The sequence below is a fragment of the Entelurus aequoreus genome, linkage group LG10 (assembly GCF_033978785.1).
Source record: "Entelurus aequoreus isolate RoL-2023_Sb linkage group LG10, RoL_Eaeq_v1.1, whole genome shotgun sequence".
Taxonomy (NCBI): Eukaryota; Metazoa; Chordata; class Actinopteri; order Syngnathiformes; family Syngnathidae; genus Entelurus; species Entelurus aequoreus.
Window position 1 is genome coordinate 34,888,643 of NC_084740.1, and position 66,424 is coordinate 34,955,066.

Consider the following 66,424-nt stretch of genomic DNA (forward strand, 5'->3'; position numbering starts at 1 on the left):
GCTGCAGCCATCATGCAGCGACCTCCTGGTGAGGACACCGAGCAAACAAAGACATGACGTCAGCAAGTTTTTACTTTTTCAATAATCACGAATGACGTCGTCGTCTCGGCTTCTTTTCTTTCAGTCTCCACATTCCTAACACTTTCTTTAGAATCAGTGTCGCAATGCTTACCTTTAATCACACAAAATGCGTGAAAACACCCAAACTTGTTTTTATGTAACACTTTTATTATTAAATGTAAAAAAACAAAAAACAAAAGCAGAAGAGTATTGTCGGTGATGGACGCCATAAATAAACAATCGGATGAAGATGATGATGATGAGGTTGATGGAGCGAGCCTCCTCAGTTGGGTCCAAAGTAGTCCACCATGCCGTTTCCTTTGCGGCCGTCGAAGAAGAAGAAGTTCCGATGCGGAGCGTCTCTTTGGGACAGAGCCTGGAGAACAACAAGCGTGAAACATTCAAGCACTACTGTCAGGTCAAACCAGCGTCCTCTGCAGTGGACGTTTGTTTTGGGTCTACTTCTGTCCCTCTTATGCAAAACACAAATGTCCACTGCAGAGGACGCCGGCTCAAAACATCTCATCTTCACGTTATGGGTGACAAAGCTTATTGATAGGGATGTCCGATAATGGCTTTTTGCCGATATCCGGATATTGTCCAAATCTTAATTACCGATACCGATATCAACCGATATATACAGTCGGGGAATTAACACATTATTATGCCTAATTTGGACAACCAGGTATGGTGAAGGTGAAGTGAATTATATTTATATAGCGCTTTTCTCTAGTGACTCAAAGCGCTTTACATAGTGAAACCCAATATCTAAGTTACATTTAAACCAGAGTGGGTGGCACTGGGAGCAGGTGGGTAAAGTGTCTTGCCCAAGGACACAACAGCAGTGACTAGGATGGCGTAAGCGGGGATCGAACCTGCAACCCTCAAGTTGCTGGCACGGCCACTCTACCAACCGAGCTATACTCCCCCAGGTAAGGTAAGGTCCTTTTTAAAAAAAATTATAAAATAAGATAAATACATTAAAAACATTTTCTTGAATAAAAAAGAAAGTAAAACAATATAAAAACCGTTACATAGAAACTAGTAATTAATGAAAATGAGTAAAATTAACTGTTAAAGGTTAGTACTATTAGTGGAGCAGCAGCACGGACAATCATGTGTGCTTACGGACTGTATCCCTTGCAGACTGTATTGATATATAATGTAGGAACCAGAATATTAATAACAGAAAGAAACAACCCTTTTGTGTGAATGAGTGTGAATGAGTGTAAATGGGGGAGGGAGGTTTTTTGGGCTGGTGTACTAATTGTAAGTGTATCTTGTGTTTTTTATGTTGATTTAATTAAAAAAATTAAATTAAATAAAAATTTTAAAAAACGATACCGATAATAAAAAAAACGATATCGATAATTTTCGATATTACATTTTAAAGCATTTATCGGCCGATATTATCGGACATCTCTACTTATTGATGTTATCTAATAACGAGGGATGATCCGTGAGCAGTGTTCGGAAAATTATTTTTAAAAGAGTAATCAAAGTTACTCATGACTTTGCCAAAAAAAGTCATTTATTTATAAACAGAATTATTCTTTAATACATGTCATTAATTACTAGGGAAAGTGATTATAGCATTACGAAAACAACAAGTTAAATATCCGGCAGTGCAAAGACGTTTCATGAAAGCAGAGTGTGTGCCTTTAAAGAGTGGTGCCTTTTTGCTAAGTTCAGTTCAGTTTCAGTTTATTTTGAACATGCATACGATACAATGTAATGCATCACATATTTCCAGTTGTTTCATTACAGCACGTCCGAAAAGGTTTACGTAGAAGCAGAGCTTATTTAATCCTACTCCTTTTCATTCCATAGCAATTTTATCCCATTTCCTTGTTCTCTGTAACATAACAGTGAATTAATAAATAAATACATAAATAATTTTTTTCAAAATAAAGAAAAAAAAGAGCAAAATGGTTCTAGGTGTTCATCATAATTATTGTTCTGTGTACTTTGTGAACACTTGTAGTTTGAACAGTCTCTTAAACTGAATTATATTGGTGCTTTGTTTGATTTCTTTGGTTACTCTGTTAAGTAACGTATGATGCTCAGGCCCGGCTGCACCAAATAATAATATAAATCCATTTAATAAAGTCAAATACAAATAAGGCAACAAGAGAAGTATCCCACACTTCTCTTTTGTAAAGTAAATTTCCTGTGTCCAGGAAACTCAAAATGTTTAAGTATTGACAAAAAACAACAAAAAAAGACTTTCAAAAAAATACAAATGTCGACCTAATCACTCTTGCATCAGATCATATACTGATGTAACCCATGGTATCAACACCACCAATTCATAGATGGATCCACCCTCTTCTTACACATAGTGTACGGACGGTGACATTACTGACGCACCAACAGTTGTCATATTGTCTTTTCTCTAGACCATGGGTGTCAAACTCTGGCCCGCGGGCCAAATTTGGCCCGCCGTGTAATTTCATTTGGCCCTTGAGGCAATATCAAATTAACATTAGAGCTGGCCCGTCGGTACTATACAGCGGCAGTGCCACTGTAACACCGCATTCACCGCTAATAATCATACTTGCCAACCCTCCCGATATTCCCGGGACACTCCCGAATTTCAGTGCCCCTCCCGAAAATCTCCCGGGGCAACCATTCTCCCGAATTTCTCCCGATTTCCACCTGGCCAACATTATTGGGGGCGTGCCTTAAAGGCGCTGCCTTCAACGTCCTCTACAACCTGTCGTCACGTCCGCTTTACCTCCATACAAACAGCGTGCCGGCCCAGTCACATACTATATGCGGCTTTTAAACACACACAAGTGAATGCCACGCATACTTGGTCAACAGCCGTACAGGTCACACTGAGGGTGTCCGTATAAACAACTTTAACACTGTTACAAATATGCGCCACACTGTGAACCCACACCAAACAAGAATGAAAAACACATTTCCATCCGCACCGTAACACAACATAAACACAACAGAACAAATACCCAGAACCCCTTGCAGCACTAACTCTTCCGGGACGCTACAATATACACCCCCCGCTACCACAAAACCCCGCCCCGCCCACCAAGTTAATGTTGATATTTACCTCAGAAGGCTGCAAATAGAAAAGAGGCATTCAATTTTTTATTTAAATTTTATTTAATATACCATTGATGTTTTTTCGTTTGTTTTTTGAAAGTTGATTTTGCATTATTAAGTTATATAAGCGTTGCTTGTTCCATATTCAGTGTTAAAGCAAATCAGTGTAGCAAACTGAGCAATAATTAACGTTTTATTCATGCACTTTCTCTTGCTACTTCAAGGCTTGAATGTTTGATTCATTCATTATTGTTATTTTATTTTCAAATGTATTATTAGCCTGTGGAAAAAGTTTTTTTTTGATATTTACCTCAGAAGGCTGCAAATAGAAAAGAGGCATTCAATTTTTTATTTACATTTTATTTGATATGCCATTGATATTTTTTAATTATTATTGTTATTATTTGAAACTCGATTTTGTTATATAAGTTATATAAGCCTTGCTTGTTCAATATTCAATGCAAAACTTGGCTTTGTTCAGTTTTACATTTTGGCCCACTCTGTATTTGAGTTTGACACCCCTGCTCTAGACTCTTATTTATTTTCTTGTTAATTTCCTGTTAATAACTTCTTACTTTCTGCTGTAATGTGTTTCCATCTCAACTTATTAAACTTTACAAAGCACATAATTCCTTGTGTTGTTTAGAACAAGTGTTAGAATAATTGTATCTAAGTTATCACAAAACTTTGTGTTACATTGAGTTCAGCTCGCCCGGCGAGCAGACAAAAGCTGTCTTTGAACCCACCGAGAAGAAGGCTTGTAAAACTCCACTGTGTAGGATGGGAAGCAACATGAAGGTGTTCTGTTTCTTTCATGTATTGTAATCAACAGAACATTTTTGTCTTGACCCAAGAACTACAAAGCGTAGAGGAAGCAGGACCTGACTCCCCTACAGGGACCTCTTCTTTGAACTGTTTTACGACCTTTCCTTTGAACTGTTCTGTAACCAATGGTGATGGCTGTTTACGACCCCCCTCCCTTAGAAACAGCTGTTGCCATGTAATCAGGGAAAGTCCAAATGAATGAGGAGGCGTACAATCTTTCGTCAGGGGCGTGGGACGACACTGTACATGGGGTACAGTGTCTACGCGTCTCTCTTCAATTGAGCCAAATTTAATTCGGTCTCTGTTTAATTCCTTGCTTCTTGTCTTGTTTAATAGATGCCATTAGTGTTTGAACCTGACAACAAGCTTAGCTATTAGCATGTCTGCTCCGAGCTTGCCGTTTGGTCTGTAACATGTTTAATCTCGTCCTCCAGTGATAATGTTACTTGATATTGATACTTTAAATACGAAGAAATTTAGTTTATTTGCCGCAATGGAGGTTACTATTATTAGATCAGAGGTATGGTTCCACACTGTGTATGGAGACACATAATTAGATGCTAGCTGCTTGTCAGCTGGGGGACTAAAAATACAGTGACAGCTTTTTTTGATCGACTTTAAAAATCATTAATCGGCAATGGCAATCACATACTTTTTCACGAAAATCATCCGATGCTGATAGGTTAAGTTAAAGTTAAAGTACCAATGATTGTCACACACACACTAGGTGTGGCGAAATTATTCTCTGCATTTGACCCATCACCCTTGATCACCCCCTGGGAGGTGAGTGGAGCAGTGAGCAGCAGCGGTGGCCGTGCCCGGGAATCATTTTTGGTGATTTAACCCCCAATTCCAACAAATTTAATTCTGTCTCTGTTTAATTCTTTGCTTCTTGTCTTGTTTAATAGATGTCATCCGTGTTTGAAAGTCGAAGATGTATGTCACACAATTTCCAAAAAATAAAAAGGCATTGTTGTTTGTATTTTTTGTACAAAATGTATTATAATTCAATTTTTTTCAAATAGCATCTCAGGCTAGCTTTTAAAAGTAGCGATGTGTCACCGGTATGGGTTCAAATGTAAACGCTACCTATCCCTAGTCTTCGAGAAGCTTCCGGAAGGTGTGGGTGTGCTTACCTTGACAATTTCCTGGCCCAGGACTCCTCCCACCACGGCACACACAGGAGGCATCACGGAGAAACAGTAGCTGTGGACGCATGTCAACGTCAGCAAACAGGAAGTGACTCATTTGACTTCCTCTATGATTCCTGGCAGGAGCAAACTGGACCCGCTTTGGACAAAGTGGACATGTAGAGCGCGGGGGCCACAGCAAGTACCTGATGAAGTCGTCGCTAAGGATGTTGGCGCCCACGCCCATGGCCTCCAGTAGGTCGTCACGGATCTGTCTCAGGAGCTGACTGTCCTCCGCAAAGGACTTTGGCTCTGGGGCACGATGTTTTTCCGCACGGAACTTCAGCAGGACTGCGGAGGACAAACACGCTGTTTCCTTTCTCTTTAACTCCACACACCATTCATATGCACTACACTACCCACAATGCCATGCAATACATCACACAATGGATGACGGATTGGAGCGTCTGGGGTAAGGATGCAGCTATAAATTATTTTAGTAATCGAGTAATCTATCAATGAGTTTGTTCCATTAGTCGTGCAATTGGATAAAACACACTTTATTATCTCAATGCGTATTTTAGGGAAAACTGTCAAAATAAACAAATATTTTTGTGCTTTTATTACCTTCTTTTACCTTGTCTATTCCCTTAATTACCTATTATTTACCCTCGATTTAACTCCTTTTACATTTTATTTACCTTCGATTACCTTCTATTTAACTTATTTTACCTTTTATTTACCTTCTATTGAACTCTTTTTACCTATAATTTACTTTCTATTGAACTCATTTTACCTTTTATTTACCTTCGATTGAACTTCTTATACCTTCTATTTACTTTTTTTTAACATTCTTTGACCGTATTTTACCTCAGATATTCCATATTTACCTTTTATTTAACTTATTTTACCTTTTATTTACCTTCTATTTAACTTATTCTACATTTTATTTACCTACCATTTACTTTCAATTGACCTTTGACCACATTTTACCTTGTAGTTTCTATATTCCATGTTTTATCTTTTATTTACCTTCTTCTACCTTCTATTTGACTTATTTTAGCTTTTATTTAATAATGTATTTGCCTTTTATTCAGCTTTTAACTTGTTTTATCTTCTTTTACTTTCTACATTCATTCCGTTGACCTTTTTTTTACCTGCTATATTTCTTTTATTTATGTTATTTTAACTTCTATATTCCTTCGTTTACCTTTTATTTATCTTCGATCAGAATCAGTACCTTCATTTACATTATTTTGCATTGACTTTATTACCTTGACCATTTGTTTACTTTTTTTTACCTTCTATTTATTTTTTACCCTTATTTCACCTTTTATTTACCGTATTTGAACTTTTATTTACTTATTTTACCTTCCATTTACTTGATTTTACTTTACATTTACCGTATTTTTCGGAGTATAAGTCGCTCCGGAGTATAAGTCGCACCGGCCGAAAATGCATAATAAAGAAGGGAAAAAACATATATAAGTCGCACTGGAGTATAAGTCACATTTTTGGAGGAAATGTATTTGATAAAACCCAACACCAAGAATAGACATTTGAAAGGCAATTTAAAATAAATAAAGAATAGTGAACAACAGGCTGAATAAGTGTACGTTATATGAGGCATAAATAACCAACTGAGAACGTGCCTGGTATGTTAACGTAACATATTATGGTAAGAGTCATTCAAATAACTATAACATATAGAACATGCTATACGTTTACCAAACAATCTGTCACTCCTAATCGCTAAATCCCATGAAATCTTAAACGTCTAGTCTCTTACGTGAATGAGCTAAATAATATTATTTGATATTTTACGGTAATGTGTTAATAATTTCACACATAAGTCGCTCCTGAGTATAAGTCGCACCCTCGGCCAAACTATGAAAAAAACTGCGACTTATAGTCCGAAAAATACGGTACCTTTTTTCACCTTATTTTATCTTTAATTCACTTCTATTACCTCCTATTTACCATCTTTTACCTTCTATTCAACTTTTTTTTACCTTCTTTTATGTGGTCCGGATTTTAGAAATGTTAATTATTATTCATCAAACGACTAATCGAAGCAACAGAATATCAGCCCTAGTCCAGTGACTTGGAGACGAACATGGACAGGTTGGGGGTCACACTTGACTGCTCTTCCGTGTGGGACAGGAAGCAGTCGTCACGGAGAAAAGTGACTTCCTCATCCGTCGCCCACGACAAGCTCTCGGCTAACACCACTTCCTGTGGCACTTCCATATTTACCAAGATGCATGCTGAACAATATGCGGTAATAATAGCATGAACTGATTTAAAACTATAAATAAAATGTGCCTCCATTATTGTGCAAGACACAGTGATGTTGTACTCGTAGCAGATTGCCTCTCGGTCAAGAGTGTCCAACTCGTTTTCATTGAGGGTCACATCGCAGTTAAGGATCCCCTCAAAGGGCCGTTTGGAGCGGTGAATAAAATATGAATAAATGCATCTGGATTTTTTTCTTCTTGGCCTGATGTGGGATCTGAGCCGAGGATGTCAGTGTGGCTTGTGCAGCCCTTTGAGACATTAGTGATTAAGGGCTATATAAGTAAACTTTGATTAATTGATGGTTGATTCGCCTCTTGACATAATTGCACAATTGCCAACACATTCTATCTTTTTAAAAAAAAAAACAATCAGTAAATGTTACTGTAAAAAAACTGAGTTCAGTTACCTGAATTTTATCGTGAAATGTACGATGTTTTAAACAAGATATTACTGTAAATGAAAAAAAGGCGCCACTGTTTTTAACGGTAATATGTACAGTTGTCGTTTTTACGGTGTATTACTGTGACTGGATACCACAATATTTTTTGACGCTTACAATTCTGGGTAATGAGCTACGGGGGTTTTTCACCGTAAAATCTATTTGAATTTTTAGAGTGTACAATTTGATGGATAACTTGCTTTAAAATCATGAGTCAAGCAGATATTCAAATGTTTATTTTTATTTTAACAAAAAAATATGATAATATAATATTTCTTGCATTATTACATAATAATACAATTTCAAAGATATGCAATTGCACGCAGTATTTTATTTTTTTGCTGCTGTCAAATAACTCGATTTTATAATCAGATTAATCATGATTAACTACAGGTTGATACTCGCTGAAATCAACTTAAGAAAAGACCCCAATATTGACACAAAAACAATTACAGCGTAATAAGTCTGCGTATAAACATGATAAATGCGGTATTTTTTTGGATGAGGTAACTTGTTAATTTTGACAGCCTTCAGTTTTTTCTGTCAAAATGGAAAGAACTAATATATTTAGTGAAAAAAAAAAAAAAGTACTGTATTGACTATTATTTCCAGGCTTTCACTGGCCTTATAAATTGATGTGGCCCTCCGGCCTTGAGTTTGACACCTGTGCTCTAGGTAATGTTGCATTTTCCCATGCCAACAAAGCAAGTATGTCTTATAGAAGGTGTTCAAAAGTAAGGCAATGCTTTTTAAAATGTGTTAGCTCAATGCTAATTTACATTGGATATGCCATAGACATGCTACATATTAGCATTAGCGATTTTACATGGCAATTTAAACGCAAATTAGATCATGAAAACTACAACTAAGATGCTTGTTACAATCAAATATTTGGTGTAATAAGTACAATACCGTGTTTTCCGGAGTGGAACAACAAGTCGCTACTTTTCTCCTATGCTTTGAACCCTGCGGCTTATAAAACAGCGCGGCTAATTTATAGATTTGTCTTCGCTAAAGGCCATAATGTTTAGTATTCAACAAATAGTTTTAATACAAACATCGATTGAGACACTTTAAAGGTGTGTTATTGTTTGTGCTATGGCGCCATCTTTTGGACAAGATTGCTCACTGCAGATGATGCAGGTTAAAAATGTACTTCCTGTTTCGTTCCTTGAACCGTAAGTATTTGTCCATAGCGTTTCTGCTCGAAAGGATTCTTCATTCATCACTCCAAGCAACGTTTGTAGGTTCGACAATGTAACCAAAAACATGTACGTACTATTGTGATGTAATCAAGCTAGCTTTGTTAGCATTAGCAAATATGCTATCACGTTTACGAGTGTCTGTGTTAGTATTATTAACTTAGAATGGCATTCTTTTTGTATTGTTTCAGGCTCACAAATTCCTCAGTAAATTCACCAATTCACCGTGGAGTTATTGAGTCTGTTTAGCTGATTGTAGAACTTGCTTCCGCAGCTAGTGGGTCCATGACGAAGACTTCTGTTTTGTTTAAACAGCCGCTTTACTGCCGTGTTACAGGCAGTGTTTAGAAACAATTATGGTACGTAAAAAAGCATTTACGAAATCTTTTGTACCGCAAATTTTATTTACCTTCTTCGATCGTCTTTTACCTTGTTTTATGTTCTTGTACTTTCTATATTTTCGCTATTTACCTTTTATTTATCTTTTTTTCCCTTCCATATTTCCACCAATTAACTTATTCTACCCTTTATTTACCTTCTATTTAACTAATTTTACCTTTTAACTAACTATTTTAACTACATTTATTTATCTTCTATGTACATTCAGTTACCTTATTTTACTACCTTTACCATCTATTCCAGGGGTGGGCAATTAATTTTTACCGGGGGCCGCATGAGCAACCCGAGCACTGCTGGAGGGCCACACCGACAATATTTCAATTAAATTTTGCTCAAATTAATTTTGATATACCGTAAGATAGATAATAATAATAATAATATTTTCATTTAACCTAACTTATCTTTATTCAAAAGCAGATGGCTTTTGATGGTTTTATTTTTAACACTTTCTTACACAACACTTCCTGATGTATATTACAATACAAAAATTTCAATTTCTGTCACTTTATCCTGCATCCTCTTTGTTGTGAACGTAGCACACCTGTAAGGTGATTGGCGAAGAAGGAGGAAGCGTTGCTGTTGCGGAAATGAGGAGTGAGGATTGGTTTTCCTTTTGGAAAGAACGAGATAAGTTGAGCTGTGTTAGTATAGCATGCTCAATAAAAGTTTAAAAAGTGCATCAGACTTGGTGTGCACTTCTTCTGGACGCTACAATTGATGTCAGAAGTGGGATGAAATACCTCCCAGTTCGCCTTGCCATCAAACCTGGGAGTCTTCATTGAGGGCGGAATTCCCCCCGTGGCAAGCAGAGTGGCTGCACCTGTAAACGCTCTCTCTCTCTCTCTCTCTCTTTGCGGCGAGCTCCTCACGTGGCACGTACCTCCCGATGACGTAGCACACAAACAGTGCAGTATGCGCAAAGTTTTACTTCTGACACCAATTGTAGCGTCCAGAAGAAGTGCACATCAAGTCTGACGCTCTTTTTAAACTTTTATTGAGCAAGCTATACTAACACAGCTCAACATATCTCGTTCCTTCCACACGCACGTCTCCTCACTCCTCATTTACGCAACTCAAGAAGACAACATCTACTTCAGCAGGTCGTTACACTATATTCTTTAAACACAGCAACGTGTGTACCACAAATAAGCACACAGCTTTACCTTTACTTGTCTTGTTGAAAACACGCCATTCGTCATCAACTTTTCTCTTTTTAGCGTCTCTGGGATAACCGGGCATCACTTGTCGCTGTGCGCCTTCCCTCACAGGACATACGCACATATAACACTTTTCAAAATAAAAGCAGCACAGTTGTATTGCACGCACGACAAAGATGTTTTTTATTTTTTATTTTGTAATTTGAGATTGCCGCTGCGCGCACGAGCATACGTCCACACGGAAGTAATACAAATAACGCTTTTCAAAACAAAAGCAGCACCGTTGTATTGCACACTCGAAATAGATGCTTTTTTAAATTTATTTTGTAATTTATAATTGGCCTCACGCGGGCCGGACAGGGACGTACAAAGGGCATTGTGCGGCCCGCGGGCCGCACAATGCCCAGGTCTGATCTATTCCCTTTTTTTTAAAACCCTATTTCACCTTTTATTTACCATATTTTAAAAAAAAACTTATTTCACCTTCTATTTAGCTTATTTTATCTTCCATTTACCTTTTTTCCACCTTCTTTAACCTTAAATTCACTTCTATTACCTCCTATTTGCCATCGTTTACCTATCCTGATTTCATAGATTTTTATTAGTTACACCTAGGGCTGCAACAACTAATTGATTAAATCGATTAAAATCGATTATAAAAATAGTTGGCGATTAATTTAGTCATCGATTCGTTGGATCTGTGCTATGCGCATGCGCAGAGGCTATTTATTTATTTATTTTTAGTTTATTTTTATAAACCTTTATTTATAAACTGCAACATTTACAAACAGCTGAGAAACAATAATGAAAATAAATATGGTGCCAGTATGCTGTTTTATTTTCAATAAAATACTGGAAAGGATAGAAATGTAGTTTGTCTCTTTTATCCGATTATTAATCGATTAATCGAAGTAATAATCGACACATTAATCGATTATCAAACTAGTTGTTAGTTGCAGCCCTAGTTACACCCAGGTTTAATATAAACAAAAAAATATAAATCCAAGGTTAATTCTAACCAAATTAATGGATTTAATCAATTAATCGTTGCTGGAGACAAACACGGTCAGGTTGGGGGTCACACTTGACTGCTCCTCCGTGTGGGACAGGAAGCAGTCGTTGCGGAGAAGAGTGACTTCCTCATCGGTCGCCCACGACAAGCTTTCGGCTAACACCACTTCCTGTGGCACTTCCATATTTACCAAGATGCATGCTGAATAATATGCAGTATTAATAGCATGAACTGATTTGAAACTATAAATAGAATGTGCCTCCATTATTGTGCAAGACAGAATGGTTGCCAACTGTCACACACAACAGGCTTTTTTCCCCACAACTCCATCTGCTGGATGCAGTGAGTCACTACCACCCTTGACCCCGGTGCAAGCGGACCGTAACCGTCAATCAGCACCGTTACCTGGATCTGCTAATCTAGTCAATGGCTTCATCCTTGGCCCACTCCTGTATTTACTAACATTTTGGTTACACAGTAGGAGAGTGTACATAGTAGTTTGCATGTATTTGTCTGTGCATTTATTCTTGACGTGTTGTACGCTCAGTATATGCTTAAGTTTGAAGAAAACAAATGATTATCATTATTAGTTGGCTACTCACTTGCTTGTTTTCATTCAAGCACACTTCCATTGGTCTTGCTGTTGTTTTTCATGAAAGGTCCCGGAAGGACAATGAATGTGCGACTTTTTAAATGTATTAAATTAGAGATGTCCGATAAATGCTTTAAAATGTAATATCGGAAATTATCAGTATCATTTTTTTTTGTTTTTTTTAATTAAATCAACATAAAAAACACAAGATACACTTACAATTAGTGCACCAACCCAAAAAACCTCCCTCCCCCATTTACACTCATTCACACAAAAGGGTTGTTTCTTTCTGTTATTAATATTCTGGTTCCTACATTATATATCAATATATATCAATACAGTCTGCAAGGGATACAGTCCGTAAGCACACATGATTGTGCGTGCTGCTGCTCCACTAATAGTACTAACCTTTAACAGTTAATTTTGCTCATTTTCATTAATTACTAGTTTCTATGTAACTGTTTTTATATTGTTTTACTTTCTTTTTTATTCAAGAAAATGTTTTTAATTTATTTATCTTATCTTATTTTATTAATTTTTTTAAAAAGGACCTTATCTTCACCATACCTGGTTGTCCAAATTAGGCATAATAATGTGTTAATTCCACGACTGTAAATATCGGTATCGGTTGATATCGGTATCTGTAATTAAGAGTTGGACAATATCGGAATATTGGATATCGGCAAAAAGCCATTATCGGACATCCCTATATTAAATAAACTAAACAAACGTCATTAACTACCGTGTAGCAGAAAGTAGTCCACAGGCCTTTTCTTCAGACCGGCTTTGGCCTTCTCTGTGGTCCAGTCCACCTGCAGAGCCTCCTTCAGCATGCAGAACTTGGTCGTCTGTTTGGGTCCACACCAGAAACAACACATCGTAAATGGACTTTTTACTCAATGAAAAATATTGTTTTCTTGCAGGGTTCACACATTTTGCATGTTAAAATTACACATACATTTATTTGTGTTCTAAATTAAAGCATTTAATTGAAAACACATGCTGCTATATTTTAAACTAGAATTGCTCCAGTCTTTCATTCATACATTAATGGTCAGCCACAAGTAAATGGAAGTTAAAAATCAAGATGAATAACATTTTTTTAAATATTTTGCAGTAGAGGAATGGCGTACTTCACCTTCCAGGTGATTTATGTACCACAAAACTATGTTATGTGTTATAAAATTTGAGTTTGAGATAGTAGAGAGCAGCAGACACGCCTAGTATTACAAAATGAGCGGTTAAAATGTGTTTTCCACACAGATTGGTGACTACATGCCGGGGACAGAGCCTTCTCTGTGGCGGCTCCCAAACTCTGGAATGATCTCCCTCTCCATGTGAGACAGGCCCCTTCTTTGGCTATTTTTAAGACCCTTCTTAAAACCCATTTTTATTCACTGGCTTTTAACCCAGCATGAGACTTTAAACTGTTTTTAACTTTTTTAACTGTTTTTAACTACTTTTTATCTAAGAAATTGTTTTTAGGGTAATTTGTATTTGTTTTTTCAATGTGTATTTTACTTCTGTTTTAAATGTTATTTTTTTAGTCTGTCCTTTGCCTGTATTTCTTTGTGGTGTACAGCCCTTTGTTCTTCAACTGTGGTTGTTTTTAAAGGGCTTTATAAATAAAGTTGGTATGGAATGGTATGGAATGATATGGTAATTATAAATGCATTTGCAGTATTATGTCAATTTTGTAACGTTACATTTTCATTTGTTAAACGTTTGTACAAGTTTAAAACGATCACAATGCTATTTTTTGTTAGCCTGACAATGGGCTTTTCCATTGTATGTTAGCATTAAGGTAGCGGCATAAGAGCCAACCTATACCCCGTATGGTTCTATTGCTTTTCCCCCCAGTTTATACCAAACTGTATTGTCGCTTTGCCATGATTCCTACATGTATGTGCACTTCATTTGTATATGAATGCACTTTCCTTTGTTTCAAAGTAACTGCATTGTGGAGACTACCAACAGGCAATCTCAAGTTGGAAGTTTTTCATGTCTAACTTAATGGACTGTTTACCTATCTGCCAGACAAAAATTCCAACATTCAGTAAGGACAGAATAATATGTAAATAAACCAGGGGTGTAAAAAGTGCAGACTGTGGTAATAAAAATAAGCAGCAGCAATTAAAATATATAGCAAAACAATATATAGTAACAAGTAAAAGGTATGTTGATGTAGACAACTAAAAAGACAGATTTGTCTTTAAATGTATGTGTAAGATTTGTTTTTAAACTAAATGTGTCATAGCCAATGGTGCAAATTATACATTGACGTCATATTGACACGCCACCGCCTACACAAACAAATTGCCAATCTCTGGTAAACACCGAGCGCCGTACAAAATCTAACCTTTTTCACCATGGTGGTCTCGTTGGGATCCACTTTGACCCTCTTGGCCTCCGGCCCATCGTTGGAGTCTCCAGAGGGCTTCACTACTTTGGGTTTCTCCCTGAGGACCAAAGCAACGTCCAGTAAAGTGACACCGTCTAGCGTGTAAAAGGTCATGTGACCACTCACTCCACGTAGCTGTGCTCCGGCCCCAGGTTGCAGAACATGTAACCATAGTAACCGTGGATGTCCCCGGAGAAAAGCATGATGTTGTGCTCCATGCAGATACGGTCCACGCGCACCATCACGTCTCTGGAGCAGCCGGTTAGACACACCTGAGGGCGGCACGCAGGAAATTCTCAAAGTCCGTTCTCTACATTTGTCCTTCCATGATGCTTGTTAACACATAATTAATTATATTAATTAATATGTCATACATCTCCTTTACTTCCTGTTCACTCACCGCGCTGAACGGCAGAAAGAAACTTTTAGGCATCTCCTCAATTAACCCGATTTGGGCCTGCACCTCCACCATGGGGTTGAGGGTCTGAGCGCGCTCCACTGAGGCCTGGGCGCGACTCTGGCCGTACTTGCTTACCGGCACCAGGAACTGAGCACGGCACAACTCCTCGCTTGCCTGGTGAACGCAGAAACAACAGCAATGAAAAGCTACGTCCTCAAACCGAGCTGCAGGTGTTTTCATTCTGGCAAAACTTGCGCAACATGCTGCAAAAATGACATTTATTATTTAAATGATTGAATGGCACTGGGAAAAAAAACATGTACACAAGTACCAACAATTCCTTTTGTTATATAATTACTGTAGTTATTGGACTAAACTGTGAACACAAGCACTTGACGAGTAGTACTGTACATAACTTTGCCACTGTCCCCATCTAGTGGACAAAATTAGACATCGCACACTTGTGCCAAGCCCTACAGTAGTCAGATGAATCGTGAAAAGGTGAATAACGGAAACTCCTATAAAAAAAAACACACGCCTTTTTTTGGCACAAATAAAGCCTCGATGATATTCCATGGGTCAGCACACAATGGCCAATGTATTTTTTTTTTTTTAACAATGGTATTTACTTTGAAAAGTTTTATAATCTCCGATTTTCTTCAGGGTCATGAATGCTTCCATGCCGGTGTCGTGCGAAATACTGTATCCCTGAAATATTAGGTGTCCCCTACCGCGGGAGCTGGCATGGGGGCGGAGCTCTGTTCCTTGTTCAGACAGCGGCAGCATATCCGGGTTATTAGCGATGTCAATGATACAAAATGTGGATTATTACGATCATGCTTTGATTGTCAAAAATGTTGTTGGTGTAACATGCGACATTCCTACCCGAATAAATGCTTTTGATCATCCGTACATGACGTGTTGCACTTGTATTTACATCGCTGTACGCGTGTCATGCTGCAGAGCTGTCGATCAGCCTACCGATTTTATGGAAATTACATTAATAACATGCTGTAATTTAGTTTATTATTTATTTCATCTTCTGATGGATTGAAAAATAACACCAATATAATGGGAACAAACACTACAGGGTAGACTCAAATCAATGTTAAAAAAAAAACAAACAAAAAAAAAACACGTATTTTATGCCAGAAAATGTGTCCCACTCACGTTTATTTAAAATGTTTTTTTATAAAAAAGAAAAAAAAAGAAATCATAATAGTAATAATTATTTCCTCAAGCTATGTACTAACATCATGTATTGACTTGGCATTAGAGATGCCGATAAATTCTTTAAAATGTAATATCGGAAATGATCGGTATCGGTTTCAAAAAGTAAAATGTATGACTTTTTAAAACGCCGCTGTACGGAGTGGTACACGGATGTAGGGAGAAGTACAGAGCAGTTGCGTCTCCCAGTCATACTTGCCAACACTCCCGATTTTCCCGGGAGACTCACGAATTTCAGTGCCCCTCCCAAAAATCTCCCGGGGCAACCATTCTCCCGATTTCCACCTAGACAACAATATTGGGAGCGTGCCTTAAAGGCACTGCAATTGCGTGCCGGCCCAATCACATAATATCTACGGCAGTGGTGTCAAACATACGGCCCGGGGGCCGGATCAGGCCCGCGAACAGGTTTTATCCGGCCCGCGGGGTGAGTTTGCTAAGTATAAAAATGAGCCGGAATTTTTAAATGAAAGAAACTGTTGTTCTAAATGTGTCCACTAGATGTCGCAATAGCAATTATTTGTATCTTTGTAGATGATGCTACATATGTTCAAAATAAACCACATGATGTTAGTGCATCAGTCGAGGAATATGAGCAAACTACATAAATAACATCCTGTAATTTGATTTTGATATTATTTTTTATCTTGATAGATTGAAAATTAACACCAATGAGTTGACAGAAAATATAAATAACGACAAATAAAGATAGAATACTACTAACCGCAACATGTAAGTGTAAAAAAAAACAACAACCCAACAACATTATGATTTGTACAATTTCAGAATGTGCTTGTTTTTTTTTTTAAACAAAGAAAACAATCTGAAGTTGTCTTTATTTTTAAGTTATCGTGCCGTGATTTCACCAGTCCGGCCCACATGGGAGTAGATTTTTCTCCAGGTGGCCCCTGATCTAAAATGAGTTTGACACCCCTGATCTACGGCTTTTCACACACACAAGTGAATTATATTAAATGATAGGCAAAATAAAAATAAAAAAGGCAAATATTGGCAATATTTGGATCCAACCCTAGTCCCCACTGCCAATGGAGCTGCGTTATTACCTACAAAAAGTGTCATGCTTCGGGTTGAAGGTGATGCTTAGCATGCTAAAGTGCAACACACACATCCTACAGACGAGCTGGAACTGTAACGAGTGGCTAACTTAACTTGATGTGAGCGCTTCATAAAGCTGTTATGATGGCCACAGTTTGAACCTGGAACAGACCATTTCTACTCACATTAGGGTGTCCCAGACTGGATTATATTCCTTATGAACTCCGGTTCGGTGTTGTATTGATTTTGTCGTTGCTAAAAATAACTGATAGGCACCACTTTCTGGCAGCCTGTTGTTTGGCTAGCAAAGCACAGTGGCAGGGTTCCATGATATCGACGATATCAATTTGGACGGCGATAGAGCTTTTAATACTATCGTCATGTAACGATAATGCATGTTGATGACACAGCTGTGTCCCGAAAATCTGACAAGACACAAGCGAATGACCGCCTCTTCGACACGGTGTAGCATCCTTGCTACAAATACCGGAACTAATTAACGAATCCTCGCCTCCATTATTCAAATCAATACCGGTATATTGTTAATCATGACTGATTTAATGATCCATTACAAGAACTGCTGTACTAATAATTCACGGATGTAAATTGTGTTACACAAAGAAGACAGTAAGTGAACATATGTATTGGTAAGTGCTCTGAAGTGGGAAAGGAGTAGGACTAAATAAACGTTGCTTCTTCCTACTCCTTTTCGTACACTTGTAAAGAAAAATTATATGAAATGATGTGACGTATCATATTGTAAGTGTATTCATGTTCAAAATAAATTAAACTCAGAAATATGGTAAAAACACAAAATGCACAATGTCCCCTCCCAATTTATTTTTAAGTGGAATATTTGTTGTGAAGTAATTGGAGTAATAAGTAGGTAAATAATTACTATTTTTTGAGCAATGATAGTTTAAAAATATCCCACTGAAATTATTGGGGATCCAAAAGGGCCCCACTCATAAAAGTTATTTTTTGTATTACTTTCAAAGCTTAGTTTCTGGATCAACTTTCTATCTTTTCCTCAAATTTTAGTTTTAATAATTTTTTATGTCCTTTTTGTCAAAGAAAACATTGTTGTTTATATGGCAAACACACACACATGTTCGATGTGAAATAATTTGAGCCTTGAATGAGTCATTAAAGGCCTACTGAAATGAATTTTTTTTATTTAAACGGGGATAGCAGATCTATTCTATGTGTCATACTTGATCATTTCGCGATATTGCCATATTTTTGCTGAAAGGATTTAGTATAGAACAACGACGATAAAGATTGCAACTTTTGGTATCTGATAAAAAAAAGGCTTGCACCTACCGGAAGTAGCGTGACGTAGTCAGTTGAACATATACGCAAAGTTCCCTATTGTTTACAATGATGGCCGCATGAAGTGAGAGAGATTCGGACCGAGAAAGCGACAATTTCCCCATTAATTTGAGCGAGGATGAAAGATTTGTGGATGAGTAAAGTGCAAGTGAAGGACTAGTGGGGAGTTGAAGCTATTCAGATAGGGAAGATGCTGTGAGAGCCGGGGGTGACCTGATATTCAGCTGGGAATGACTACAACAGTAAATAAACACAAGACATATATATACTCTATTAGCCACAACACAACCAGGCTTATATTTAATATGCCACAAATTAATCCTGCATAAAAACACCTGCGTGTTTGTTATGCTAGCTCCTAGCTCCTCTGCTAGCTCCTAGCTCCATAGAACACGCCAATACAATTCAAACACCTGATCAACACACACAATCACTCAGCCCAAAAGACCGTTTACCTAACCCAAGGTTCATAAAGCTTATATATTTTTAAAAAGTTACGTACGTGACGCGCACATACGGTCAAGTTATCGAATGTTTAGCAGCCAAGGCTGCATACTCACGGTACCTGATATTCAGCTGGGAATGACTACAACAGTAAATAAACACAAGACATATATATACTCTATTAGCCACAACACAACCAGGCTTATATTTAATATGCCACAAATTAATCCTGCATAATAACACCTGCGTGTTTGTTATGCTAGCTCCTAGCTCCTCTGCTAGCTCCTAGCTCCATAGAACACGCCAATACAATTCAAACACCCGATCAACACACACAATCACTCAGCCCAAAAGACCGTTCACCTAACCCAAGGTTCATAAAGCTTATATATTTTTAAAAAGTTACGTACGTGACGCGCACTTACGGTACGGTACGTGTTATGCTAGCTCCTAGCTCCTCTGCTAGCTCCTAGCTCCATAGAACACGCCAATACAATTCAAACACATGATCAACACACACAATCACTCAGCCCAAAAGACCGTTCACCTAACCCAAGGTTCATAAAGCTTATATATTTTAAAAAAGTTACGTACATACGCAAAAAAAAGCCAAAGCTGCATACTCACAGTAGCACGTCTGCGTCTTTGTCATCCAAATCAAAGTAATCCTGGTAAGAGTCTGTGTTGTCCCAGTTCTCTACAGGCGTCTGTGTATCCAAATCAAAAGTCCTCCTGGTTAGAGTCTCTGTTATCCGAGTTCTTCCATCTTGACTGCATCTTTCGGGAATGTAAACAAAGAAGCGCCGGCTGTGTACTGTTGTGGCTGACTACGTTCGAAAAATACGTCCATTTCGCACCGACAACTTTCTTCTTTGCTTGCTTGGCTTCCTTCTCCATAATGCAATGAACATGATTGAAACAGATTCACGAACACAGATGTCCAGAATACTGTGGAATTATGAAATGAAAACAGAGCGTTTTCGTATCGGCTTCAATGTGGAAGGCATACCCGTGTTCGTCGGGCTACGTCACGCGCATACGTCATCCTCAGAGGCGTTTCGAACCGGAAGTTTAGCGGCAAATTTAAAATGTCACTTTATAAGTTAACCCGGCCGTATTGGCATGTGTTATAATGTTAAGATTTCATCATTGATATATAAACTATCAGACTGCGTGGTCGGTAGTAGTGGGTTTCAGTAGGCCTTTAATTCATAACAACATTGATTTTGATTCATTACTATTTTTTGAACAATGATAGTTTAAAAATATCCCACGGAAATTCTTGGGGATCCAAAAGGGCCCCACTCATAAAAGTGATTTTTTTGTTTTACTTTCAAAGCTTAGTTTCTAGATCAACTTTCGATCTTTTCCTCAATTTTAAGTTTTTATAATTTTTTATGTCCTTTTTGTCACAGAAAACATTGTTGTATGTATGGCAAACAAACACACATGTTCGATGTGAAATAATTTGAGCCTTGAATAAGTCAAGGGGGGCAGGGTTTGGTGGTAGCGGGGATGGGGGGGTGTATTTTGTGGCGTCCTGGAAGAGTTAGTGCTGCAAGGGGTTGTGGGTATTTGTTCTGTTGTGTTTATGTTGTGTTACGGTGCGAAAGTTCTCCCGCAATGTGTTTGTCATTCTTGTTTGGTGTGGGTTCACAGTGTGGCGCATATTTGTAACAGTGTTAAAGTTGTTTATACGGCCACCCTCAGTGTGACCTGTATGGCTGTTGATCAAGTATGCCTTGCATTCACCTATGTGTGCGTAAAAGCCGCATATATTATGTGACTGTGCCGGCACGCTGTTTGTATGGAGGAAAAGCGGACATGACGACAGGTTGTAGAGGACGCTAAAGGCAGTTCCTTTAAGGTACGCCCCCAATACTGTTGTCCGGGTGGAAATGGTTGCCCCGGGAAATTTTCGGGAGGGGCACTGAAATTCGGGAGTCTCTCGAAAAAATCGGGAAATTGAAACAGATACCGATAATTTCCGATATTACATTTTTATCGGACATCTTTAATTTTGATTCATTATTTTTGTGCAATGACAGCTTAAAACAACAGTCTGCATGGCAGCTTTGTGTTATTAAAGTAAACTAGGGCTGCAACTAACAACTAATTTGATAATAGATTAATCTGTCGATTATTACTTTGATTAATCGATTAATAATCGGACAAAAGAGACAAACTACATTTTTATCCTTTCCAGTATTTTATTGGAAAAAAAACAGCATACTGGCATGGCACCATACTTATTTTGATTATTGTTTCTCAGCTGTTTGTAAATGTTGCAGTTTATAAATAAAGGTTTATAAAAAAAATTAAAATAAAAAATAAATTAAAAAAATGCCTCTGCGCATGCACATAGCATAGATCCAACGAATCGATGACTAAATTAATCGGCAACTATTTTTATAATCAATTTAAATGATTAGTTGTTGCAGCCCTAAAGTAAACATTGCAACTTTTTCTAGTTACTTTTCACCTGTATGCTCTTTTATTCAATTTTTTTTTTAAATGTTTTTTTCAAAACTATTTTTATAATGTGCCGTTAAAAAAGGCCTGCGGCCTTTGGGCCTCTGGGCAGCAAATGGCCCACGGGCCACACTTTGGACACCACTGCATTAAAATACATTTGTACGTTACTTTACACACAAACAGTAACACAAATGTAGTGCCATTCCAAAGACATGTTGGTTATTGTGAATGTGCGTACCTTTTCGTGATCCAACATAGTGAGTCCTTTTACCCCAGCCAGGATTAGGTTTTTGGCCACTTCAGCACCCAGACCTCCTAAACCAACCAAGAGAACCCGAGATCCTCGCAGTCTGCAGGCGAAATACAAACCATAGATTGATTGATTGAAACTTTTATTAGTAGATTGCACAGTTCAGAACACATTCCGTACAATTGACCACTAAATGGCAACACCTGAATAAGTTTTTCAACTTGTTTAAGTCTGGGTCCACGTAAATCAATTCATTTTACCCGTCAATACGTTTGTTTTCGCACAGGTTTTCAAAATAAAAGCCACATTGCTATAATAAAACACCCTTTGCCAGAACATATGCAGTCTATCCACGTTTGCTTACTTGGAATGTTACGATCAAAAAACAAACGTTGCTCAAAAGCCCATCCATCATCAAGAAAGATAAGAGTGGATGTGTGCCGCTTAGCATTAGCATGCCAAGCTAACGTGTTACCTCTTCTGGGCATCCAAGCCCCACAGACGGATTTGACGATCATACTGAGCAGCCTCTTCCTCTGTAATGACCGGATCCTCCTTCTCGATCATGTCGATCATTTCACTTCCCGTCAATGAAATAAAGAGTTACGATAAACGTGAAAGTTTGGCGAAGCGACACTGGCAATTGTTTCAAAAGCCGCGAATCGGCGCAGAGTGATGACGTCAGAGGGAGGTACTGTTTTTTTATTTTAAATACTATGGTTTTTGTTTTTCTACATTACACTTGATTGATTGATTGAAACTTTTATTAGTAGATTGCACAGTTCGGTACATATTCCGTACAATTGATCACTAAATGGTAACACCCGAATAAGTTGTTCAACTTGTTTAAGTCGGGGTCCACGTAAATCAATTCATGGTAACCGTAAAGCCATTTTAGCCAGATCCATTTGTATTTGTGATGTATTTGCTTTCATCTTAAAAAAGCTATAATTATAGGTCTTACAGAAGCAAAAAAATGTTGACGTGCATGAAAATTACGAATACTTTTAACAAATGAATTACTAAAATCTATGAACCGGCCATTTCTAAATGTGTTATTATTTTACTTTTTACAAAACATTACAACCGTTGATTTACTAAGCGGGCGCTTTCTATATTAACGTGACCAAGTGTATTTATCCCTGAGCATAGACTTACGAACAATTTCAGGATTTTAGTCCACACAAAACAATCACACAAAATTATTATTTTGGATAATGATCATATATTTGTATGGCTGTGGTATTTTGAAGTGCCTAATTAAGCTACGGTATTCACGTTGTTATATCACAGCGGGAGAAATTGACCTACATTGTTATGTAACTACGAATATTTTGTTAACAAGCAGTGACATTTTATTTCAGTTTTTATTGAATATACGTGATCTGATTAACTGTATTAGGGTATGCATGATTATTAACTGTGTATCAACATGTATGTACTGTGTTGAGCGTCAATTTTGTTTGCCTGTGAGACAAAATAAAGGACTTATTTTTCAGTTTCACTCGGTAATGTCCGTGAGAGGCACACAAGAACGTTGATGTGGTGACGTCACGATCGGAAAAGCCCGGCCCATTTTTCCGCGATGAAGACAGTCAGCCATTTTAAGTGTTTCAGTCGTCATTTCACATCGCTTCAGTAGGACGGAGAACGTCTGGACTCAATTTCAGCAAATTTCTCTTACAACTGTTATGGAGCACTGCCTACTATGAACTGAAATTCAACTAAATCCAAAACCTAGTAGATCTCTGTGAAGTGACGCATAAGCCAGTAGTTTGCAGTGTCGAGTTAGAATTTTTGGCACCTTCATGTTAGCTAACGGTTAAGAGGAAATGGCGGTGGAAAGCATGACTGTCCATCCAAACTCCCCAACTTCCAACCACGAACACAACAGTCTCCTGACTGACGAAAGGTCGAGTAATTCTACAATCATATTTCAATGAAACTATTCATTTGTCCTGTGCTTTAACACAAAAGCCCGGGATGCATTTTTCCTTTTTTTTTGTCAGAGGGATTAAATTCGCCTTTTCTGGAAAACGGTAACGAGGTAACGAACTGTCCTGACACGACGACGCCAACTGGGAGGCCAAATAACGTCTGACAATAACGTTTTACCTTATTTTATTACGTTATCCCACTCGGACGGTTAAGCGACTCAACGCGGAGGGGTAATGACGACCAATATGAGAAGGCCCGAACCTCCGAAACGTTATTTTCACTTCAGTCAACTTCGACGAATTTAAGACATGGTCGAACGTTTCGCGTTAACTAACAAACGATTTTATTTGGTGTGAGTAGATTTCATTTGGGTGTGGCAAACAAACAACTTTGATAGGCGTGTGCCCCTGTCGCGGCTAACTTAGCCACATTAGCTCGACGCTAAGCTAACAGCTATCTGCTTTCATAAACATCCTTGACTTTGTCGCGCGTTACGTCGCATACCACGGATTTATCCACGCTGCGCACGTATATTCAAAGTTCTTCAAACATATCTTTACTAACCAATTACGACACAAACGTCTTACTGGAGGATACGGTATTTGCACTATACACTACAATATGATAATTAAACATTTTGCAGAATTATGGCAATTCCATTTGCCAGTCAAGCACTCTTAAATTCCCAAGATTGGAGTCCTTTCTATAATGTCACCGTTAAGGTTCATTGGAAGGGCATGTTAACTAACGCCTAGCTAGTCTTAAGATTGTGCTGTTTGATTAACACTTCCAAATCGACTAGCTCCAAATATGTACCAAAGTTGTGTAAAATGTCTGCAAAGCATCCCAGAAGTCAAACACCAAGCTGAGTTTCGACCTAACCCCCAGTTCCCAGTTGGCAAATTGCAATGTGTAGTTTAGTCCAATTTCCAACACCCACTAACTCCTCCAGTGACCCCAAGTTGTTAGGGGGAGGACTTTTAATGGTTGTGTTTGCAAAATATGGAGAAAGCCTGTCACAGTAAGTATCCCCCATTTTTAATCGTGGCCCTTCTCTTTGTAGCTGCTATTAGGTTCTGGACACATTCTGGAGTTATCAATACCTCTTTTAACCAATGTGCATGGTGTGTCTGGCAGAGAGGAATAATCTTGTGCTCAGTTGACTGTAAAATATATATTTCTGATCATTTGGAGTCGTTAATAACGACACTTGTGTTTACCTTCATTGCTATGAAACATAGCTTCCCCACTGCACCGTTTTAGTCCAGTTGTGTGTTTGTCAAATCATTGACTATTCAACCCAGCTGTCAGTCTCTTGGCAGGGAACAGAAAAGCCAGGTGTTTGCGCTACTTGCAACTTATTAGCTGGTTTTCTCGGCCTGCGGGTGACATGAACTTGTAGAGAGGCCCTCAGTTTGTCCATGTGAAGTCCCCCCTTCATAATATAGTCAAATCCTAGTGCTTTAGCTTGATGTAGTTCTTTGTCATTAGACCAGTGATTCTCAAAATGTGGTAAGGGGCTCCAACTAGTGGTACGCCAAATAATTACTTAATCAAATATTCAAACACAGTATTACTGTTCAAACAGTGTGTAATGTTACAGTGGCCGAACATATTAAATATACTGAATAATAAAACTTGTGCCTTCATTTTAATGAATATTCAGGCCTACTACGCTACTGTATTTTAATGTTTGTCATTATGGTGGTACTTGGTAAAAAAATAAAGTTTGAGAACTGTTGAAATTACAAATAGGGCAACATGTGTGACAGGGTGGGAAAAGTGCTTAATGCTTTCAGTTTTGTGTAAGTGAATTAAAGTTATGAGCTTTTATGTTATGTCAGGCTTAATTAAGTATGTAACTTCCTATTTGATACACAATGTCATAAAGTGTCCCTGAGCAAAATACTGAATCCCAAGCTGCACCGTCATTAGGAGGGCAATCAGGTGACAAAGTGTGCTTTGAAGGAAGGGCATTATACAAGTGAAAGGGATAGTAGGATATTAAGATCAAAGATGTCGCCATAGAGCATGCTTGTAGCCTTCTGTAGTGTTTTTTTGCAGTCACCAAAAGCTGAGTCGAAGCCTCTGTTGTCTGTCCCAGCTTCCTGCAGACAGCGCAGGGGAAAGCAAACTTTGTAATTGTCAATTAGTTGCTAATTTAACCCCTCTGCCCTCTTCCATGCCAGTAGTGTGTGGCTGTCACGTCCCTCAACGTCTGTCCCTTCAATCAATAATGAGAAAAATCTAATAAGAAATAAATGCTTTGTTTGATAAATAATAGTTGAAGACCCAAGACTAGTTGTTAAACTCAATGACTGCAAGTTTATTAATCTACTGTATATCCTGATAGTTTGTTGCTTGTACAGCCCTTTGAGACACTTGTGATTTATGGCTATATAAATAAACATTGATTGATTGATTGATTTGTTTATTTAACTCTTTGAATTATTGTGCGACAAGTTGCTTTAAAAATACACAAATTTAACATTCATGTCGTTCCTGTCGGTGTAGGAATGAGGATGGCGAGTTGGAGGAGGGCGAATTGGAAGACGATGGGGGAGATGTAGTGACGGGAGGCGAGGCGTCCGCCCCAGGAGTAGTAGGAGGTGGCGATGACGTGGTCGACGAAGCAGGCGGAGGTGGCGGCGCGGCAGGGGACGGAGGCGGGGAGCGGCCCGCGCGGAGCAAAGAGCGCCACGCAGGCAGTGAGACGGAAGAGGACAAGTCCCACCGTCGCAAGCGCAAGAGGAAGAAGGAGAGGGAGCGAGAGCGGGAGAAGAGGAGGGCCAAGAAGAAACGCAAATCCAAACACAAAGTAAGAGTCGTCATGACGACCCAAGTTTTTCTAATTGTTAGCGGGTTCCTCCTCACCAACCCAAATTGTCTCCTACAGCGTCACGCTTCGTCCGATGACGACTTCTCTGACCTCAGCGATGACTCCGACTACTCTCCCAGCGAGAAGAGGAAGTACAGAGAGTACAGCCCCCAGTACCCGCCCACCGTAAGTCTCGTAAACGCTGCCGCACTGTCCACCGTCTTCGTCACGTGATTGGTCAACCCGTCTCTCCAGTCGCACGGAGGCTATGGAGGCTCAAAGAAGGGCGGCTACATGAAAATGGACAAGCAGGGCTACGGCGGCTACGACGGTTACGAAGAAGACAACTACGAAGGAGAGGAAGAGGGAGACATGGGGGATGGAGAATACGATGACTATACCAAGGAACTTCACATGTACCGCAAGTCCAAGGAGGGCGGCCGCGGCGGACGAGGTGGGTGCGAGGATCCAAACGGCGTGGGTGGTACTGGTCTGCATTGTAGTGATAGGGCAGCCGTATCAGTAATGTCATCGGCATGGAGTACCGTATTTTCCGCACGATAAGGTGCACCTTCAATGAAAGGCATATTTCAAAACTTTGTTCATATATAAGGCGCACCGGATTATAAGGCGCACCTATGCATCCATTAGATGGAGCTGCGCTAAAGGGAATGTCAACAAAACAGTCAGATAGGTCAGTCAAACTTTATTAATAGATTACAAACCAGCCCTCTGACAACTCTGTTCACTCCCAAAATGAATAAACAGCTGTTTTATTATTTTCCCCGAGGTAAAGTCAGTGATGTGGTGTTTTGTTTATCTTTTAACAACAGCAAGGTATAACAGTAGTGCAACATTTCTATCACATAGTGGAGGGTAACTTTTCCCTGATTCAATAAACAGGTAAAAAACAGTGATACTGTTACGGTAAATCACACGTTAGTGCAATCACAATATAGTAACACTGAAAATAGTGCAGAGCAATAACAATACATCAATAACTCAACGTTGCTCAAACGGTAATGTCACACAACACAACACACAAAATAAACATGTAAATCTCACTTTATGAAGTTATTCCTCATCCTCGAATTCTTCTTCAGTGTCCGAATTAAACAGTTGGGTGAATATGGCATCCAACATGCCCGGCTCCGTCTCGTCGAAGTCGTCATTAATGGAGTCAGTGTCGCTGCTGCTCTATTCCCGTGTCCTACTGCGTGACTGATCGTCTTAAGTTTAAACTCTGCGTCGTAAGCGTGTCTCTTAATAGGAGCCATTTTGGGGTCTTTACATAAACAAACAAATGGAAATAAAAACGGCACGCCTCGCGCAGTCATATATCCCAGCATGCACCACGCGCTTCTTCTTTTTCTACGGGGGAAAATGAAGTTGGCGGCTGCTTACCGTAGTTGCGAGACCTAAACTTTATGAAAATGAAGTTTAGGTTTGTTGTGGCTCAATATTGGTCCATATATAAGGCGCACCGGATTATAAGGCGCACTGTCAGCTTTTGAGAAAATTGGAGGTTTTTAGGTGCGCCTTATAGTGCGGAAAATACGGTATTGTTCAGAGAAAGTTGCATTGATTCGGTGTGGACGATGGAGAACCGGGGCAGTGAAGCTAACTCGCCGAGGCGACGCTCGCACGGGGAAGGGGAAAGCGAGGCGGAAGTGTCTGCTGTCACGTTGACGTCGGCGCAACGTGAACCTTGAAGTAAAATGGAAGCATTTGTTTGTCGTGCAGCCCGTCGAGTCAAAAACATTACGAAGTTAGCATGTGAGCTGCACTATTGTTGATGAAGCGATGTGACTAAGTTGTCTTGTTACTGCAGGGGGCAGAGGTCGCATGAGGAACATGAGAGGCCGTGGCGGAATGAGGGGTGGACGGCGAGGAAGAGGAGGCAGCAGAGGAAGAGGACGAGGTGGAAAGATGGGAGATGATGATGGAGATGGTTATGGGGAGGACATGGACGTGAGTGTTGTCTTAATCTTCCTAAATTGTAATAATAATTTTCTGGACATTTCCTGCCTGTTTGAAATCTTTTTTACTTCAGCAGTATTTTCCCCTACCATTTATATATATTTGTAATTGTATTTTCTGTGTAGCACCAAAATAAGTCATTTTAGGTTACATTTCATACAAAACAGGTGTTTACATTGTGCTTTTAGTAATAAAATTAAACAACCTATAAATCTAATAGGGGTGCAAGGTGATTATTGGACTGATATGACGATTTATGACGTCATACCGATAAATCCAATAACACTAAAACAAATAGCAACGATAACTATTTAAAAAAAAACGCTCCAATAAGGTGAGATTATCCATATTGTGCTGTTAGAGTGAGCAAATCAAGCGCTCCTTTTCTCCTACGTGCCTTGCTGAAACTGGATGATATGGCTGAAAACTGCTGCTGTCAGTCTGTTTCCAGGAAGTAAGCGCTGTTGCCTAAAATACATTAATAAATGACTGTTTTTGATTCATATTAATTATGCGTCTGTCGCGATAGGTATTGATATCGTTTCATCTACCAGCCCCATCATTTCTAAAAATATTATATAAACAACAGCATGCTCTTTCTGTTTACATGGTCGCATGTTTACAATTCATCATCTGTGATTCTAGTTAAATGACACTTTTAATTTGATTTTGAAATGTTTTAATGTTTTTGGTTATGAAAGTTTAAAACATAACTGCAAAGGATGAATTGATGCCATCGGCAACACTGCTTGCATGCGTGTGTTTTATGATCACTGATCATCCACAGCCTTCACACAAACACATACGTGCATGTGTGCACCCCGTATGTAACTGTAGAGGAGCGATCGCATTATTGCGTCCATATTCATAACCACTGCGCCAACTGCAACTCCAAAGCTGAACACTCTGTTTGGACATGTCTCGTACTATGGATGGAATGATATTGTTAATGTGCTTCTGCAGTTTGATGACGACTTTGACAACATGGGGGACGACGACTATGATGACTATCAGTACAAGAAGTCCAAAGACAGAGGAAGAGGTAAATCAAACCTGTTTTATACTCCTTTTTTTTTTACTATCTTTTAAAGCCAAATCACAGTTTTACATGTTTTTGATATAAACATTCAGAGGATCTACATCAGGGGTGTCAAACTCAAATACAGAGTGGGCCAAAATGTAAAACTGAACAAAGCCGCGGGCCAAGGTGGAACAAATTAACCTTTCAATAGGGACCCCAACAAGTTTTGCATTGAATATTGAACAAACTAGGCTTATATAACTTTATAGTGACATGCAAAATCCAGTTTAAAATAATAATAACAATAATAAAAAAATATCAATGGCATATCAAATAAAATGTAAATAAAAATGTAATGCCTCTTTTCTATTTGCAGCCTCCTGAGGTTAATATCAAAATAAACTTTTTCCACAGTCTAATAATACATTTGAAAATAAAATAACAATAATGAATGAATCAAACATTCAAGCCTTGAAGTAGCAAGAGAAAGTACATGAATAAAATGTTAATTATTGCTGAGTTTGCTACACTGCTTTGCTTTAACACTGAATATGGAACAAGCAAAGCTTATATAACTTAATAGTGCAAAATCTACTTTCAAAAAACAAACGGAAAAACATCAATGGTATATTAAATACAATTTAAATTAAAAATTGAATGCCTCTTTTCTATTTGCAGCCTTCTGAGGTAAATATCAACATTAACTTGGTGGGCGGGGGTGGGGTTTGGTGGTAGCGGGGGGGTGTATATTGTAGCGTGCCGGAAGAGTTAGTGCTGCAAGGGGTTCTGGGTATTTGTTCTGTTGTTTTTTTTTTTAAATGAATTTATTAATCAATCAACAAAACTATACACAACAATGCAATCCAATTCCAAAACCAAACCCGTCCCAGCAACATTAAGAACAACAACAAACAGAGCAATTGAGGACACACAAACATGACACGGAACAATCCAAATGTAGTGAAACAAAAATTAACATTATCGACAACAGCATCAATATTAGTAACAATTTCAAAATAGCAGTGATTAAAAAAAAAAAACGAATTGATATTATCATTAAAAACAATAATTAAAAAAAAATAGAAATGAACAATAGTGTCATAGTGGCTTACACTTGCATCACATCTCACAAGCTTGACAACACTGTGTCCAATATTTTCCACAAAGATATAATAAGTCATATTTTGGTTCATTTAATAGTTGAAACAAATTTAAACAATGGATCCCATATTCCAATATATGACTCATTATTATCTAAACTAAATGCAGTTTGTTCTACTGATATCATCTCCATAGTTTGTGTGTACCAGTCAGTATGATTTGGACTATCAACAGCTATCCATTTTTTAAATATTACCCTTTTTGTTATTATGCATATTGAAAGAAAAGCATTTTTACTCTTTGATGACACGTTACTAAATTGATGCAGATCCCCAAGAATACAAGTTTGCAGTGTCATTGGGATGTTCATATTAAGGAATGTTATTGCTTCTTTTGTTGTTTTCAACCGTAACTCTTTTATTCTCTGACATTCCCACAATAAATGAACAAGAGTTGCCTCGGCTACCCGACACTTCATACATAACTTGCTCTCTACTACACCCATTTTAAACAGCTGAGAAGATGTGAAATACAATCTATTCAATATCTTAAATTGAGTCAGTTTATCTTTAATGCTTCTAAAGGGCTTATTGGCATTTTTCCAAATATCATTTCATGATATGTCTCTTTCATCTAAAATGTTTAAGTCCGTCATCCATTTCCGAACACATGCATCATTTGCATTTCTAGTGTGGTGTTCATTTATTATTCCATAAAATAGTTTAATTAATTTCTTAATTGTATCTTGATTAAAAAGTGCATCTTCCAGTTCATGGCTATTTAAGGACATACTTTCAGAGGATATGCATTTATTTACAGCGTGTTTTAAAAATATAAAATGTAAAAAATGATTCCTGGGTACATTATATTGATCAACTAAATCATTGAACGGTATAAAAGAGTTTTTATTAATACTATGATGAGGTTTAGTAATACCTCTGTCTTTTCATGTTGTCCATTTAACCACATTTTTATTAATGATAATATTAGGATTGTACCAAAGCGGTTGATTGAGCTGTTGTGTTTATGTTGTGTTACGGTGCGGATGTTATCCCAAAATGTGTTTGTCATTCTTGTTTGGTGTGGGTTCACAGTGTGGCGCATATTTGTAACAGTGTTAAACTTGTTGATACGGCCACCCTCAGTGTGACCTGTATGGCTGTTGATCAATTATGCCTTGCATTCACTCATGAGTGTGTAGAAGCCATAGATATTATGTGACTGGGCCGGCACGCTGTTTGTATGGAGGAAAAGCGGACGTGACGACAGGTTGTAGAGGACGTTGAAGGCAGTGCCTTTAAGGCACGCCCCCAATAATGTTGTCCCGGTGGAAATCGGAAGAAATTCGGGAGAATGATTGCCCCGGGAGATTTTCGGGGGGGCACTGAAATTCGGGAGTCTCCCGGGAAAATCAAGAGGGTTGGCAAGTATGAGTATTAGCGGTGTTACAGCGGCACCACAACTGTATAATACCGGCGGGCCAGCTCTAATGTTAATTTGATATCGCCTCAAGGGCCAAATGAAATTACACGGCGGGCCAAATTTGGCCCGCGGGCCAGAGTTTGACACGCATGATCTACCTAGTCAATTAAAACAGCTCAAGTAATTAGTTAAAGGGGCTTTTTGGGAAACTTGCTCATAGTTACATTTTTCAAAGCAAAAAAATATAACAAAAACGGCGCTTGCTCGCTTGAACCATTAGTAATTTAACGTAGCACATTTGTTTTACAGTTGTCTATATTTTTCAGATTTGTCAAGTTTATGTAATATTTTTTACTAGCCCAAATAAAATGCTTGTTGTTTACGGCGGTCATACACCCTGTCTCGTCCACACGTATGTGCAGGGAGCACTCACACATATACAAAAGCAGTCCAAGAGAAGCAACAAACAATTTGCTGTCATGTTGTTATGGTACAATATACATTTGATGATAGCTAACACTTGCTATCCAAATTGCTATTAGCTAACAACACCCGGAGCTAATGCGCGTGCACCTGTTACGTACATACGTAGTGTATGTCATTATGTCCTAGAAGCCATAAGAGGGCCTGATATACTGTGTAGAATACATTGGAAAGTTAGCACCCTATAGGCATCTGTATAAATGTTGCAAACAGCCCCTTTAAGTCATGTGAAAACCATAGATTTATATCACGTTAGTAGGGTTGGGTATCGTTTGAATTCGAACGATTCCGATTCCGGTTCCTGGCGATTATCGATTCCGATTCTTTTAAGAGGCAGGGTCAAAAAAAAGTTTAGGATATTTTAAATGAGCTAGCTAACCTACAGTCTTTCTGAATGAAATAGTCTGACATTCTCCATCAATTTTAATTCTATTAACTTTTTATGAACTTTACTATAAATTCCTCACAGGGCTGTTTTCAACTAGAATATAAATATCAAATCTATGAACTTGAATATAAATATTATAAATTATGAATAAATTTTCCCAGGGGTACACTTTCCTCAAGATAGCTTTATTTTTGAAAACCTCATGAAAACACATTTACACACACAAGTGTATGATGCTGCAGGTACTTAAACATGTTACCGTGCTCCCACTGATGGGCTAACCTGGTGCAGAAAAGCAAATAAAGAATAAGAAACAACTTGCAAAACCCAGTCCAGATTAGCAGCAGGTACAGTATAAAATCAGAGACAGTTCTTGTTTAGGAAAATGACCATATCCGCCTTCTCAGGCAGGATGTGTGAGCGTTCTGGACAGATAGTGTCTCCTGCTGTGGAAAATACACGTTCGCTGGGTGTGGAAGAAGCTTGAACGCATAATTAGGAGAAAGCGCGATCTGACAGCAAAGGATAAGTCTTTTGTTGGTTCCACCGGACCATCACCATGCAGCAGGGTCGTCAGACATAAGTATCGGTGGAACGTCCTGGTACATCTGCAGCTCTCTCTCCACTCGTTTCTTGATGGACATGGAGCTCTGTTATTTCGCGGTTATTTCATTTTTTTTTTGTAAAGTAAAGCCACACTTTCGACCGCCGACGCCCGCTATCCATGCTTGAGCTTGACTGACTCGCTCGGCTATGCTAACACTTCCGGCGGTGGGCGCTTCTTCGTTGGTGCTCAGCGGCTTCTTCTTCCGGTTCGGCGGACATATTTATTTATTTTTATTTTTTTTTTTTTCCGGTCGGCGGACTGGGTATCGAAAATAGGAATCGAAATTTAAACTTTTGAACGATACCGGGAGAATCAGAAAGTTAGTCCCGGTTCCAATCGATACTCGATACCCAACCCTACACGTTAGTGTTGCTTTCTGTTATGCGAGAGATACACGTTACAGTCTCTTTGTAAATATGTGTTTATTGAATTTTTGACATACACAGTCCATAAATACAGTTAAACGCATGTCAAATGTTCTTTCCCCCCCAAACAAGTAACCCACAAAATTATATATAAAATAAAATACAAAAATAAACAAATAAAAAACAAATAATAAACTTGGGTGGGAAAAACATGCATAAGTACAGGCAAATATTGATATGAAGTCACAGACAACTGCACTCTGAATGTCCCCAACATGGCGCAGCAATACACAAAAGCAGACAAAAGGCTCATTAATTATCTTTTTTTCAATTGATTTTCAATAGGAGTTAAATTTGAAATCAGTTTCTTTTACATAGTTTAGGAAACCATCTACCCACTTCCTGAAATTTCAGAGAACGACGATTAAATGTCATCCTAATTTTCTCCAATTTAAGGAAATAGAGAAAATCTCTAATCCAGTGAGTGTGTCAGGGAGGTGCTGCAGCCGTCCAATTCAGCATAATGAGTCTTCTAGCCAACAAGGTAGTAAATGCAACCAAGTTCTTTTTGAATTTGCTAAGAGAAGATGACAGAGGTTCTACTACAAATAAATCCGCTTAGAGGATTCGGTTCAATCTTTTTGCCAATTACCAAAGACAAGGTATTAAACATTTCAGTCCAATAACTGCACAGGGATGGATAATATATATATATTTTTTAAATACTCATTTGTGGTCTACATAACATGTAATGGTGGTTCTTAGGTCAAAATTTTGCATAGATCATTTTTGGCAGACCATTTTCAAGCTACTTTCTGACCGTCTCTTCAGGGTGAAGTGAATTATATTTATATAGCGCTTTTCTTTAGTGTCTCAAAGCTCTTTTACATAGTAAAACCCAATATCTAAGTTACATTTAAACCAGTGTGGGTGGCACTGGGAGCAGGTGGGTAAAGTGTCTTGTCCAAGGACACAAGGTCAGTGACTAAAGCGGGGATCGAACCTGGAACCCTCAAGTTGGTGGCACGGCCACTCTACCAACCGAGCTATACCGCCCTTTTGGACGCGCTGTTTTGTGGGCTGAACAATACGCTACTTTGTATTAGAAATGACAACAAGGGAGGATGCATGTGCATGTACGAGCTAGTCTGTTCCACAACAAGAGGATAGAGGAAAACTATGAAATCTGTGGTGGAAAAAATACTTTTATCCTGTTTTACATCTGAATCCTGTGGAAGTTTCTTCTATTTAAGACTTTTGAAACTGTTTGCGGTCCAGGCGGCAGAGGCGGTCGAGGGAGAGGCCGAGGCAAAGGACGCATGATGAGGGGCAAAATGAGGAGCAGAGGGAGAGGACGGGGTGACATGGGCGATGATGACAACAATGGAGACATGGACAACGGAGTATGATCTCTATCTACTTGACTCGCACATTATCTTTATTTATTACTCTGAAATGACAACAAATGTCTAATCTCTTTCTTGTTTTGACATGTCATTTTGTTCTGTGTGCATTTCAGGATGGAGGAGGGGATGTTGGATCAGGAATGGGCAAGAGGAATCAGCATGACAAGTACCAGGACAAGAAAGGGAAAGCCATCTGCAAGTACTACATTGAAGGCAGATGCACATGGGTAAGATAAAAACATCTAACACTTTTAGTATAATGTTATGTTTTATCATTGCATATGGTTGCCAGCTTTGGCACAAAAGTCCAGTCCACAAAAAGCAGATTTATTGTATTCCTTCTTCAACCACTAGGGGGACCATTGCAACTTCAGTCATGACATTGAGTTGCCCAAGAAGAAAGAGCTGTGCAAGTTTTACATCACTGGATACTGTGCTAAAGCCGACCACTGCCCTTACATGCATGATATCCTTTATTGATGCCTTACAAGCAATGTTTTTGATGAAAAACGTTTCATAAACTTTGTGTTTCCCCTTAACGCAAACTTTACGTGAATTTCCCTGCAAGCTGTTCCACACCACAGGAAAATGTGTCAACGGTGACGAATGCATGTTCTCCCATGATAACCTAAATGAAGACACCCAGGAGCTGCTGAGCAAGGTAACGCCCACTCACTCATGAGCAGACGATTACATTTCATGTAACCTAATCACTTCATGTTGTTATCTTTAGATGCTGGCAGAGGACGCAGAGGCTGGAGCGGAGGATGAGAAGGAAGTGGAGGAGCTGAAGAAGCAAGGAATCAACCCTCTCCCCAAACCTCCACCTGGTGTCGGCCTCCTCCCCACTCCTCCTCGCGCGGTGCCTGTCGACGGGAACGGCGGAGCGGGAGATTTTGGAGGCCCTGCGGCCGGTGACTTTGGGGGTGTCCCTGCTGCCAATCAAGTGTCCACCGCCCCCATGGCTCCATCCCAGCCTGGATCGGCTCCTAACCCCTGCATGGGTGGTCCACCTGTACAAAACCCTGAAGGAGCTTCTTACCAAGGAGTGCCCCTAAATCCCAATGGGCCTCCGCAACACATGGGCCCTTCTCCTGCTGGTGGTGGTGGTGGAGGCGGCGGCGGGAAGAAGATCCCCTCCCTCTTTGAGATCAAAGTGCAGCCGACAGGACAACTCGCTCAAAAACTTGCTGTCAGGTGAGTCCATGCTCATTAAGTTGCTTCATCTTGATTATTTGTTTTGATAGGGGTCTCCCTAACTTCTTCTTCACTTCCCATTCAATACCGATATTGCAGCCTTGAGTATTGGCTGATATTTATCCGATAGGATGTCGGCTCAAATCATACATACTTTTATTTTTTTGTAGTGTGGAATGTTAGGAAAGTGTCATCAAGCAAAATTAATTAGAACAATGGAAAGTATGAAAAACACCAACCTATTTGTTAATAATGCTGTTTTAAGTTTTAAAGGTCAATATATGCTAAGCTAGCTAAACCAAACATCCACATCTTGGCTTTGAGTTGTAAATGACAAAGCGAATTGTGTTATCTAATAATGTATTTCATTGATAGTGATGCAACGATATCAAAATATCACAGTACGATATTATTGGGGCATATAAAAAAATAAAAGACTTTAAAATGCCATTGTGTGTAAAATGAAGTGGTAGGAATGTTTATGATAACGGGTGTACAGTGCGACAAATTTACTCGCAAATGCGACTAAAAATAGACTGTGCGACTTGGAAAAAAAACCTGTCGCACATCTGCGAATAGGGATTTCAACCCTTTCATCGCATTGTGTTCCTAAAATAAATCCATCCAAATTTGATCCAACCTAGAGTAAAATGTCTGCCCACCTGTATAACATGTTTGAAATACTCTCATAACCGGCATAACCAAACGGCAATTATTGACGTGGAAGTGATCACTCAGTGCGTGCTGAAAGCTGTATTTCTTTCTCATGCGCCATGCATAGAGGGGAGCACCGCTCCTCCTAATTTACACACTTGGACTCTCAGCCTTCCCATCACAGAAGAAACACGGTCCTAGTTAGAGGAACTGGTCAGTAAAACACAACATTCTTCTCACCACCTAAAACTTGACACAAACTGCACTGCGCTGCGCTAGTAACTACAAAGGTCGGAGGGAAAATGGAACAACAAATCAATGATAGAAGTGACAAACTTGCCATTCAAACAATACCCAGTTTGTTGACAAGAGCATACAGCCATGGAAGCCCATTCAGCCTATTTATCAAGCACAGGTAACATAAACCAGTGAAAGATTCAAAAGAGCTGCCGTCAGAGCTGACAAACTACCGCTGCTAGCCTGCTCAGCAAACAAAACAGCTTTAACTTAAACTCACTGACGTTAGGGGGCCACAGGCACCGCCTTTTTAAAGGTACACACGCACACACTGAAACTTACTCAACTGCATTATGCCAGTTATTTGAAAGTTTTGTTTAAGTAATGCAATATTTTCTTTCCCTAGTAAGTAATTACATTTGTTAAAGAGTAATTATGTTAGTAATTCAATTAATTATTTGGTAAAGTACCAAGTAATCATAATTAATTACCGGTACGTATTTTTTTTAAAGTAATTTTCAGAAAACAGCCTGTCACACAGTCTTGTGAAGCAGCGGGCAGGTTGGTGTTCCTGGCTAAAATCTTTGCGTATGTCCTATAATAGTGTTTATTGTTAGAGGTCAATTATTTTCGTGTTGCTGCTGATGTTTAAACATGTCCTCTTAAACCAGAGCACTTTATTTCACATGTTGTTCTTTTATGTTTTTATTAGCTGAAAATCTAAGCATAGCTAAATGTTTCTTCAAAGAAGATTGGAAATAAATTTGACTTATATTATTTTCAAAGCTTTTTCTTTTTTCTTAGCTCAGAACACCTCTTAAGTTGGGATTTTATTATACAAAACCTACTTTTCTTACTTGTTGGTACCTGTTTTTGTGTATTTGGGATCCCCATCAGTCCCAAAAATTTAAAATCAAGGCATGGTGAAGCTATTTAGTTACATCAACGGATATTTCCATTTATGGGTTAGTTTATAGGACAAACTATATCAATATATGAGTTTTGATCCATATCGCCCAGCCCTACAATTGTGTTAGCGACAGTCCTAGCACAGTTTAGGGATTTTCTCTTTGTGTGAGCGTTGCAGGAGGCCTTATCATGGCATTGTGTCTATATATATATGAGCGCCCATATGTATGTTGTTTAAGTGTTATTAACGAAATTGTGATATTTTAGACATTTCATATTGCCACTAATTTTTTTCTGTGCTACACAAAAATGTATGTGCTACAATTTTTTTTCATTTAGTAGCACCAGTGCTACTAGGGAAAAAGCTAAGCGTACAGCGCGATATAAACACACTTACTGTAATTGAACACAGATATAATGCTAAAATGACGTTGAGCTTAGCTGGCTTCATCTTTTCCAGGTGATGGTAGCTTATTAAGTTGCTTCGGCGAGTAGCAGTTGCTTTTCCTCGGCACCATATGTCTTGACCGTGTCTGTTTTGACTTGGAACACTCTAGATCAGGGGTCGGCAACCCGCGGCTCCGGAGCCGCATGCGGCTCCTTGACCACTCTGATGCGGCTCATCAACTACATACATGCCGACCCCCCCGATTTTCCCAGGAGACTTATGGATGTCAGTGTCTCTCATAGACTACTCCCAGGAAAATATAATCCTATTTACACCCTAATTACTATATAAAGGGCATGCCCTAATTGCACTGCAGTAATTGTCCTCTATAGCATTTACATACAGCATGCCAGTCCAGCCACATGTTGCATGTTGTTATTACTTGCTCACACAGGAGACAGCAAAGCATACTTACTCATCAGCCACACAGCTTACACTGGCGGTAGCCGTATCAAACAACTTTAACATTGTTACGTTACAAATATGCGCCACACTGTGAACCCACACCAAAAAAGAATGAAAAACACATTTCTGCAGAACATCCCACTGTAACACAACATAAACACAACACAACCATTACCCAGAATCCCATGCAGCCCTAACTCTTCCGGTCTACATTATACACCCCCGCTACCACCAAATCCCCCCACACATCAACCCCCCCCTCTCCGTGCGTTGGTTGAGCGGAAGAGTTAGGGCTGCATGGGATTCTGGGTATTGGTACCGTCAGTGTAAGATGTGTGGCTGTTGACTTAGTAGCCTTGCTGTCTGTAACGCTATCAAGCCAAAGCTGCCTTCCACTTGTGGCCGAGCAGATATACTGACTGGGCAGACTCTAGAGGGCGCCAAATGCAGTGTCATCACGCTCTGATATTCGGGAGTCTCCCGGGAAATATGAGAAGGTTGGCAAGTATGACGCAAGCGACATTCGTTCAAAACTCGCGGGCTGCACTAACATCAAATTTCCACATTAAAGTACGTGCCGGTGCGTGTGTCTGAGACCCCTAGTTAACATAGCACAAAGCGTTTAAGCTTTGTATGCGGTGTTTTTCATTTTAAATTTTAAAAACATATTTTGTGGCTCCCATTACTTTCTTTAATGTGTGAAACTTGCCAAAATGGCTCTTTGAGTGGTAAAGGTTGCCGACCCCTGCTCTAGATGAACGTACCGCGTTTTATTACCTTGCCACACTTCGCCACGGTTTATTTGTCCGTTTGTTAGCCACATAACTTAAAAAAGTTATAAACGGATATTGAAAAAATCAATTCCTATATCTACTACAAAGGGAAACACATTTTACTTTCTCTCTCCACGCCCCCACATGGCGAACCCGTGCTGCGCCGATAATGAAATTGTCATTTTTACAAGATGAGACGGCCAGTACGAAATGAGTTGCGTGCCAAAAACACTCTTGATAGGAGAGGAGACACTGCTTTATCCGAAACTGAGACAGACCAGAATCTCTTAACGATGACGGAGTTACCAACTGCTGTACTTTCTCCTAGAAGCCAGACACCCAGTAGCAACCAGGTAGCGACCCCCGCACCTGGGGCTCCCCCGCCCTGCTTCCCCACCCCGCCAGGAATGATGTCCCCTGACATGCAGAACCAGGGGCCACCAATGATGGGAGGATTTGCATCTGGGGATTGCCCTCCACATGGGGGCGCTATGCCTCCTCAGGGTGGAGGGAACTACTTCAACAATTTCTTCAATCAGCAGGAGGGTATCAAGATGGAAGGAGTGGTGGAAGAAGGTGAGGAAGTGTTCCAATAATTCATAGTGACAATGACGTTTCATTTTCTGAGGTCTGACGTCTCTGTCCCTCACACCCAACAAACTTTTAGGAAGCAAATTTAGCAACCAAGAAGATGCTGCTAATGGAGCCAACCAAGGAGGAATATCTGTCTCGGACCTTCTGCCTCCAGCACAGCGTGTCCTCTTCATGAGGATCCAACAGAAGCAGCAGGAGAAGGATCGAGCTCGCCGCATGGCGGATGGAGGCGCAGACAAAAGCAGAGACACAGAAGGTAAATGTTGACATGTCCGCTGTCCTTTTGGCCATTTTTGAAAACCACTCATTAGTGTTTGTTGTGCAGGTGACTCAGGGAACTGGTATTCCAGTGAAGATGAGGATGGTGGCGGCAGCGTAACATCCATCCTGAAGACCCTCCGACAGCAGACCCAGGCTCCTCAAAAGTCGGAAGCTCCAAGTGACCCCCGCCTCCAGAAGGCGTCCCTTGGTAACCCTCCGGCTCGCCCCGCAGACCCTCGCTTGGCTCGCGACCCACGTCTGGCCCGTGCTGCCGAGTCGGCTCAAGCCGCTGACTCCACCCACCTCACACCCCCTTTGTCTTCGTCGGGGCCACCGGCAGATCCTCGGTTAGCTCGTCTGGCTGCTGCCTCTGCAGGCTCCGCCCCCCACCCGGCTATCGGTTCCAAACAAGAAGCACCTCTGGTCTACAAACCACCGCCTCTCACAGCGCCGGCAGAGGAAGAGGAGACAGAGCGAGTTCTTCGGGACAAGCCGGTACCGATTCCACTGGACCCCCTCATGGGCATGGCTCTGAGAGACCCTCGCTCACAGCTGCAGCAGTTCAGCCACATCAAGAAGGACATTGTTCTCCACATGCCGGGTTTCTCCAAAACCATCACTTGGTCCCCAGAGGACCTCCTTCCTCTTCCCCTCCCCAAACAGGACCTCCTACCACTTCCACCAGGTATTCCTCCAGTACCTTCCCTTGACCCGCGTCTGTCCCGCAGCCAACCGCAGCTCCACTCACAATCCCCCCCTGTACTGCCCACTTCCTCCTCGGACCCCCCTGCCCCCTCGTCGTCCTCCCTCCCAGACTTTGAGCTGTTGTCTCGTATACTGAAGACTGTCAACTCTAGTCCTTCTCAGTCCTCCTCACCTCCCCTCCCGGTCCCCCCTCTGGCACTGCTGGGACAACCTCCTCCTGCTCCCCCCATACCCGCAGAAAAGCTAGTTGATCCCCGCATGGCACGTAAATCAGCTGTAGACCCTCGCCTTCAGCCGCAGAAGTCAGCCCTCAAACAGCCTTCTGAACCTGCCCCCCCTCCTCCTGTAACCTCTGCAGTGTCCACATCCAGTCCCCCCCCACAGACTATTGCCCCCTATGACCCAAGGCTCCTCTCATCTGGTGGAGCAGGGCGCAGTGTTGCACCTGGACCACCAGGGGGAGCCAATGTACTGAGCAACATCAGTCTGTATGACCCAAGGACTAACAAACCAGGAAGCCCTGGTACCGCCGGTGGCCCCAACAACTCTCCCAACTCGGCCAGCACAGAGTCCCGACTCGGGGACTCCGTAGGTAGTAAACCCAAATCCAAGGAGCCCTTGTTTGTTCGGAAGTCTGCGCTGGACCAGCCTGAGCCGGAAAAAAGCGGAGAGCAAGGCACTGACAGGTATAACAGCTATAACAGACCCCGACCCAAACCTGCCCCCTCGCCCAACTCCACCGCCCAGGGAGGACCCGCCAGTGGTCAAGGTGCTCCCGGAGCCCCCGCAGACCAGGCTCCCGCGGGCGTCCACAACCTCCCGGTGTCAACTCTATTTGGCGTTGTGAAGCAGACGAGCAAGTCCGGCGGCACAGGCAGCCCGTTCGGAGGCAACAGCCCGGCCCAGGCGGAGCAGAGCACCGCCGAGATGGACAACGGCTCATTGAAGGACGTTTTCAAAGGCTTCGACCCCACGGCCTCGCCCTTTTGCCAGTGACCCGCATGTCTCTGTGGGCAGAGGACATGTGACTGGACTACATGTTGTTGATCCAACATGCACACACACCAGGGTGTGAAAGACCTCGGAGATGTGGGAAAGTGAAAAGTCTATTTTAATCAGTTATTGTATACACTTCTAACAGCACAACTTGCGTTTTAGCATCAGGTCATTACCTCACACGTCTCACTTCCACAGTTTAGATTTTATTTTGGAGAATCGTCAAACTGTTGGCCTCATGTCAGTACTTTTGGAAACCCCAATCTTTACTATCATATGACTTCAATGATTAGTTACTAGTTACTGTTAGTCACTCTTTACTTTATATATCTAAATCTTCACTTACTTTTTTTAATATTTATTTTTCTACTTCCATGCACTGTCCATGAATGCTAAATCTTTTAATGTTTGTCACATCAGCAGTTTACGTGTCATTCCTCAATGTCAGTGCTTTCCAAAGAAGGCCCCAACAACTGACCTTTCATCTTTCTTTCCCTCAACCCCCCCACCCTTCATCCTACTTGCCCATTTGGTCTGTAGCTGAGAAAGGAAACCTTTATGTTTATTTTCCTCACCAAGGAGCGTCACAGGTGCTTAGTCGAGCTGGCTGAGGTCTGACAGGAGCGTCCACACCTCAGCTTTCAGCCACTTTTATTCCTGTTACTCCGAGTGGAAACCATCTTGTCTGCGGCGTTTTCGCTGGCAGTGTGACAATCACAAACTTAGTTTTACCGCCGCTGAGCAGCAAGAACACAATTATGTCTGGCCGTCTCTCAATTGGTGCACTTCCATACTTAGCGTTTTGAGTGCACAAGTGAATGGACTTTACACTCAACATGCTAAGTATGGAAGTGCGCTAAGTGAGACACAGCATCTGTGGCGGCTTGGAGCAAACCGTTCACGTAAGCGGCGCTCTGGAATGACCTGCAGCAGACAGGGCTTTGTAAAAAAAAAAAAAAAGGTAATTTTAATTTATTTTTATACTCTATACTTCTATACTTGCCATTTGTAAAAATGTTGTAATTGTTCAGATGCATTGGCATCAGCAGGGGAGAAAGGAAACGTTTTCTTTTTGTTTTGTCGTTCAAACAAAAGGCGGAGTCTCAGGCGTGTCAACCATGTTGTTGATTTTTTTTTCTTTTCCATGCTTTGTAAATCTGCTTCATGGCTTTCTTTTGCAATAATATCAGTTTGACCAGTTTGTCTATGGAGGGGTGGACTTTTCTAACTGTACACTGTAGGTGAGTATTTAAATAAAGATATAAATAATTCCAACAGATTCAACACAGATTTTTTACTCTTTAATGCATGTGGCATTTGATTCGCAGTGAGGTGTGCTCCAGTTGTTTAAAAAGTATTGTTTTCCAAAGATATCTTTATGGTTTTAGTTGACCAATGGTATTATGTGATGATGTGATTACCCTATTTAGCCAAGTACCAAATCATCTTTGGTCAACTGTGGCGTCCGACTACAGAAACATCATGGCTCCAGAGGATGTGCTGATGCTGAGGTTAACAATGTCAACTTCTCTAAACATCTTGTGTTGTGTACTTCATTGGGGTCATGTCCACAAGCGAGGACGTCACGCTTGCCTGTGATTGGCTGACTTTGCCTTTGGATCTTTTGTCTCCAGCGGCGTGCGGCTTGTTTCCTCTTACTCGCTGTGATCCCTCACTTGACACTTCCTGTTCTCCTCCCATCCTGCCACGCTGGCTCCAGTGGGACTGGTGAGTATTCATCCTGCACCTCAAGAGATTTCCTCCCTTATGGAAATCGCCATACTGTAGATGCACCCACTGGCCACTACAGCAGGTACCTTTGGGCACTATCTGAGAGGAGTTAAAAAGCCAAACATCTTTGTAGTGTAAAGATAACATGGAAGGAATTTTCTCAGATGACCACTATGTATCCCACTGGGTAGCCTCCTTTATATTTTAATTCATATCAAATTACATATACCAAAAAGTCTGCCTTTGCAAAGATAATGTTCAGGTAATAATTTAAAGTAATTGTATTTTGCATCTTTCTCGTCGTTTCCCACAGGACTTGGAAAAAGGTTATGACGTTGTCTAATTAGCATAATTGGCTATTGCATATAAATCTAATTTCTAAAAAGGCTTTAAAAATGTTTTCTGTGTTTGCTGTTTTTAATGGTGGTTGTTTTGTTCCTACAATATGCCACGGTCCTCAAATAGCATCCGGACTGCACTTTGCACATGACGAAAGAGTTTGGCCAGGCCCTCTCGTAGCACCATCGCTAGTCATGACTCCCGCTAGTCATAGGCTGAGGTGCACGCTGCCACACCTCACACATGTCCTGTACTTGTGGAGGTGTACTGCATGTCAACTAATACTTCACCTTTAGTGACCACATGTATTTAAAAACAGAGTAAATAGTAAATGCATGACACAAGAAAGACTTCTGTACTGTACAGAAGGGTCTGTACCAAAAAAATCTAAATACATTTAACGTTATACTTACACTCGTAGTATCGAGAGGGGTCTAAATACTCTTAAGTATTTTAATAAAGTCACTAAGTTGGCAACACTGATCCCTCCTGCTAGGTTTTCTTATTCTCTGGCAGACAAGGTGCGTATGGGCTGTGTGTAGAAGCGCAGACATGATGCATGCCTAACAGGTTGTAACAATTCCAAATGTGGCGATCCAAATCTATATTTCTGATTAATTTATTTATTAAAATCCAAATGTATTTGTGGTGATCCAAATCTATAATTTGTGCCGATTCAAATCTGTATTTGTGGCGGTCCAGATCTATATTTGTGAAAATCCAAATGTATTTATGGCCATACAAATCTAAATTTGGCGATCCAAATTTATATATGTGGTGATCCAAATTTATATTTGTGCCGATCCAAATCTTCATTTGTGGCAATCCAAATCTACAGTGCATCCAGAAAGTATTCTCAGCGCTTCACTTTTTCCACATTCTGTTACAGCCTTATTCCAAACTGGATTGAAATAATTTTTGTCCCCAAAATTCCACTTATGTATGTACTTAGGAATACTTATGTGCAGGGGATATCTTAGCGTTTTATCTTTAATACATTTGCAAAAATGTCTATTAAAAAAAAAAAGACAAAACGTTTTTACATTGACTTTATACGGTATTGTGTGTAGAATTTTGAGGACAAAAATGTATTCATGTTTGGAATAAGGCTGTCATATAACAAAATGTAGAAAAAGTGAAGAGTTGTGAATACCTCTCGAAGTTCAGATGCACTGTAAATGTGGCGATCTAAATCTTTGTTTGTGACGATCCAAATCAATAGCTGCGGCAATCCACATTTATTTGTGGCAATTCAAATTTTTATTTGTGGTAATCCAAATATATATTTGTGGTAATCCAAATATATATTTGTGGCAATTCAAATTTTTATTTGTGGTAATCCAAATCTAGATTTGTAGCAATCCAAATCTATTTGTGGCAATCCAAATCAAAACTGCATTTGTGGCGATATGCACAAGTAAATGAATGTATGGGAAACTCATTCTGAGAGTTTCTTCACTTGCTCGTTTGATTACTTTCTCTGGTAAATCAACTCGTGGGCGTCTGTGCTGAATTTAAAGCTATATGGACGCATATGTCCGCCTGCTACATCTTCGATTCATAATCTCCTTAGCCGAGGCTACCTGTCGGGTGTGTACATATATTTAGAACGTGTGATCCTCTTAAGACCTTTGCTAGGGATTTGGCGATTGATGACGGAACTCCCTGCTCGCGGCCTTGCGGGGGGAGTCAGGTGATCCGGTGTATAAATAGTAGCAAATTCCATTTAGGGAGTGGGTCATGTGATCCAGGAAGGTAGTTTTACTTTTCTGGGTTGTTCATTTACACCACAAGTGATTGACTTTCTAATACAAACCCAGCGTGACTCCTGAAGCTGCTCACCTCCGAGGAATCTTAGGTGTTGGCCGTGTGTGGCTTCTCAAAGCAGCCAAATTTTACTTCTTTTCGCGTGTCGTCATCGTAAACATTGTGCCTTTTTCTCCGCAGTTGAACCATATTTAATCTGCTTTGACTTTATTGTCATTGTTCAGACAGACAACTTCCTGAACACGATGAGTTTCTCAGAACATTGTAGCAGGGCTAAAGGCACTGCAGTGCACCATTGGTTTGGAAACGGTGTCTTCTTGTGTCTCCACTACAGTTGTCGCACTGCAAAGTTAAATGTGTTCAGTTTATGTTTTGCTTTTACACATTTTTGCAGTGCATTAGAGCTGCAGCCTACAATACTTTTTTTCGTCTGTGCGGCGACAGGAACTGTCGAGTTCCTCATAAGTTGGCGGGCAATTTCAGTTTGGGAACCCACCAACGAGGTGTATAAATGGAGGCTGAAAGGGAATTTACAGCTTATCTCTTGCCACCAGGCACAAGAAGAAGAGTTGTGTTAAGTACTGCACCATGCTGTGTCTGTCAATCAAAACTGAGCATTACATCATTGTGTACCTAATGAAGTGGCCAGTGAGTGTTTAGTGGTTGCCTCTGGGAGAGGGTTAACAGAGAACATGTCTGTTGATTGTGGCCTGTAGCGCAGTGACATCAGTTTGTTGGCATGTGTGTGCGTGTGTGTGTAAATGCATGCCTATATACTGTATCTGACACACATAATTGAGTTTAGGAAGACAAAAAGCTTTTTTAACAATCTTAGGCTTCACATTCTCAAGTCATAAAAAAGTCAAAATGTCACGTCTTTTTCTGCTACTTTGAAGACAACTGTTAGAGTTTAGAGGGAGGATTGCAGTTCAGCAGAGGATTACGCCAACATTTCATTGCCGTACAAAGCAAGACACTGAATGTTCTGTTAAGATTAAAAGGAGCATGTTTTCCAGAAAGTCATGCATTGGTTGGTTGACAGATGTTTGGTTAGAAACTTACTGTTCAACTGTTTTTGTCAATCAGTGCTTCTCAAATAGTGGGGCAATACCGGGAAATATGCTTTATCAGTATCATGCAGTGTCATGCTTTAAAAACGTGCTCATTGTAGCCACTAATCCTGACCTCGTTTTGATTAAAAAAATCAGCACAAATCGTATTGTTCATTTTTGTTTTGTAGGTTAGTGTATTATATATCGTGCTCCTGAGTTAATGTTGCTAATTAATTTAATTTGTCATTATTTATTGAGATTATTTAATTGAGATTATTTAATTAAATGTTTCAGTATTAAATGGCTCAAGTCGGTTAAAAACATTTTGTTTGAATAAGGAAAACTTTTTTTTAAAATTTCAGGTTAATTGATGCACTTTAAATTTGTCTGTTACAGACTAAAACAATGTTAATAAAGTTGTTTGTTGTAAGTTGATCTATATTTCCTAATGTCTTCTTTAATGTAAATAAGGATACAATGTTATGCAGAGTTGCACTTATGACAATTTTATAGACAAATTATACTATTTATAGTCCAAGCGGAGAGTGGGGGTGCGAAATATTTTCCTCTTCCGGGGGGGCGCCTAACAGGAAATAAATGAGAAGCATTGAGCAAAGAGGACAAAGAAGTATAACGACCCCACTTAACAAAAAATAAATATTGTCATAAACTATTTTTTATGGACACTGAAAAGAGACAAAAATTGAGCTAAAAAGATGAAAAGCAAAAAGAATATGTTAAAAAATGCAAATAAACTTTCTTCTGTTGCCTAAATTGAGGGCTATGTCGCCAAAGGTTAGATCTTTTGTCATTGGAAAAAAAGGCCGGTCTCCAAAATCCCAAATAACACCTGAAAAACTTGCTAAATTTATCACTAGTCTATCTAAGTGTTTGAATGCTCGCTCTTCTACTTAGTCTTCTTATTCTATGGCAGACCAGGTACGTATGGCCCGTGTTAAGAAGTAGAGTTATGATGCATACCGCCACCTTCTGTATGGAGTTGTAGTGACAAATTTGAAAATGAGACTCAAAAGTGAAAGAACACAAGACACCTGGACCGCATTATCATTAGTATAACATTTACACAAAAGTGCTGAAATTTGGTACTGTTGAGTGTCGTTTCTTAGGTACTTGAATAGGTTTTGGATCGATTCAAGTGTGAAAGGTACTTAACGCCTTCGCCGTCAAACACACCGTCAGCATTTTTTCCGTATTTTCATGGGTAAATACATATCAGTCGTTTAGATCAGTGGTTCTCAAACGTCTGTCACCAAGTACCACCTCAGAAAACATTTTGCTCTCCAAGTACCACCATATTCACCAACATTAAAATACAGTAGTAGGCCTAAATATACATGAAAAAAAGGCAGAGGCTTTGTTCAACAAGTGTATTCAATATTTTTGGCCACTGTAACGTTACACACAGTTTGAACAGTAACACTGTGTTTGGAAATTTAATGAAGTGATTATTTGGCATACCACGACCCAACATGTACCACCCAACTGCTCCACCAAGTTAGCCTAACTATTTTCTCAGTCATGTTTTTGATGATTTCTTTGTATCAGTATCATCCACTTCTCAGCACTGTCCTTCACACTCACTTTCCTCATTTCCATGGTTGAAAAGACAAAGTGATGTAGATCTCTAGCTAAAATCTAAAGCGAGCATGTAAGATTTGATGTTTTTGGGCGAGTCTTTGTGGGAGTTGTGACGCCAATTAAGGCTATGTTCAAAGTGCAGGGTAGGCGGTCTAATTCAAATGTTTGGTCAAATCCGATCTTTAAATGTAGTCGTTCACATTACCAAAAAAATGCGATGTCTTTGTGAACACAAACTGGCACGCGTGCAGACATGACGTCATGATGTCACATGTGCTGCAGTGTCGATGAAAATAAACATGGCTTCAAGTCTAGTAGGTCTAAGTCCTGGCGCATTCTTGGAACGTTTAAGGATTTTGTGCATACCAAGTCAAATTATTCACAGAACTATTGCACATAGAAGGTTGTAAGCAAAAAGGGCAAGCATTTTGTCTCTTGCAGTTTGTGGGACATTTGCTTCGATGTTCTAAAACATTATTTTCACCTTTTTTCTGCTCACTTGTCAACTATTTGTTTTGCAGCCGTCTATTTTGGTGAAGAATTATGACGTTTACTGCTTTTTGATGATGTATTGGTCGGATAAATTTGACCAAAGCGTTCAGACTGCAGTCGCATCGCATATGTATCGGATTTATATCCACATACAGGGTTTCCCCTAAACTGCCAAGATACCTGTGGCGGTGGGGGTGTGGTCACCATTATGTCATCAAGTAATTTGCATTGATTTGATTTTTTTTTTAAAAAGACTCAAAAAATATATTCATTCATTTAAAACAAATCTGTTATTATTAATTTGTACTAACACTTTTTTTTTTTTTTAATCTTTTTGCCATATTTTCAATCGTTGCTGTTGTTCTTTGTTGATATTGTTTAAAGTGTTTACAGACTTTTATTGACTTTTTATTATTATTAAAAACAACTAGCAACAAATCTAGCATCTTCTTCTGTGTCGTTATATACTCTTATTTAGAGACTGTACTTCTGTCCTTCGATGTCCCCGACTAAAGAGGCTGAAGCCAGCATGACGTCACGCTTTCTTGGCTCTGTTGCTCTAGTTTCTCTTTAAAAGCTGCTACTGTCCTTTTAATATTTGCACATTGTAGATTGTCACTGAAGGCATCAAAACTATGACACCTGTGAAGTGAAAACCCTTTCAGGTGACTACCTCTTGAAGCTCATCGAGATAATGCCAAGAGTGTGCAAAACAGTAATCAGCGCAAAGGGTGGCTATTTTGAAGAAAATAGAATATTAAATATGTCTTCAGTTATTTCACCTTTTTTTGTTTTTCAGTTATTTCACCTTTTTTTGTTAAGTACATAACTCCACATGTGTTCATTCATAGTTTTGATGCCTTCAGTGACAATCTACAATGTAAATAGTCATGAAAATAAAGAAAACACATTGAATGAGAAGGTGTGGCTTGCTCTCTGCAGCTATATCTGCAATATATATATAAAAATCACATCCACATCACAGACATGCTGACAACGCACCAGACAACGGCGTGCGTTTTGTTTACATCCTGTTTTGACGCGGTTTTGGGTGATCAGCCTTTTTTCGGTGGTCAAGTTTTCAGTACATCACTTGTCAATAGTGCACACATCAATCAATCAATCAATCAATGTTTATTTATATAGCCCTAAATCACAAGTGTCTCAAAGGGCTGTACAAGCCACAACGACATCCTCGGTGTCGAGTGGGTCTGACATAATATTGTGAAAGTCCAACACATCAGCGAAAGTCCAGTCCATGGTGGGGCCAGCGGGAACCATCCCGAGCGGAGACGGGTCAGCAGCGTAGAGATGTCCCCATCTGATGGACAGGCTAGCGGTCCACCCCGGAGCAGAGTAGAAAAGAAAAGAAAAGAAACGGCAGATCAACTGGTCTAAAAAGGGAGTCTATTTAAAGGCTAGAGTATACAAATGAGTTTTAAGATGAGACTTAAATGCTTCTACTGAGGTAGCATCTCTAACTTTTACCGGGAGGGCATTCCATAGTATTGGAGCCCGAATAGAAAACGCTCTATAGCCCGCAGACTTTTTTTGGGCTCTGGAATCACTAATAAGCCGGAGTTCTTTGAATGCAGATTTCTTGCCGGGACATATGGTACAATACAATCGTCAAGATAGGCAGGAGCTTGACCGTGTAGTATTTTATACGTAAGTAGTAAAACCTTAAAGTCGCATCTTAGGTGCACAGGAAGCCAGTGCAGGTGAGCCAGTATAGGCGTAATATGATCAAACTTTCTTGTTTTTGTCAAAAGTCTAGCAGCCGCATTTTGTACCATCTGTAATCTTTTAATGCTAGACATAGGGAGGCCTGAAAATAAAACGTTACAGTAATCGAGACGAGATGTAACGAACGCATGGATAATGATCTCAGCATCGCTTGTGGACAAAATGGAACGAATTTTAGCGATATTACGGAGATGAAAGAAGGCCGTTTTAGTAACACTCTTAATGTGTGACTCAAACGAGAGAGTTGGGTCGAAGATAATACCCAGATTCTTTACCGAGTCTCCTTGTTTAATTGTTTGGTTGTCAAATGTTAAGGTGGTATTATTAAATAGATGTTGGTGTTGAGCAGGACCGATAATCAGCATTTCCGTTTTCTTAGCGTTGAGTTGCAAAAAGTTAGCGGACATCCATTGTTTAATTTCATTAAGACACGCCTCCAGCTGACTACAATCCGGCGTGTTGGTCAGCTTTAGGGGCATGTAGAGTTGAGTGTCATCAGCATAACAGTGAAAGCTAACACCGTACTTGCGTATGATGTCACCCAGCGGCAGCATGTAAATACTAAAGAGTGCAGGGCCAAGAACCGAACCCTGGGGAACTCCGCACGTTACCTTGACATAGTCCGAGGTCATATTGTTATGGGAGACACACTGCATCCTGTCAGTAAGATAAGAGTTAAACCAAGACAAGGCTAAGTCTGACATCCCAATACGCGTTTTGATACGCTCTAATAAAATATTATGATCAACAGTATCGAAAGCGGCGCTAAGATCAAGAAGCAGCAACATAGATGACGCATCAGAATCCATCGTTAGCAATAGATCATTAGTCATTTTTGCGAGGGCTGTCTCCGTAGAGTGATTTGCCCTGAAACCGGATTGAAAAGGTTCACAGAGATTGTTAGTCACTAAGTGTTCATTTAGCTGCTGTGCGACAATTTTTTCGAGAATTTTCGAGATAAACGGTAGGTGGGACACCGGCCGGTAGTTCACCATGAGGTCAGGATCGAGGTTAGGTCTTTTGAGTAGAGGATGAATAACTGCTTTTTTGAATGCTAGAGGAACAGTACCAGAGGAAAGTGATAGGTTTATAATATTTAACACTGATGGACCTAATAAAACAAAAAGCTCCTTGATAAGTTTCCCAGGAATTGGGTCAAGTAAACATGTTGTTTGTTTTGTCCCATTTACACATTTTAACAATTCCTCCAATGTTATTTCATCAAAGAGAGAGAAACTATTTTGGAGGGCAATGTCCGTCGTATATACCGTCGTATTTGTGTTAATAGAACCCAGTTGTAGCTGAGATGCATTGTCTTTAATCTCTTTTCTAATGACTTCAATTTTCTTATTAAAGAAATTCATAAAGTCATCTGCTGAGTGGGTGGAGCTACTGGGAGGAGTCCCTTGTTGGGTTAGCGATGCTACTGTACTAAACAAAAATTTAGGATCATTTTTGTTGAGGTGGATGAGATTTGAGTAATATTTAGCTTTAGCTGAGGTAAGCATGCGTTTATAAGTTATTAAACTATCACTCCATGCTTGATGGAAAACCTCAAGTTTAGTCGCACGCCATTTGCGTTCCAGCTTTCTACATGATAATTTCTGGGCTTTAGTTTCTTCTGTAAACCATGGGGTACGCCTTTTAGGGGCCCTTTTTAGCTTTAGCGGTGCTACAATATCAATGGTGTCGCGCAGGGCGTCGTTAAAGCTGTTAGTGAGGTTATCAATAGAGCCCACATAATTTGGGAATGGCGCCATTACTGAAGGCAGTAGGTCAGTAAGAGTCGTCGTTGTGGCAGTATTAATGTTGCGGCTGCTATAGTAGTTATTATTATTATTATTAGTTTGTTGACAATGAGTCAGAACTTCGAATTTTATAAGGTAATGATCGGACATTACTTTAGTGTACGGGAGTATCGTAACTTTAGAGGTGGTGACACCCCTGACAAGCACTAGATCTATCGTATTACCGTTGCGATGCGTGGGTTCATTTATTATTTGTGTAAGACCACAGCTATCAATTATAGTCTGGAGCGCCACGCATGGAGGGTCCGATGGGGTATTCATATGGATGTTAAAGTCTCCCATTATGATTATATTGTCGGCGTGCGTCACTAGATCAGCAACGAACTCTGAAAATTCATTGATAAAGTCCGAATAGGGCCCAGGGGGGCGGTAGATGACAGCCAGGTGCAGAGGCAGCGGTGTGACAAACCTCGTAGTAAGCACCTCAAACGAGTTATATTTATTATTTAGGTCCGAGGTAAGGCTAAAGTTTTTGTTGTATATTAGTGCAACACCCCCACCCCTTTTAATGGGGCGGGCAATATGCGTTCCCGCATAGCCAGGAGGAGACGCCTCACCCAGCGCAAAAAATTCGTCTGGTTTGAGCCAGGTCTCGGCTAGACCAACGACATCAAGATTGTTGTCTCTAATGACTTCATTAACTAATAACGTTTTGGAAGACAATGACCTTATGTTTAAAAAGCCCATATTATAGGTAGTGGGCTGTTTTGAGGAGTTTTTGTTGAAAGTATCCGTAGTAGCAATATTAATAATGTTACGTTTATTATGCATAGTGCACTTTAAATAATTTCGACCATATCTAGGAATTGATATGACAGGAATTTTTAGATTGTTTGCCACCTCAGTAAAATGCATGTCCACCTCTGACGCAGAAAAAACATTATGTGAGTTGTATATTATTCTAAGAGAATTGCTATGTGTGCAGGGATTATCCAGCCTGGCGCTGGCTAGTTTTAGCTTAACAGACTCCTTATTAGCGCTTCTTTGTGGATTAGCATTTAGCTTTTTCGTTAGCCCCGCTAACAACAAAGCATTTAGCTTTGTTGTTAGCCCCGCCCGACACCCCCGCTTCTGCTTCCGAGCGCACCGCTTACGTCTCTTTCGTTGGCGGTCTCCGCTGGTAGTCGACGCCGCTGCTTCAAAGGCCACTGCTGGATGTAGCTCGCGAAGAATTCCCAAGCTAGCGAGTAGGTCCATCGTACACGCATCTTTCAGCCCAAAATGGCCCATAATAGGCTGTATACAGTACAGGCCAAAAGTTTGGACACACCTTCTCATTCAATGTGTTTTCTTTATTTTCATGACTATTTCCATTGTAGATTGTCACTGATGGCATCAAAACTATGAATGAACACATGTGGAGTTATGCAATTAACAAAAAAAGGTGAAATAACTGAAAAAATATTTTATATTCTAGTTTCTTCAAAATAGCCACCCTTTGCGCTGATTACTGTTTTGCACACTCTTGGCATTATCTCGATGAGCTTCAAGATGTAGTCACCTGAAAGGGTTTTCACTTCACAGGTGTCATAGTTTTGATGCCTTCAGTGACAATCTACAATGTAAAAAGTCATGAAAATAAAGAAAACGCATTGAATGAGAAGGTCTGTCCAAACTTTTGGCCTGTACTGTATATAAATTCATACTGTAACAACCAGCTAATGTTAATGTTTTGTGTTCGTGTGGTTTGGATTTGATGTCAGTTTTTCCCATGTTTGCAAACACACTGTCCGTGCCTGAAAAACGATTGGCGGAGAATGAGGAAGTGTTTTTGTGTGTCTGGGGAAGCGCAGACTCACTGAGATGAAAGTGTGTGCACGGGAGGTAAAACCTGTTGGAATTGTGCCGTTTGTTATCATAAGATTGGTAATCAAAGTTAAAAATAGCGTCTGACTTTGTGTGATTTCTTCTGGGGCCTTCAATATATTACCTTAATTTGTTTTCCAGTAAAAAAAACTAAATTTCCAAGGTGTGGCGGTAATACAAATGCAGTGTCAGCGCAACACGTTCTGTTACACTAAGAGGAGACCCTGACATATGATAGAGGCCTGGGTCAAATTTTAAAAATTTGGAATTGCACTGTTCACATTAAAATGTGAAAATCTGATACAGGTCATATATGAGCAAAAAATCTGAATGAACCTGCAGTGTGAACAAGGCCTAATGGCGGGGATGCTTGTACCTCAAATAAGCATGAGCAATGAGCCGGGAGACAATTCTTTATCTTTAAACATTCTTAAGTTGGGGCACTCTTTAAGTGGAGGTTACGACCAGTCAAACACTGGTATCCTTATGTCAGATTCTGGAAATCAAACATCTTCCATGTGAGGGGGCGTGGCTTCATGAGTAGTCTGTGCTGAACTGGAGGTGATCAATGTGATTGTCCTGTCTGGCAGACACGACTCATTCTCCTGGGAGGACGCCCACTTCCATGTCTCCTCCTTAAGGCGTCACTGTGGGGATGTTAGACAATGGCTTCATACACACCCTTTTCTCCTCTTTGATGCATCATAGAAACCAAAACTTATGCACTTTCCTGTCAGAGTCGCAGCATCCGGTCTACATTTGCTTCTCAACATGGAGAGTTGATTTATTTTTGACATATTTTGAGCTGATATAAGGTTGATCAACTACACTCTGTTGTTTTTCCATTGTGGTACCTAAAGGGGCGGAGCTACACACAGAACAGCGTGTTGATTGGTGGACAGAGAGGAGGGTCACCTCTAAGGGTTTACGCTTCCCAGCTATACAAACCAGACTGGACAGTTTCATGCAGTTGTGGACATTCTTCCCCCCCAAAAAGTGTCCAAAGTTGTTTATGAAATACGTGCGAGCAGCTTCCTCCAGGCTGTGCGCGCTTTCTGCACCACTCCGAGACTCACTTTAACGTGGCGTCCTCTCCGACGCCAACAGCAACATCTCCACTTCCTGTTGTGAAGTGCCAACTTGAAACCACCTCGGCCTGGAATGTTCCCAGACACACAACGCCGACACGGGATTTGAGCTCCTCCTGTTCCGAGGAACATGCTTGTTATTGTCATCTCTCTCTTCCGCGCACACACACACACACACACACACAGACCTGGAGGTGTTCCAGAGTCATGTTTGTTTGTCTTCCAGTTATGACGGTTCCCAGCTCACTTGTGGACTGTCAGTCACACAAACACACACACATCAAAACAGTTTGACTGTGACCTTTCACCCCATCTTGACCGCCCCACCGCTCCCCTCTCGGCCAATTGAAGTCGTCCATTGAGAGGACTGGACGCCGGCCGAGAAGAGAGGCGTCGGCTTCCCCTCGTCTTTTCCTCCTCTCGTCTATTTTGGAATGTTTGTCACAGGAGGGCTGTGACCCAACGACCCCCGCGGACGAAGCCATGGAGGGGGGCTAGGGTGGGAACGGTGGGGCGGGAAAAATGGCGGATGGGAGCCAGAATTATTTTCACATTGGGACGGCGTGGCGAAGTTGGTAGAGTGGCTGTGCCAGCAATCGGAGTGTTGCTGGTTACTGGGGTTCAATTCCCACCTATCTTCCTAGTCACGTCCGTTGTGTCCTTGGGCAAGACACTTCACCCTTTGCCTCTGATGGCTGCTGGTTAGCGCCTTGCATGGCAGCTCCCGCCATCAGTGTGTGAATGTGTGTGTGAATGGGTAAATGTGGAAATACTGTCAAAGCGCTTTGAGTACCTTGAAGGTAGAAAAGCGCTATACAAGTATAACCCATTTATCATTTATCATAACATGTTATTTACATGCTTCTCACTCGGTGCATGTGCGTAATGACACGTTCATGACATCCTGCGTGCTCGCTGACATCATTCTTTGTTGTCTCACTCGAGGAAAAACAAACTTGTGGAAAGTGTGTCCACGTTTATGGGAGCTTGTTTTTTTTCCAAGGTGTAATTTTATCTTTGTCACTCAGCACAGTCTTTTTCCAAAGCGTGCCCTATGGTTCTCAAAGTGACTTTTTAGTATTGCCACAACTGTCAAATGTGTCCCTAGAGCATGTTGGTCCGAATCCATCATCCCCCTCGCTGTTTTGCTACTCTTTTGAGGAAAAAGGAACTTTTCGTGACCTCATAAAGGAAATATCTCCTTTGTCACAGACATAGGATATACTTTTTAACATTTATCTCACAAAGGGGAAGTTGTGTGGTTGCAGTGCGAATTAAAAATAGTCCACAAAATTGTAATAAGGTTGATTGGCAACACTAAATTGGCCCTAGTGTGTGAATGTGACGGTCAATGTTGTCTGTCTATCTGTGTTGGCCCTGCGATGAGGTGGCAACTTGTCCAGGGTGTACCGCGCCTTCCGCCCGATTGTAGCTGAGATAGGCTCCAGCACCCCCCGCGACCCCGAAGGGAATAAGCGGTAGAAGATGGATGGATGGATGGATACTGTATATACATGCACATATATACACACATATATATACACACACATGTATATACACATTATATATATATATATACAGTATGTGTATATACAGTAGATATATATATATACATACATATATACACACATATATATACACACACACATGTATATACACACATATATATATGTATATACAAGTACATATATGTGTGTGTGTATATATGTATGTGTATATATGTGCATGTTTATACAGTATGTATGTATATATATATACATATTAGGGCTGTGAATCTTTGGGTGTCCCACGATTCGATTCAATATCGATTCTTGGGGTCACGATTCGATTCAAAATCGATTTTTTTTCAATTCAACACGATTCTCGATTCAAAAACGATTTTTCTCCCGATTCAAAAGGATTCTCTATTCATTCAATACATAGGATTTCAGCAGGATCTACCCCAGTCTGCTGACATGCAAGCAGAGTAGTAGATTTTTGTAAAAAGCTTTTATAATTGTAAAGGACAATGTTTTATCAACTGATTGCAATAATGTAAATTTGTTTTAACTATTAAATGAACCAAAAATATGACTTATTTTATCTTTGTGAAAATATTGGACACAGTGTGTTGTCAAGCTTATGAGATGCGATGCAAGTGTAAGCCACCGTGGCACTATTGTACTTTTTTTATTTTTTATAAATGTCTAATGATAATGTCAATGAGGGATTTTTAATCACTGCTATGTTGAAATTGTAACTAATATTGATACTGTTGTTGATAATATTCATTTTTGTTTCACTACTTTTGGTTTGTTCTGTGTCGTGTTTGTGTCTCCTCTCAATTGCTCTGTTTATTGCAGTTCTGAGTGTTGCTGGGTCGGGTTTGGTTTTGGAATTGGATTGCATTGTTATGGTATTGCTGTGTATTGTTTTGTTGGATTGATTAATTTAAAAAAAATGTAATTTTTTTTATAAATAAAAAAATAAATAAAAAAGAATCGATTCTGAATCGCACAACGTGAGAATCGCGATTCGAATTCGAATCGATTTTTTCCCCACGCCCCTAATATATATATACAGTGTGTATATATATATATACATGTGTATAAATACAGTATGTATATTTTATATATATATATATATATATATATATATATATATATATATATATATATATATATATATATATAGCTGCCTTTTTTTTTATAACTACAACAGAACTGCATCAGCCGATATAACATATACCCATATAATACCAGTATTTTTTTTTTTATTACTGTAGTGAAGTAGATAGTACCAGACCTTATGCCCTGCATGAGAAAAGTTATTTTTTTTAATTCATTGAAGAATAAAAAAATAACTATTCCTCCCAAATATGTTTTGATTAGGGCTGTCTATGATAAATTATTAAATCGCGATAAATTTGTTTGTTCATAGTTAACTCAAAAATCATCGCAGGTAGATATAATTTAGTGTACCATAGACAGATAATTTTCAAGTTTTTATTACCTGAATGTCCCTAGAGAGACATAGCGACCCACAAGCACACACAAGGCTCATCAACCACCCACATTTCAATTGTGACTCAATCAAGGTTAATTTGGAAATCAGTTTCTCCTACTTATGTCAGAAAAGCACCCTACAGTTCTTAAAACTTTTCAGAACAACCATTCAATGTCAGCCTAATATTTTCCAGTTTGAGAAAATACAGAACGTGTTTAATCCAGCAGGTGTGGCAATTTAACACAATTCTTCTAGCTACAAAGTAGTGAATGCTACAAATTTATTTTTTGATTTTCTAAGGGTACATGACTTGAGGTGCCAACCCATTACAAAACATATTTGACAAAGCATGAGCTATTGTAAGACATGTTTTAATTTTGTTATATTGCTGGCCCGGATGTGACACGTAGCGCTTTTAATGTGAAGTCCGAAGTGTGTGATTGCTGTGAGAAGAGGTGTCTTGACATGCTTTGACCACGTGAAAGTCTTCGATAAAAAGTGACTTTAGACTTAGTGCTAACTGTCGTTCTGTTCTGTTGAGCTTGTATTGCGTCTTACTAAAGCTGTTAGAGTAACAATCTACATGTTATGTTATCAGTGCACTCAACCTTAATCCCTTTTGAGTTCTTGTGAGAATTCTTCCCCGGTCTGCGCAGCTGCTTTCACTGCGGCATGCACACGGCATTACTATGTAATAACATAAACTGCTATAAAACTGAGTAGATGGAGACTTATTATAATGTAGAGATTGCCCATATTTGTACCAATTTTCCCAGGAGATTTCCCCATATTTGGAAATACAAATGTTTTAAAGCCCCTCTTAAGAACTTTCAGTTGTGGTTGATTTTGGCGGCGCCAGTGGACCAAAACGGGAGTGTTTTGCCAGAAGAAGACCACATTTCCCATTATGACTAGTGCATATAGTGTCAAACTGACATGATATCCGCTGTAATATTGTCACAAATATTAGGTCTCTAATGTCTACGCTGATGTTAAATAGCAGACACTATCAAGGAATGATTTTGGATTGCACTACAAACATGACGCTACTACCAAGAATGTATCGGGGCGGATGCAGGTCTGAAGCAAAGAAAGACCGGCGGGAGAGTTTTTTCGAAGGAAGTAGTAGTGAAACTATCAGGCTGGTGGCTATTTGTTGCTACCACGCAAATTTCCGATAGCTAAGATTAGCATTATCATTTCGATTTGAGCATCGAAGACCACTTACCGTATTTTTCGGAGTACAAGTTGCACCGGAGTCTAAGTCGCACCGGCCAAAAATGCATAATAAAGAAGGAAAAAAACATATATACCGTAAGTCGCAATGGAGTAAAAGTCGCTTTTTTTGGGGAAATTTATTTGATAAAACCCAACACCAAGAATAGACATTTGAAAGGCAATTTAAAATAAATAAAGAATAACAGGCTGAATAAGTGTACGTTATATGAAATAAATAAATAACCAACTGAGAACGTGCCTGGTATGTTAACGTAACATATTATGGTAAGAGTCATTCAAATAACTATAACATATAGAACATGCTATACCAGGGCTCACCAACGCGGTGCCCGCGGACACCAGGTAGCCCGTAAGGACCAGATGAGTAGCCCGCTGGCCTGTTCTAAAAATAGCTCAAATAGCAGCACTTACCAGTGAGCTGCCTCTATTTTTTAAATTGTATTTATTTACTACCAAGCTGGTCTCGCTTTGCCCGACATTTTTAATTCTAAGAGAGACAAAACTCAAATAGAATTTGAAAATCCAAGAAAATATTTTAAAAACTTGGTCTTCACTTGTTTAAATAAATTCATTAATTTTTTTACTTTGCTTCTTATAACTTTCAGAAAGACAATTTTAGAGAAAAAATACAACCTTAAAAAAGATTTTAGGATTTTTAAACACATATACCTTTTTACCTTTTAAATTCCTTCCTCTTCTTTCCTGACAATTTAAATCAATGTTCAAGTATTTTTTTTTTTTTTTATTGTAAAAAATAATAAATACATTTTAATTTAATTCTTCATTTTAGCTTCTGTTTTTTCGACGAAGAATATTTGTGAAATATTTCTTCAAACTTATTATGATTAAAATTTAAAAAAAATTATTCTGGCAAATCTAGAAAATCTGTAGAATCAAATTTAAATCTTATTTCAAAGTCTTTTGAATTTCTTTTAAAATTTTTGTTCTGGAAAATCTAGAAGAAATAATGATTTGTCTTTGTTAGAAATATAGCTTTGTCCAATTTGTTATATATTCTAACAAAGTGTAGATTGGATTTTAACCTATTTAAAACATGTCATTAAAATTTTAAAATTAATCTTAATCAGGAAAAATTACTAATGATGTTCCATAAATTCTTTTTTTAAGTTTTTGTCTTCTTTTTTTTGGTTGAATTTTGAATTTTAAAGAGTCGAAATTGAAGATAAACTATGTTTCAAAATTTAATTGTCATTTTTTTCGTGTTTTCTCCTCTTTTAAACCGTTCAATTAAGTGTAAATATCATTAATTATTAATAATAACATAGAGTTAAAGGTAAATTGAGCAAATTGGCTATTTCTGGCAATTTATTTAAGTGTGTATCAAACTGGTAGCCCTTCGCATTAATCAGTACCCAAGAAGTAGCTCTTTGTTTCAAAAAGGTTGGTGACCCCTGTGCTATACGTTTACCAAACAATCTGTCACTCCTAATCGCTAAATCCCATGAAATCTTATACATCTAGTCTCTTACGTGAATGAGCTAAATAATATTATTTGATATTTTACGGTAATGTGTTAATAATTTCACACATAAGTCGCTCCTGAGTATAAGTCGCACCCCCGGCCAAACTATGAAAAAAACTGCGACTTAATAGTCTGAAAAATACGGTACTTGTTAAGCAGGAACAAATCCAAAGCAACATTGATCTGAAATTCTTTGTCTTTGAGCTCACACCAGCGAGTGACTGTCCTTTTATCCGGGTAAGCTCCATTTTTCTTTTGTCTCCATTGACAAAACTTTTCATTTCTTTGGTTGTTTTGGAGCTTCAGCCATGATAGCGGTAATTGCAAGTAGGCGTTCTTCTTTAGTTTTCTGGCGAAACGTAGGCGTTCGCATCGTCCTCCATCTTTTTAATGATTAGGAAAGGGAAAGTGACGTATGCCATAAAGCAAGTCAGCACATTTGTAGTTTTTTGTGAGGAAGGTTCCTGCCACCCGTCCTCATAGTCGCTAAGTGCCAGTGAGAGCGATACAGACCCCATCAGGCCATGACAGAGGTGTCATTCAACTAGTTTATTCACTCAGCACTTGGCAGAGGACAGCTTAAAATATGTGGAGAAAAAAAAAAAAAAGGCTTTTTATATTATTCATATATGCTCACCAATAGGACCAATTTGACATAAGGACATTTCAATGTGACCCCAAACTTATATATATATATATATATATATATATATACTACCGTTCAAAAGTTTGGGGTCACATTGAAATGTCCTTATTTTTGAAGGAAAAGCACTGTACTTTTCAATGAAGATAACTTTAAACTAGTCTTAACTTTAAAGAAATACACTCTATACATTGCTAATGTGGTAAATGACTATTCTAGCTGCAAATGTCTGGTTTTTGGTGCAATATCTACATAGGTGTATAGAGGCCCATTTCCAGCAACTATCACTCCAGTGTTCTAATGGTACAATGTGTTTGCTCATTGGCTCAGAAGGCTAATTGATGATTAGAAAACCCTTGTGCAATCATGTTCACACATCTGAAAACAGTTTAGCTCGTTACAGAAGCTAGAAAACTGACCTTCCTTTGAGCAGATTGAGTTTCTGGAGCATCACATTTGTGGGGTCAATTAAACGCTCAAAATGGCCAGAAAAAGAGAACTTTCATCTGAAACTCGACAGTCTATTCTTGTTCTTAGAAATGAAGGATATTCCACAAAATTGTTTGGGTGACCCCAAACTTTTGAACGGTAGTATATATATATATATATATATATATATATATATATATATATATATATATATATATATATATATATATATATATCCGCCTCCAAAGACATGCACCTGGCGATAGGTTGATTGGCAACACAAAAATTGGCCCTAGTGTGTGAATGTGATTGTGAATGTTGTCTATCTGTGTTGGCCCTGTGATGAGGTGGCGACTTGTCCAGGGTGTACCCCGCCTTCCGCCCGATTGTAGTTGAGATAGGCTCTAGCACCCCTCGTGACCCCGAAAGGGATAAGTGGTAGAAAATGGATATATGTGTATATATACATATATATATATATATATATATATATATATATATATATATATATATATATATATATATATATATATATATATATTATATATATATGTATATATATATATATGTATATACATATATATGTTATATATATATGTATATGTATATATATATATATATTATATATATATGTATATGTATATATATGTATATATATATATATATATATATAATATATATATGTGTATATATATATATATATTATATAATATTATATTATATATATAGTAAACAACTTGTAGTTGTAAATGTCCCATATTAGTGAACAATATGAGACTTTCCATCAAGGTGACTAAAGTTCATCTTTGCTAAAGTTGTTTACTAACTTCAGAGCAGGCGGACATTTCAACACCAGGATGTTTCCACATTACTAATTAGCGCCTCCTTGGTCTCTCCCAGGGATGGAGGGTCTGCAGCAGTCCCAGCAAAGTGGAACCACATGGAAGGCTGACTCACAGATTCCCAGAATTCCCGGCTATGATGTCACACACTGTCACAGCTGCGTGGAGCACAGGATTGTCTCTGTGGGTTGAGAACGCTGTGGTTGGGATTCTGGTTCTTGTCGTGAGAGATCCGAGGTGGGGAACGGATCCACTCCACCTGTTGCGTAACAGCGTGGAGCGAGGGAACGTAGATCTGCCCTCACGCCAAAGCTACAGCGCGAGCGCTTCCTTTTTCCTTCACTTCCTGTGTTCCCGCGACTTCCTCCTCCTCCTGAGGGACAACAACAGCACTTGAAGCGAAGTCTTATCTTGAAAACAGTTGTGTGGGCTAGAGTGCTTCCAGCCTCTCCGAGCATGTGGCGACACCTGGGCGGGGGGGCGGTCTGGAGCCTCGCCATGAGGCCTCGTGGAGGTCTGCGCTGATTCCATCTTGATTTATTTAGCTGATGTCATGAGTGAGGGAAGCATTCGCAGCAAAGAGCCTCTGTGTTTATCTGCTTGCCACATTCCTTAAACACGCATCCTGCTCTCATGGTCATGTGACAGCCGTATCGCAGCATAAATGATAAATGGGTTATACTTGTATAGCGCTTTTCTACCTTCAAGGTACTCAAAGCGCTTTGACACTATTTCCACATTCATCCATTCACACACACATTCACACACTGATGGCGGGAGCTGCCATGCAAGGCCCTAACCACCACCCATCAGGAGCAAGGGTGAAGTGTCTTGCTCAAGGACACAACGGACGTGACGAGGTTGGTAGAAGGTGGGGATTGAACCAGGAACCCTCAGGTTGCTGACACGGCCACTCTCCCAACTGCGCCACATTGGAGCGACTCTCCTGTGATAGACAGGTGAAACGTGGAAAGCTGCTCTGGCAGACTATCAAAATAAAAGACCTTCAGAAAGTTAAAAAAAACAAAAAAAAAATTTAGCTTGTTTTGCTGGCCTTCGTGTTGTCATTTTATTCATTTTGCGACATTGCAATGCGGCGATGTCGCAAGGTTGCGTGCTTGCATCAATGTTGCGATGTTATAGCGCAGATGTTACATCGCCGTAACTCTTTGTTGCAATTTTGTCATGTCGCGAGTCTGCAATGATGAAAGGTTGTGATGCTCTTCGCTGTTGTATTGCAATGCTGTGATTTTGCAGTGCATCAATGTTGTGACATTCCAACCCAAACATTATAATGCAGCTGTTGTGCAATGTTGCCATGCCAAAAGGTTGTGATGCTACGATTTGCATGCATTAACATCGGAGAGCAAACACTGTAAAGCATCTATGTTCCAGTTTTGCCATGTTGCATCATTGCAATGATGAATGGTTGCGATTTTGCAACCATTAACGTGATGACGTTGCAATGCACACATTACAATGCATCCATCTTGTAATTTTGTGATGTGACATTATGGTAATGCTGAAAGGTTGCAATGCTGCGATTTTTCATGCATGCATCAATGTTGCAACGTTGCAGTGCATGCATCACAATGTATGTTTGTTGCATGATTGCAATGCTGAAAGGTTACGGTTTTGCATGCATACAATAGTGTTGACGTTACAATGCATTTAGGTTGCAAATTTGTTGTGTGGCAGGGCAATGCTCAAAGCTTGGGATGCTGCAGTTTTACCTGCATGCATTAATGTTGTGACGTTGCAATACACACATTACAACGCATCTATATTGTAATTTTGCAATGTGACATGGTAATCCTAAAACGTTGCAATGGTGGGATTTTGCATGCATACATCAATGTTGTGACGTTGCAATTCACACATTACAATGTATATATGTTGCAAGATTGCAATTCACACATTACAATGTATATATGTTGCAAGATTGCCATTCACACATTACAATGTATATATGTTGCAAGATTGCCATTCACACATTACAATGTATATATGTTGCAAGATTGCCATTCACACATTACAATGTATATATGTTGCAAGATTGCAATTCACACATTACAATGTATATATGTTGCAAGATTGCCATTCACACATTACAATGTATATATGTTGCAAGATTGCCATTCACACATTACAATGTATATATGTTGCAAGATGGCAATTCACACATTACAATGTATATATGTTGCAAGATTGCCATTCACACATTACAATGTATATATGTTGCAAGATTGCCATTCACACATTACAATGTATATATGTTGCAAGATTGCCATTCACACATTACAATATATATATGTTGCAAGATTGCCATTCACACATTACAATGTATATATGTTGCAAGATTGCCATTCACACTTTACAATGTATATATGTTGCAAATTGCAATTCACACATTACAATGTATATATGTTGCAAGATTGCCATTCACACATTACAATGTATGTATGTTGCAAGATTGACATTCACACATTACAATGTATATATGTTGCAAGATTGCCATTCACACATTACAATGTATATATGTTGCAAGATTGCCATTCACACATTACAATGTATATATGTTGCAAGATTGCCATTCACACATTACAATGTATATATGTTGCAAGATTGCCATTCACACATTACAATGTATATATGTTGCAAGATTGCCATTCACACATTACAATGTATATATGTTGCAAGATTGCAATTCACACATTACAATGTATATATGTTGCAAGATTGCCATTCACACATTACAATGTATATATGTTGCAAGATTGCCATTCACACATTACAATGTATATATGTTGCAAGATTGCCATTCACACATTACAATGTATATATGTTGCAAGATTGCAATTCACACATTACAATGTATATATGTTGCAAGATTGCCATT

General features: G+C 39.5%; 2 protein-coding genes across 3 annotated transcripts; one reads left to right on the forward strand and one right to left on the reverse strand.

Annotated features, from left to right (window-relative positions):
* Positions 1–202: 202 nt before the first annotated feature.
* sae1 (SUMO1 activating enzyme subunit 1) lies at positions 203–22,461 on the reverse strand. The gene is made up of 9 exons (XM_062062121.1): positions 22,244–22,461; positions 21,757–21,868; positions 14,982–15,155; positions 14,708–14,853; positions 14,540–14,639; positions 12,923–13,028; positions 5,288–5,432; positions 5,088–5,157; positions 203–436 (listed from the first exon to the last, which is right to left on the reverse strand). Exons 1-9 carry the CDS (start codon positions 22,342–22,344, stop codon positions 344–346), a joined length of 1,047 nt encoding a protein of 348 aa, XP_061918105.1. The 5' UTR covers positions 22,345–22,461; the 3' UTR covers positions 203–343.
* Positions 22,462–23,313: 852 nt separating this feature from the next.
* zc3h4 (zinc finger CCCH-type containing 4) lies at positions 23,314–43,753 on the forward strand. Of its 2 annotated transcripts, none has more exons than XM_062060602.1 (14): positions 23,314–23,680; positions 26,221–26,524; positions 26,603–26,710; positions 26,780–26,978; positions 28,356–28,495; positions 29,468–29,546; positions 35,170–35,294; positions 35,411–35,524; positions 35,652–35,763; positions 35,849–35,958; positions 36,031–36,494; positions 40,249–40,496; positions 40,588–40,770; positions 40,840–43,753. In XM_062060602.1, the coding sequence occupies exons 1-14, from the start codon at positions 23,601–23,603 to the stop codon at positions 42,474–42,476; spliced, it is 3,903 nt and encodes a 1,300-aa protein (XP_061916586.1). In that variant the 5' UTR covers positions 23,314–23,600; the 3' UTR covers positions 42,477–43,753. The 2 variants fall into 2 exon arrangements, with proteins under 2 accessions (XP_061916586.1, XP_061916587.1); XM_062060603.1 differs by having other exon boundaries at positions 40,252–40,496.
* Positions 43,754–66,424: the final 22,671 nt, after the last annotated feature.

Coding starts and splice junctions, on each gene's coding strand:
- sae1 (XM_062062121.1), bottom strand. CDS start 22,344: ATGATCGACATGATCGAGAAGGAGGATCCGGTCATTACAGAGGAAGAG. Junction 14,640..14,707: donor CCGGAGCACAGCTACGTGGA/GTGAGTGGTCAC, acceptor TTTGGTCCTCAG/GGAGAAACCCAAAGTAGTGA. Junction 13,029..14,539: donor AGACCACCATGGTGAAAAAG/GTTAGATTTTGT, acceptor GGACCCAAACAG/ACGACCAAGTTCTGCATGCT.
- zc3h4 (XM_062060602.1), top strand. CDS start 23,601: ATGGCGGTGGAAAGCATGACTGTCCATCCAAACTCCCCAACTTCCAAC. Junction 35,525..35,651: donor TTGAAGGCAGATGCACATGG/GTAAGATAAAAA, acceptor TTCAACCACTAG/GGGGACCATTGCAACTTCAG. Junction 36,495..40,248: donor GCTCAAAAACTTGCTGTCAG/GTGAGTCCATGC, acceptor ACTTTCTCCTAG/AAGCCAGACACCCAGTAGCA.